This window comes from Vicia villosa, unplaced genomic scaffold (genome assembly GCF_029867415.1).
Source record: "Vicia villosa cultivar HV-30 ecotype Madison, WI unplaced genomic scaffold, Vvil1.0 ctg.001168F_1_1, whole genome shotgun sequence".
In the NCBI taxonomy this organism is placed as follows: Eukaryota; Viridiplantae; Streptophyta; class Magnoliopsida; order Fabales; family Fabaceae; genus Vicia; species Vicia villosa.
Genome location: NW_026705513.1, coordinates 433,575 through 505,663, shown reverse-complemented (window position 1 = coordinate 505,663; position 72,089 = coordinate 433,575). Strand labels below are relative to the sequence as shown.

Sequence of the window (72,089 nt, the reverse complement as noted above, 5' to 3'; positions counted from 1 at the left end):
TGGTTAATGTTATTTACAGTAGATTGATGAATCAATTGACAACATTATTACTGATTAAACCACATTAATAACAAAGTAGGAAAGGGATTAGGTCAAAATAGGTGAAAACCTCATTCTCTTCTTCCTCGAGCAAGGACGGCGCCGGAGAAAGTCTTCCCCTCCGATGAATCGAACACCACGCGGCCACTGTGAACACAAGAATCATCATCTCTCGTCTCCACTCTCTTCTATCTCTGATCTCGCTCTCGGTTGAATTCCGTTAGAGCTTGTCTAATGATTCTTCGAATCCGGCGGAGATGATGAAAGAAAATCCACGAAATAAACGTGGGGGACGACTTCAAGAAATAAGGTATTCTTCTTCCGAACCTTCTTCTTCGATTCTGTTTCGGTGCGGATGCATTGTGATGTCGTCACGAAGATAATGGAGGCGATGATGACTTGTATCTTGTTTTTTGCAGATTGAAAGCTTTCGATTGAAATTTCTTGAAGATTGTTAAAGAACGGATCCGAGAGAAGATTGAAGAGTGCTGTTGGAAATTGTTGCGATGAAGATGATGAAATTGTTGCGTTATGACGATGATGAAGGTTGAGACTCGGTTCCGCAGAAATGAAGAAAAGTATTGAATTTTCAGATTAGAGAGTGAAGATGAATTGATGAAGATCCGCGAAGATTGAAGGTTGTCATGTCCTGGTGATTCGGTGATGATCTGAGATGAAGATGAAGGTTTGAGAATTGATATCGCCAAGAACTCCACAATGTTGAAACTATGGGAATTGAAGGATGATGAATGAATCGTGGAGTGTAGATTTTTCTTTGTTATTTTCTGGACTGAGGTTGTTACGATGGAAAATGGAGAGAGATTGAAGAGGTTCTCTGATGAAGGTTCCATCGAGAGAGAGAGAGAGGAGTCGGAGAGAGTTTGTTACACGGTTTGTTACATTTTTCCTTCTGATTTTTTTCCCTGCGTTTTCTGTTGTGCAGCCTTTTTATTGCTTCGGTTCGGTTTATTTCCTTTTGCTCCAGCATGGTTTTGGTCAAGTTTTGAACTGGTTTTTATCGTTTTAACTTGAGCTTGGTTCGGTTTACAGGTGCAGCCAGTTTTGTTTTGGTTCAATTGCAAGTCGGTTTTCTTTGGATATTTTGGAACTGATGCCGTTTGGGTGGAAGGAGGTGCAGACTTATCTTTTTGGAGCTTAGTATGCCTGAAGGTTGATGAAGACATAAGATAGGACATAATTTTTTTTTAGGTGCAAATTTGTATAGATTTTCGAATGGATGTATGAAATAGATTTGAATGAAGACCTTTGAATTTTTTTGTAATGAATGATAACTGAATATTGTATGGATATTTGAAAATCAAAAGTGAATGTCTCTTTTCCAATTGAATTTCTCTTTTTTAAGCTTCAAACAAGTCCGACCCCTTCACCTTTTCTTTGGATTGTAACTTGGATGACACTCATAGATCTTAGCATGAACTAAAACCTTGATGAACAAATGTCTTGAGCGAACTTTGAATAATAGAATAAAATTCATCCTTAAATCATTGGGATCTAAATTCAATCTCAATTCCTTAACTCAAACCAAACTTGTATGTTAAGCAACCACTAAATTGAAAGTATAATGGCGCTTTGAACATAATGTTCACCTTAAGCTCGTAACTTTGCACCATGACTTATTTCTTTTGTAATTCACCTCACAAACTTCTTGACTTAATGATCTGGAAGCAATAGAAACTCTTTAATTTTTCTTAATTTTTGAACGACGAAATAAACGTTGTTGATAACTTATAGCACGAGAAAGAGGGCAAATTTTGGGGTGCAACAGGTGGACAATATCCGGTAGGGTGGTCTCCACTACAAAGATCACACAAAGCAACTTGTTTATTCTTGTTAGGATCTTGTAGCTCTTTGAGTTGTTGAGGTAACCTTGCCATTTGCTTAGTAAGCTCCTCCACTTGTTGAGAAAGAAGCTTATTTTGAGCAAGAATTGCATCATTAGTCCCTAATTCAATAAGCCCCGATTTCTTTTGAACAACACCTCGATTATGTTGCACCTGATGATCATTTCTGGACATTTTCTCAATTATTTCAATTGCCTCCTCTTCTGTCTTAGCCATCAAGGAACCTCCAGCTGTAGCATCTAAAAAGAGCTTCGGTTGTGGTTGTAAGTCATTCCGAAAAATGTGAATCTGAGTGAGTTCATCAAATCCATGACTAGGACACTTTCTCAACATTGAATTATACCTTTCCCATGCTTCATTGAGAGTTTCTGTCATACCCCAAAATTTGCCCATCCCATTTCTCTTATTCAAATTCTTATCAAAGTGCAATGCTCAAAGACATACCCTCCTAAACAATGACTCAAGGAATTAGGGTTTTGATTTCTGTGAAGAAAACCAATGAATCAAAGGTTCCAATGCATTTCATATGGCTTATGATGTTTCAAAATATCTCCATGACAAAATTCAGGTTTCAATTCCAAGGATTGACCACTCAATTGCTCAGAAAGTCAACAGTCGACTGGTTTGACCTGAAAGTCAACTATGGTCAAAGTACAGTCAAAACTTCTGATTTTTTGTCAACAACTTTATTTTGAAGTATCATTCATCATTTGATCAAGGATTGATCATGATTCATCAAGAAAAGATCAGAAATCAACAAAACAAAAAGTTTCTAAATTAGGGTTTTCATAGGAGAAAGTCAACAGAACTTTGACCAGCCATAACTCTCACATGGAACATCAGAAATTTCCCATCCAAAGCTCATTTTGAAGGAAATTGAATTATCTACAACTTTGTCTATAACATGCCAAGTCTAAAAATGCTTCATTTGAGAGATGTGGATCAAAAGATTATAGGTCCTTTTTGAAAGTCAACCAAAAGCAGTTTTTTTGTCAAAGCCCATATCATCAAGATAAATTCTTCAAATGGAAAAAAGCTTCCAAAGTGGCTTCTAGAGGACATCTTGAGGTTTCCAAAAAGTCCTCAAACTCCTCCATATCTTAAAAATTGAGGGAGATATGCCTTGTCAAAGTGTGACAATTTTAAGGAAAAAATGTGAAAGAAAAGGCCTCAAAATGGATTTTCTTGTGAAAGAGGTGTGGTTGTCGTTTTTTTTACCTCCCCGTTTCACTTGGGAGGACGGCACGCTAGACCCTTCACGCGAAATTTGGAAGGAGAATGCGCCCGTGGCAGGATGAATTTTATTTCAGTTCTTCCTACGATATCACACGAACTTTCTTATTTGTCCTACGAGTAGGAAAGGGGAAAAAAGATCTCAACTAAACCCTAGGAGTTTGCTAAGTGTGGGGATTTCACCTAGACTAGAAATTCTGGAGTCCGGGGGGTCGGTTATACATAGGGAAGTGTTTAAACACCCTACATATCTGTAGTACTCTACAGGAACCTTCTCTGTGGCTAAATGTGTTTGTGCTGCTAATGATTATTGGGAAAGTTTCTCCTTTGTATTAGGAGAAGGAATTGAATTGAATAAAAGAAAGACAGACAGACTGACTGACTATTTTTGGTATTTTATTAGCTCGCTGAGATTCCTTGTGAACCTCATGCCTACATATCCCTAATGGAAGTCAGAGCTTAATGTAGTTCGGGGAACTAATTGATTATTAATTATTTTTTTTGGTGCCTTGCTTGAAGCTCAAGGTTGAAGCTTGAATTAAATCTCTGTTTACGGTAAAGAGACATGAAGTCATCTTTATAGAGAGGTATTTCTACTATTCCACCACAAACATTTTAAAAGAGTGACAGAATGATTGAATTCATTTCATTAAGAGAGTGACCTTACTTGTGTGTTTGCAAGTATGCTAGTATCTCTTAAATGAAAGAAAGATGCTCATCCAAATTAGGGAAAGTTACCACATGTCTGGGTTTTACTGCCAGCTCATGCCTTTCAAAATCCTAAATGGGAGACTTGATTGAAATTGAAATGAAATGTAATGTTTGTTTGTTTGAATGTGGTGAGATAGAAGAAAGATATCTCTATAGAGATAAGCTATGTCTATCTACTGTATAAAAGATTTGATTTTTTAGCTGGCTTGTATGAGGCCCAAGCTTGAGGCTTTTTGATTAATTAATTATTATTATGACTCTGGGAGAAAACTCCACTAGGGATTAATTTACAAGGAATTTTTATGTTCTGTACAAAGCCCAGAATTGAGGCTGACTCTACTTGGGGAGTGTTATTTTCTGCCTTGTATGAAGCCCAAGGTTATGGCGGACTCTTAAATGAACTGAGTATGGATGACTCTATGGGAAAAGATCCTAGATGTTAGGAATCTTTGACACACGACATATGGTTTATCTGCCTTGTACAAAGCCCAAGGTTGTGGCTACTAAACAATGAAGGACTCACTAGGGGAGACTCTATTATCTGCCTTGCACAATGCCCAAGGTTGAGGCTGACTATTAACAGGGGAATTTATTGTTTTGGTGCCTCGTATGAAGCCCAAGGTTGAGGCTAACTGTTTTTGTTGGATTTTGACTCTATTGAAGGATTTATTTATTAAAAGACTGATTTTTGGAAGCTAACCCTTTCCAGGGATTTTGACTCAGCTGGAGAAATTGTCTGTTAAAAGACTGATTTTTGTCATGTTTTTGGAGGCTGACCCTTTCCAGGGGTTTTGACTCTTTTGGGGAAATTATCTCCTAAGAGAAATGAATCTTTGGTTTTTGAAGAAGTGATTTTGGAGGCTAACCCTTTCCAGGGGTTTTTATTAAGATGAAAGAATGAATGGAGGCTAACCCTTTCCAGGGGTTTTTGTTAAAATGAAGGAATGTTTGGAGGCTAACCCTTTCCAGGGGTTTTGACTAAGATGATTGGCAGAAAGATTATCTAGTGGAGACTTCTTGTTTAAAGCCCAAGATGAAGGCTGACACTTGCTGAGGATAAGCAAACATGGATCCTAGACTCTGCTAAGGAAGATTAATGAAGATAAGGGTGACAGAGACTGTCCATGTCTCTCATTCCAAAAGGTGTACTCAATGTAAAATTGAGACAAACTTAGCTTGTTTAAAGTCTGGTTTAAATTGGAAGAAACTCACCAGGGTATGTTAAAAGGTGACTAAAGACCTGTTCCTATGTTTATAAGAAACCTGATGGGTCCTTGTATACAAGCTCAAGAGGAAGCTGGAAATGCTTTTAAGAAGCCTGTGGGTCCTTGTACAAAGCCCAAGAGGAGGCTAATCGAGGGTCATCGAGGGTCCTTGTTATAGCACAAGAGAAAGCTATGTAGTTTTGAACTTATTTTGGCTCTAAGCAAATGGGTAAGGGGTTTCACCGGGAATAATTCCTCTTTGGGTGGATGTGTCCTATTTTTGGATTCTAAGGTTTTTACCAAGATGTTTCACCGAGAATAATTCATCTTGGGGGTTTGAACTACAGATCTCTAATTAGGAAAGAGCCTTCACCGGGAAGACATTCTCAATCCTAGGCCATATTCCTATAATATATATATATATATATATATATATATATATATAGTTTAACTGTCCTAGGGTTTACACTCAAACGTAGTTCTAAACTAATTTATATATATATATATATATATATATATGCACAGTTCTATATTTGACAGTAATTTAAATAAAGACTGTAAATGGAAAGCTGGTAAAGCCTAACCTGGATGGAGTGGAGGCCTTTGAAGAAGTATGTACAAAGCCTTACCAGTAATTGATGGATGACAGTTGAATATATATATGATAAATAGTTAATGGTTTTTGAAAACAGAAGAAGTGAAGATGGACAAAGGTCACATAGGTATCTGAAGAGTTTCACCAGGAATAATGCCCTTCAAATACCAGAAGAATGTTTTGAAAACAGAAAGAAGATTTTGAAAATACAGTTTTTGAAAACAAGCTAAGAAGAGAAGGTGTTGGGACTTACACTCTATTAGAGGCCCACTTGAAAAATGATTTACTGTTTATGAGAAACAGTTGAAAATGATTGAAATGATATAAGGTTTTGTTGTTTGAAAACCTTAATCATCTGTTTGATCGGAGATTGAAAACAGTTTTGCAAATTGACAAAAGCCAACTTAATTAAGGCAAAGATGAAATCTATACCTAATTAAGACCTAAATAATTGGGGTTTTATCATAAAATTATTCACAAAGTAATTAGGTTAAAACAAAATGAAAATATACATTTTAAAGTATTTAAGAAAACATTTAAAACATACTATTTTAAACCTAATTAAAATACATGAAATAAATAATATTTTTATGATTTTTTTGATTATTCATAAAATAGGTATATTAAATAACAAGTGTGTGAAAAATGGAGTGAAAATGATTTAATTTGATAGGTGAATTAATTGTGTGAAGTTGTGAGAAAAGTGAAGGAAATAAGTGATAAAAAAAATGGTTTTGTCTCCTCCAAGGTTTGAACTCACGCCCTCTAGGTCACAAACCCAAAACAACACCACTGAGCCAACGCGCGTGTGGTGATAACAAACTGGTTTCAATGCAATTCATATATTGCTCAAGTGTATAGGAGCAAGAAGAAAATAAAATCAAAAGGTCTGGGGCGAGGGGGATTCGAACCCCAGACCTTGGGCATGAGGAGACTAAGAGCGCATGTGTGGCCACTGGGGCAAGTTATTCAGTCGTTTATGAAACACCTATCATTAAATATAAAATAAACTCTGCCCTGAGGTTTGAAATTTGCGCGCCACCACCATTGTCATCTTCTTCCTCAAGCTCCAACAATTTGAATTTCTGAACTCTCTCAATTCTCAACCATTTGCAACGATATAAAAACCAAACTTGCTCTAAATTCACTCACGATTCTAGATATGTAACTATTATGAATTTATATTAACTATATCTACTGAATTATCTAAAATACGTGAAGAACCCTAAAATTTGGAATTTAAATTAAATGACTATACTGAAGCATAAATGACTGATGATAGAGGGTTTTTAATCCTCTTATGATGCTGAATAGAATGGTGTTGAGTTTTAGCCAGAAAGATACACGAATCAAAGAGGTGGAGTTGAGAAACTTACCTCTGAAAATGAAGGTCGTGAGGATGTTAGAGAGCACCTGGGCTTGTATGAATGATCCCAAAAGCTTCCTTGTGACTCAGTGATGCTAACTGGATGTTTATTGTAACTTCAATTCTCCTGAATTGCTCTATGGACCTCCCTCGATTTGAGCTTCAAGTGGACATGGAGAGTGATGATTCTTGAGTTACAGACGAGCTGCATCCATCTGAACAGCTTCACTATGACCAGAGGAACGTGTCTGGATGCTTGGCTTTGTTGGAAACCTTCTGAATTGCTCTATGGACCTCCAACTGCAACAGCTCCAAAGTGAGAGCAACAATGGCGTTCCTCCACTTACAGAAGTGATCCAGGTGCTTGGATCACCTCAAATGAACCCCTTTGAGATGTTAGAATGCTTACTTTCCAAAGATAAGCTCTGGTGTGAAGAAAACGATTCTTCTTGCCAAAGAACTTTGAAAAACCAATAAGCAAGAGGAGAGAAAGAGAAAGCAAGGAATATGGTTGCTTTGGTGTGTTTTTTGAATGAGAAAGAGTCCTCTATTTATAGGCAATTGATTCAGTACTGATTGAGAGAGTGAGCTTGCTTAATGAGGGAGTTTTGATTTCTTGGCCATGAAGAAATTCAAAGAATCTTCAAAATGCAATGATGGCCAAATCGAGCTAGCTCCCTATCTATTGATCTTATCTGGTCTTGGGGAACATTTCTGATGCAGAGGAGTGTTCCAATTGGTTGGTGAGAAGATTTCTTGGGTGATTCATCAATTTGCCATAAATTCACAAATGTAATCATTACATAATCACATGTTCTTGTTTTTAGAATCTTCTTCAATTCTCATGTCATGGTAAAAATGAATGCATGGCATGTTTGCAGAGGTGTTATGGGTCATGTAGCATCCATAAGAGAGGTCATTTGCACAAAATTACAAAGTTCCAATTTGTACATGACCTATAATTTTACTTCATGAGGCCAACTTTGAACAAGCATAACTCTTAGCTCAAAATGAATTTGGAGAAGGTTGAACACAATTTGGAAAGCCCTAAACATCTACTTCAAATCATTAGTTTGGAGTTTCTTCAGAATCCCTTGGCAAATTTGTGAAAAATGAGGCCAAAGTTGGAAGAAAACTAGGTTAAAACACTTAGAAAAATTTCTAAGTTTTTATAACCTAAAGCTTCAAAATCCCAAAACTCTTAAATGGTTGATCTTTTGAAAAAAGTTCCTATGTAAGATGTTGTTTCATTTTGCAAGATCTACAACTTTCATGTTGGAAGTTTTTTGAGTTGTGTAGGTGAAATTTTGAGTTCCCACAATGCCCTCAAAAACCCTAATTCCCGACTTTTTGCTCCTTGAAGATTCTTCTTGAATTTCTTTGGTCAAATGACTTTAATATCCATATATTGATGATATTGATCCTTGAAAGTCATGGTTTGACCAAAAATCTTAAAAGTCAAAGGTGATCCCATACAGTTGACTTTTTCCAGATAAAGTGAAATTTTGGACTTTTGTGTAGAATCAAGATCTTCTCCTCAAATGAGTGATGTAAATGGGTTATATTGAGGTAGTAGAGGTTCTTGAATCATGTCTTGAGTTTTGGATCCATGCCCTGATTAAAAGTCAACTATCCTGGTGAATTAGGTCAAAAACCCTAATTGTCGACCAGATGAAAATGATGACTGTAGACTTTGAATTGAGGTGTGATGTCCAGTGGATCTTGTTATATGAGCTATTTGAATATGATTGATGTCTTTGAATGATCCCATGGGGCTTTTTAGGGTTTCCCAAAGGTGATCCCTGATTTTAGTCCTTGATAGGCTCAAAAACCCTAGTCTGGTGACCTGAGTAAACCTGTACTCAGAGGACTGGGTGTCTAATCAATCATAGGTGAAAAAAATGAAGCTCTTGAGTCCTATGATTATATTAGAGACTAATCCTTCTACTGATTGATCCTTTGCCTGAGTTTTCTTGTCTTTGAACATCCTTGATTAAATGCCAAATGAAGAAGTGACTGCTCTGGGTACTTGCTTTGACCTGATGAAAATCCTGAGGATATGTCATCTCAGGGGGGTCAAAAATTAGGGTATGACAAGAGGCCCAACCTTTTATGATCCATTCTTGATCCTCAAGTTATCTAAGACTCCAAACCTAATTCCCATGAAATTTTGAATGTTTATTTGATTTTATATAAATTTTTTATTATTTAAAAGTGATAATTATATAAATCATGGAAAATCAAATATTTGGTTAAAGACTCCATTCCAATCAAATCCAATCTACATTTACACCAAATACCAATCAAATTTAGTGCATATTGGATTTGGAACAATTGAGTCAAATATGGGACAAAAATAGAAAGATCATGAACCAAGTTTCAATCAAATTTTTTAAAATTGACAATCAAGGATTCAAGGAGATTTTATCATATTTTGTTAACCTAATGCATTCTATGATAAATAGGGAGCAATTGCAGACCCCTAAGGAGAGTTTTTTGGCAACCTTGAAGACCTTACCCGAGCTCAAAAAGTCAAGGAAAATTTCAAAATTGTTTTAGAGTTTGAGGCAGATTCAAGGTGTTTTAAGCATTCCAATCGATCCCTGGGCCTTTCTTGGAGGTAACTCGATCATCATCGTCAAACAAAACTGCACATAAACGCAGGTATATGCTCACGAATGAGCCATGTTTTATTGAACTCGATTTTATGCATACACGCATTCTACATGTGAATTGATCATATATTTGTGTTTGTGTTGATGTTATGAAGCTTTCTGGATATTTCAATTGAGTTTTAGATGCAGGTCTGAGGATTCACCATTAATAGGGTTTTAAGCTTTGAATTAGGGCTTTATGATTTAGCCAAGATTGGACGAAACTGATACCACCATTGTGTTTAGAAGACTGAAACGAGTCGATCTATGGCTCTGGAATAAATTTATGTTGCTTGCCATGAGTTTTGTAGCTTGCAGGTTTCTAGCTACGATTTCGCCGTTGCTATAGGCTAAGACGACGGATCGGTGAGGAAGACGACTATGTGTCGCTTCGTGATTGGACGAATTCAAATGCCATGCGCGCGTTTCCCCCAGCGATCGGGTGCTCTTCATTCTTGTGTGTATGGTGTGGCCTCATCTTCGTGGCTGTTTGATCATCCTATCCCCAGATCCAACGCCTCAGGAGCCGTAGGTGTATCATATACTCCACCAGTCTACCACACCGGATTATACGCTAAGTCTCCTAATTTTTTTTATTTAATTACATTATTGCTTCTATTTTCTTTTTTTTTCTCTTCTTTATTTTTTTATTTTTATAATTATTATTTATATCTTTTATTTAAATAATAAACTTTGTTATTTTAAAATCACAATTATTTATTTTATCGAAAGTTCAATTTTTTACAATATTATTAATAACTGTTTTTTATTATTTATTTATTTAAAATTCAATTCTTTTTCATAAATACTTTTAATCGATTAAATAATTAGGATTTAACCCAATAATTATTTAATTGGTATATTAAATCGAACTTTCGACTTTTGGGCATTATTTAAATCTTTTAATTATTTAATGGTTTCTAACCCTGATTCGTCCCGATAAATCAGGGTTTAGATCAGTTAATGCACTAACATTTTTCTTCTTCGTGTCTAATTTTCAGGGTTAATCAAAATCCTCCGACCACGCGCCATGCCAGATCGAAACAGCTAAGTTTCTGAATTCTTATTTAATACCATTATTTTTATTTTTATTTTTGCCCAAAATAGGATTTACTTCAAATAGTCAATGAATCTTTCTTACACTCACTCTTTTATTTTTCCTTCATTGATTTTCAGGGTTAACCAACCGATCAAAGCTCAAACCTTCGGTAACCCTAAAACTCGTTCTTATTTAATTTCTCCGATATTATTACTTGTGTTAAACCTATTGCTTTATTGGGTTATATTATTGCTTCTTCCCTTTCCCCATGGCTATATATTTTGTAACTGCTTCTGGTTTGTATTGTGTGGCCTTGAAGGCACTTAAACTGTTATGCGTTATGTTATAATTGCGTGGTTAGTAATTTAGGGCGTGAAAACCTCGAACTGAATTTAGAATAACTAATTTACAAGATAATTATCTGAATTGAATCACGTGATTGTGCACCCACACACCTTTTATGGTAATCCCTTTTGTTGCCTGTTGCCTTGTTGCCTTTTCAGTGCAGAATAGTCAAGTCCCTCAGATACGAGGACGCCTCAGCAAATGTTGCCCTCAGTTCATTCTCATCACAAAAGATCATAAGTCCCTATGATGCTGCCTTCGATTATATGATCTCGTCCCTCGAGGTTGCCTATAATATGATGTGATAGTCCCTTTCGCTTGCTGAGGTTTCCTCTTGGTTGCCTAATAATGACTATTCTCATCCTTCCCTTAGACTACCTGCCCTCTCTATGGCAGGGACAGTCTTATGGCGAACGATAACTACGACAACCCTTCAACCTCCAAATAAAAGGACTTCCTACCCTCTTATGGTATGGATAGCCCTAAAAGGCTAAAAGAAATCTTTTACAATGTTAAGGTAATTACCTCCTAATTACTAGCTCTGGTTTAAATCCTTTTTCTACTCTTTTCTCAAAAAACCTTCAAAAAGCTACGCTTATTTACAAGCTAAAGTCTTATTTCATTTCTAAACTTTTGAAAACTAAAGGAGCTAAGAAATTAATAGCCCATGGAAAACCATGGATGCAAAGGGTGCCTTACACCTTTCCTTTGTATAAATTACCCCCCGAACTCAAAATTTCATTTAAAGGTTTTTTTCGTTCTTTTAGCCTTTCTTTAATTTGGATAAAATAAAAGTCAGTGGCGACTCTTGCTTACCGCGACATTTCTTTAAAGTCAGTTCACCGTATAACAGTTTCATTCACACCTTGAGAGAACACTGAAATTGATGTTTTTGCTTCAAGCAACTGTGACTGAGGGAAGAACCTATCAAGAAACTTTTCTTCTAACTCATTCCAATTTGTCATGGTTTGAGTGGGTTGGTCTAGATACCAATCCTTTGCTTTGCCAATCAATGAATGAGGGAATAATCTCTTAAACACCTGCTCTTCCTCTCTTTCAGGGGCTCTGACTGCTCCGACAATTTCATAGAACTTTGTCAAGTGTGTGTATGGGTCCTCATGATCAAGGCCTGCAAAGGGACTAGCATAAAGTAACTGAAGAATTCCAGTCTTCATTTCAGAATTTCTGGCATTGTTGTTGTTTCTTGCAAACTAGGTTGTTCTTCTTGGACTGTTAGCACATGGTGGTCTCGGATCTGGTAGTGGTGGTGGATCGCCATTACCCTCCATCTCTTCTTCGATAACTTCGGAAGTTGATGAAGCAGTTGCTTCTTGAGCTAGTCTTCGTTCTTTGGCTAATTTCCTTCTTCTCCTTGTTTTGTTGTTCAGTCTCCGTGCAGTTCTTTCAATTTCTGGATCAAAGAGAAGTTGATCTGCCGGTACACTTCCTCACATAAACAAAGCTGAAACACTAACCAAAAAGTGAGCCAAGACTAGGTAATAATAATAATAATTATACTCAAAACACACGAAAACTATTACGATGCTTGTAATATCTTAACGCCAACCCCCGGCAACGGCGCCATTTTGTTAGAAAGCATAGGATAAGTATGTCTTTTATCATCTCCTCAGGGATTGATGCGATATTACCGCCGTTCTACAGCTTAGTGTATTTTGAGTTAGGTTTGGGTGAGAGTTTGGTGACATGAAATGTAAATAGCATGCAAAGTAAGTAAAGACGATAAAATAGGGTTTGAAAACGATTTGAGAAAACTGTGTCAAGATTAGTATTTGTTAGTTTGCTTCATATGTACTCTACTGATCATATATATGAACCTATTAATGATTAATACAACCACGTATCCTCTCGATACCGTTTATCTCTAAAGCAATATCGTGATTATTATCATATTAACCGTCAGATGATCTCTCATGCCGACAATCAACGTGATAATCTTAAAAGCTTGATACAAGTGATTATCAACTCACAAATCTATATCTAGAGTTTGCTTATTGATAGATGAATATCTTTTAGATCTAGCTTTGAAACATATCTCTCAATAGTGATCCAAAACAACAAATGAAACATAAATAACAAGATATTCACCATATATTAATCATCAACCAAGTTCATACATAAAAGATCAAAGAAAATACATATTTACAAACTAACTACCTCTAATCTTGACACAAGATGAAACTTAGCTCTCCATAGCCATGGAAGCTTCAACAACAAGCAACAAACCAAGATTTAGTGACATCAAACTCAAGAAGATTGAATAAAGATGCTTGGAAATCATGATTTTACACTTATGATATGGTTTTTCTCTCTTCTTCTCTTGCCCTAGCTTTTTTTCTAAAGTTGTATTATGATAAAGTTATCTTAACCACACCAAAAAATCAAGCTTAAGTGGCTAAGAACAAAAGTTGAAAAAGTAGGTCCGCTGAGCGGGACAGGTTCGCTAAGCGGACTAGCCAAAATATCTTCTTTGTCTTCAAGGTCCGCTGAGCGGAGGGGGTCCGCTAAGCGGAACCACATTTGCTGCTCGCCTCTGCCCATGTCCGCTTGAACTCCGCTGAGCGAACTTGATGACCAAAACGTTTTGCCCAGGTCCGCTAGAGCTCCACTGAGCGGACCTTCTGGTACAAAACTTCTTCTTTTGGTCCTCCAACCTCCTTGCAAGCTTGTTCTCATCATTTCCCTACATTCCAACTTGCCAAAAAGTGCTAATACCTAAAAATACATTAACAAAAGTCACTAAACTAACTTTTATACAAATTAAACAAAAGTTTATTTATTTACATCCTAATACATCAAAAGGAAATCAAACTTGGCACAAGAGTTTAAGGAATACCACAAAATTCAGATACAAAATATACACAATTGGGATTCTAACAGTCTCCCTGAAGGCACTTTGGGGATGGGATGGCGTAAACATCCTCGTCCCGTGGAGTCCCCGCCCCGTCTAAAATAGCATAATATCCTTAATTTATATATATATATATATATATATATATATATATATATATATATATATATATATATATATATATATATATATATATATATAATTTTAAATTATTATGTAAGTTTATTTGTCATTTCATATAATTAACCTTATACACAAATTTAAAATATATATGTATTGTTAATAAAAGAGTGAGATCTAAATGATTATTTCAATTTTTTCTTAATTTAAAATTTTGTTGGTCATGACACTTAATATTATAGATTAAATATTAAAACAATATATTTATCATAAAGGAATAATTTCTAAATTTCTTGTGGTTAGTTTTTGAAGCTTTTACTATTAATTTGGTTTAACATAATAAATAAAACCGCATGAACCTTGGGGATCTATGGGGACCCGCAGGGATTCGCGGGGACGGGGATGGGGGACAAAATCCCCCGTAACGGAGACCCGAAGCGGGAATGGGGAATAAATTCGATGGCGGGGATTGTGATGGGAATGTATCCCCCCGTCCCCGCCCCGGCCCATTGACATCCCTAGATAAAACATAAAAATTATAAAAAAATTAATGCATTAATAGTTACTACTCAACAAAAACTTTAAACAAAATAATATTAGTAAGAATAAAAACATTTGTTACTTAACATACTTTATGTTTCAAAAAATATGTATTTTTTTATTCAATTACATTTTAATAATATTATTTTCGGATTATTAACTAATCGATTATGACTCGATGATCATTATCATTTTCCTACCTGTGGAAGGTGTTTTCCCCAGTGGAGTTTTCTTCTTACAGCGGAGTCCGTCTTTTCTTTCCCCAGTGATGTCTTGTTTTCTTCTTATGATTATCATACCCATTACACGTATTCATATGCATCACATGGCATCTTAGGGCCAAAAATCGCGTATTTTATATTTAAATTCCTTCAATCAGGTTGAGACGAAGATTTCAATCTTCATATCTTCGGATAGAAGAAATTTAAATATGGGCATCTATCATACCCTAATTTTTTACCCTAAGAATCTTCAATTATTTTTTGAATTTAAACAACACATCAAGATCACAATCTTCAGAGTAACCCTTGGCATTGTGCTCATCTTGCCTTTGAGGGATCACCAAGCATCCAAGTTTGACTATGTTGTGATTATTTAATTTTATACTAAAATCTAACCAAAATACAAAAGATATATTGTTTCTTTCAATACTTTGTACATTATAGGTGTTGAGCCAAGTGCATTCATCTCCTCTCCTAAGATTAGAGTTTTAAGGATCGACTCTCAACTAAACTAGTCATCCATGGAAGATCAATGGTTTGAACTTCAAAGGAGCATTCTCATAATCAAAGTATCATCTCAAGATTACCTGGCTTGATTCATCAAGAAACTCCATAGGTTCATTTATTTATTTCCATGCCTTCTCCAAAAAGTTTCATCAAGTTATGAGCCTCATCATTGATTGTGCTTCAAGATAACATTATTTCAAGGTCTCATGTACCTCCTCATGCCTTATAATGCAAGAAAAATTTAAAAGATTCAAAGTTGATTCAATATGATTGACCTAATTTGACACGTTCTTGATTCTATGATCAAAAGGGCATAACTCTCTTAATTTTTAACATTTTTGTGTGCTTATTTTTGAAAATGATTCTGCTTAACATTATCAACAACTTCTCTTCACAAGTCAAGAGATTATCTTATGAAGAAAGTCATCAAAGATGTGAAGACATTATAGGTCCTCCTTTAAAGTTCAAAGAATTTTATGTCAACTTCAAAGGAACATAACTTGCTCAATTTTTATTATTTTGAGACCACTCTTTTTGTATATTTACCTTAAGTGAGTCTACTTCATTTCATCTTTGAGGTTCAAGAGCTGATTTTGAATATTGCAAAAGACTATAGGTCACCTATGGAGTTTTCAAGATTTTTTCATCAACTTCCCAAGATTATAAATTTCTCATTTATTAACATTTTTGTGGGCCTCTTTTTGATATGAACTCTTCTTGATGTCTACTTCATTTCATCTTCAAGGACCAAGAGCTAAATCATTGAGGAAGGCATTGAAATTATGCAAAACATTATAGGTCATTTTGAAGTTCCATACTTAGAAAATTTTCTAAGTATAAAAATTAGGTTGTTTTTCCAATTTTCAAAGATACACAACTTTGTGCTCAAATGGCCAGATCAATACTTTCTTTGCACGTTGTAAAGCTTGAGGGAAGATCTTTCAATTGCAAAAAGAATCATGCCATAAAGCTTTATACATTATGAGTTATGTATTGATGAAAAAGGGACTTTGAAGTTGAAAAATTCACCATGATCAGTTTGCAATTTCACTTGAAACTTGTTTAAATGGGAGAATTAAGACTCAATGTTAATCTAAACATGTTTAGAAAGCTTCTAGAAGGTGATTAATGCCTTGAAACACATCATTTGGCAGATTTTTGATGGAATTCCAAGTCACACTTTTCATGCTTGCAACTTCACACGAATTCATTCAATTTCTTATCATTTCACACATATGAATATTCCTTGAGCTCAGCTATAAATAGAGGATCATTCTCCTCTCATTTCCCAAGCTTTTGAGAGCCAAAATACCCCTACTAAGATCCCATTCGAACTCTTAAGATTGTAATTCTTTTTTTCATTTCCACACCTCAAACACTCAAATTCTCCATTCAATTAGTTTCCTTGACCTTCATTGAAACTAACCAGACCATTAGCAAGCCAAATCGTGCCTCTATTGAAGCTCCTCAACTCAGTTTTCATAAGGTTTCAAGTGAACTTCGTTTAGGTAGAAATCTTCATCAAATCAACTCAATGGAAGGAAAATATTTTAATAGTAACTTTAGGTTATCATTAATATTCAATATTGTGATCAGCAACTTCATGTTTCCGTTAATATTCAATATTTTAATAAGTAACTCCATGTTCCCATTAATATTCAAGTAACTTAATGTTCCCGTTAATATTCAATATTTTAATCAATAACTTCAGGTTTCTGTTAATATTCAATATTGTGATCTGTAACTTTCTTTTTCTCGTTAATATTCAATTTTGATAAGTAATTTCATATTCTCGTTAATATTCAATATTTTAATCAATAACTTCAAGTTTCCGTTAATTTTAAAATATTTTGATCAGTAACTTCATGTTTCCGTCAATATTCAATATTTTGACCAGTAACTTCAATATTTTGAATAAATATAAAATTTCCATTTAAATTTCAAATATTTACTTTTAAATTTAAAATATTAAGTAACAAAAAATAATTGATTAATTTTCATATTTAAATATCTAATATTTTTAAACCATTTTTCTTTTCTTTTTTCATTTTATAAAATAGGTAGAATCGGTTTTTCACCCTCAAAATTCATTATTATCACAATTATTTTTATTTAGATTTATTTTTTAGAAAAAAGTTGTTAAAGAAAGCATAATATGACTATACAAAAGTGATTTTGTTTACTTATACATGATGTTGTTCTTCTTCTCTATTTATATGTCTAATAAATTTAAATGATAGATATGAATATAAGATGGAAAGAGAAATGATCGAAAAAAATAAGATTGAATTTTAAGATATATAGAGATAAGTTGATTGACATAGTAGTAGAGACAATGATGAAACTATAAAGATGAGTTAATGAGATTGAAATTCAATTTAAATTTGATAGGCTGTGTCTATTTTTTATATGACATAAACAAATTTATATATTCATAATCAAAATAAAATTATTATTAAAACAATAAAATTATGACTAATTAATGACATTTAAGTGTATTTAATTTCAACAAATATTTTTTTTCATTAATATCCTTTATGAATAATTTTCTCCATCAATATTCTTCTAGAGCTTGGTCTGCTGCTCATATTTATTAAATGTAGTTAGTGAACATGATGATATGACTAAAAAAGCAAACAATTAGAAAAAAACATGAATAAACCGTGCAGAAGAAAATAAAAAAAAATGTGAGAAACGTATGAATTTAAGTTGGAAAATAATTAGTGAGAGATGCAAGAGATGAGGATTTGTAAGAAAAATTAATTTAGGTAAGAGATGAAAGAGTGCGAAAGATGTAAGATTAAATTTTCAAAAGTTACACAGAAAAGTAGGACTGAAAATATTAAACAATCAGGGGCGGATCTAGACATTATTTATTGGTGGGGCTAAACAAGAAAGAAACTACAAACTAACTCATATTAAAAATAAAAAAAATAACATTGTTTAATGCAATACATTACAATGAAAATCGTTTACCATCCATTTCTTAAAAATGAGCTAAAATAAACATTGTTAATTGTTCCAAGAACATTTATTTCTATAAAAGTTACAAGACTCATTTAACCCCACACGGGGTCACCCCACACGGGGTCACCCCACACGGGGTCACCCCACACGGGGTCACCCCACACGGGGTCACCCCACACGGGGTCACCCCACACGGGGTCACCCCACACGGGGTCACCCCACACGGGGTCACCCCACACGGGGTCACCCCACACGGGGTCACCCCACACGGGGTCACCCCACACGGGGTCACCCCACACGGGGTCACCCCACACGGGGTCACCCCACACGGGGTCACCCCACACGGGGTCACCCCACACGGGGTCACCCCACACGGGGTCACCCCACACGGGGTCACCCCACACGGGGTCACCCCACACGGGGTCACCCCACACGGGGTCACCCCACACGGGGTCACCCCACACGGGGTCACCCCACACGGGGTCACCCCACACGGGGTCACCCCACACGGGGTCACCCCACACGGGGTCACCCCACACGGGGTCACCCCACACGGGGTCACCCCACACGGGGTCACCCCACACGGGGTCACCCCACACGGGGTCACCCCACACGGGGTCACCCCACACGGGGTCACCCCACACGGGGTCACCCCACACGGGGTCACCCCACACGGGGTCACCCCACACGTTTTGTAAGTTAAAAACTTGATAAATATCACCCCACACGGGGTCACCCCACACGGGGTCACCCCACACGGGGTCACCCCACACGGGGTCACCCCACACGGGGTCACCCCACACGGGGTCACCCCACACGGGGTCACCCCACACGGGGTCACCCCACACGTTTTGTAAGTTAAAAACTTGATAAATATGTTAAATACCGCTGAAATTTCAATAAAAGGTTGATACTCGCTGAAATTTAAATTATGATCCTAAAACAACCTTATTTAGTGTCACGTTTCGAAAGAATTTTAAATTTCTATTATTATTATTAATTTTATAAGAAAAGAAGGTTATATTGTGACCAAAAATTAAAAAAAAAAACAATGTCAAATTACAATTATTTAAATTAGCTCTCCTAGGAAATAAAATTATAATTAAAGAAGAAAGGAAGATACAAATTCATCACAATGCATATATAACAACAAAAAAGCCTCACATACTAAACCAAATTAGAAATGACAAAAGAGAATAGTAACCTAAAAACATAGACAGGGCATTTGGGCATAAGTAAACTTTCTCTGGCAAATCAAAAGTAGTAAAAATTGTTGATATAGCTGTAGTTAGAAATCAAAATAAAAAAATGCTAGATGAGGCACCAAATCCACCTGACGATTCATAAAAAACCCGCAAAACAATCCTTGTACCTAAGCAGTGATGACATCACTTTACCTGAAAAAGAAAAACAGATAACACACAATCTGAAAGTTCAAACTATTTAGGTTTTTTTTTTTGGCCGATAGCTAAACAGAGAACGTGAGTGTAATTTATAGCTATGATGTATTTTTTATCGTAATTTCCAACCGTCCGATTAATCCAACGGTTTAGATTTCTGCTGCCGACATCACACTGCTATTGGTTGGCTTTTAATTTCATCGGTTATTGATTGGCTTTTACTTCATCCGTTTCAAATAATATATTCCTTGTTCTAAATTTAGAAAATAAATCAATTTATATTTAAGGAAATTTAATTGTAGTTTTTTGTTCTTATTTCACATTATTTGATAGAAATAATTAGTTGTTTTAAATTTAAATAGTTTAGATTTTGTCTCATATTTTTACCCTTAAAATCGATGATTTTTTTTTAACTAAAATGGACTTTTAGTGAAAAAATGAGAATGAAATCAAAATTATTTGATTCAAAAATAAATTAAAAAATATAAATAAAAATTATAATTAAATTCAATATTTATTAAGAAAACAAAAACATGATAATTTATAGTTTGATTTTACTTTGGGTTTTTTTTTATTTGAATTGAATGTTAATGAATTAATTAAAAGTAATTTTTTGAAAGGGTATATATTTAAAATAAAATGATAAAAAAATAAAATTTATTTTTATTTATAATTTAAAATAAAAAAATAAAATCTCTTTAATTTATAAATTTGGACGGAGTAAGCACTAGTTAAAGTTTTTCATACATATTCATATTATACAATAAAATTATAAATAAAATAACTTTTTGACCAAACTAGTTTTATTAATTATTGACGAATTTCTCGCTAATATATAATCATAAAAGAGATATATAGTACCTTAAAAACTAGTGCTTGTAATGAAAATTGACATTTTTCATACATGGTTAAAACCTATATTTTTTTATCAAACTAATTTTGTTAATTATTTATGAATTTTCTATGACATAAATGTAAAATAGAATATAATACTTTGAAAGCAGTGTATGTAATAAAAATTTAAAATTATAACTAAAATTTCTTTAAAATAACATTTATTTTGAAGATTTTTTTTAAGTGTCATATTTTTATATAGAGACATAACTTTTTCTTACTTTAATAATATAAAAATTTATTACGGTATCATTCAATCACAACTATCTATTAATTAAAAATATTCAACTTTAAATCAATAACTAATATTATTTCTGAATCGTGTTGGTCTCTGACCCAATACAATGAATACTCAACTTCGTCCGCCATATAAATATCACTACTTTGCACTAAAAAATGTATGATTTCTCTCATTACTCACTAATATAATCATTAATTTTTTAAAAACTGATTTGGTCGTTGGAGTGCTGACTTTGCATGTCTATCGCGCACAACCGCATCGGAGTAACAAGAACCACCACATTGAGGATATGCACCAACAATCCTAGTTTAGGAACATAACAAATGCTCATATATGGAAATCGATTGTTGATTCTTACGAATTTTCATGATCAGATCTCTATTTGATCAGATCTCTCCTGGTTAGTGAGCGACGAACATAGCTAACCTCGAAGTGCGTGAGGAAGAACTCTCGTTCGGAGAAAAATTTCAACTCTTAATTGGGATTAAAGCGAAGATCCTAAGATCGTTTCTAAAAAAAGACTTTGAGACCGTCAAGTTGGACAATAATCCGATGAGGTCAATTAGAATAGGAGTCGGCCTACCGATTGAAGTAAAGTAGGATTAGTAAGATGTTTGAGAGCTAACAATGATCTCTTCGCCATCTCTCCTTAAGAGATTCCGGGAATAAATCCTAGTGTGGCATGTCACCAACTGAATGTCGATCCCGGAGCAGGGTACGTGTTGCAAAGATGAAGGTGGCAATCTCCCGAGAAGGCAATAGAAAAGACGATCCAGAGCTACTAGATGCTAATTTCATCTTTGAAGTGAAGTATTATGAGTGGCTATCCAATATAGTCTTAGTCAAGAAAGCCTTGAGAAAATAGAGAATATGCGTCGATTACACCGATATAAAGAAGGCATGCCCTAATTGTGGAACTATGTGCCTGTAGGATTAATTAGTAAGTGATCAAAGCTTATAGATAAGCAAGATATGTTTGGCCCTGATAACATCATGGTTTTGATGATGACAACATCTAAAGTTGTAACACCTAAGGCTAGTGGTCAAAGATACACAAGATGGTTGATCAAGCTATTCCTTGGAATCAAGCTAAAGAATTAGGGTTTTATGATCGCTAGTGATATCTGTGATATATCATTCTCTTTGTTGTATATTCTTCTCATTGCATTAAGAGCGTAGGCACACAGTTGTGAAACCAAGGCGAGTCCCTTAATTAGAAAACTAAAATCCTTTCACGTATACATGGAACTAGCATAATAAATTCAAGACATTAAAAACTCAATATTTTTTTACAAATAATAGGCTGGGTGGATTTTACATCCACCATATCCTCGAATAATCGATTGATCGACTCAGCGTCTATCGACTGATTATTCAAATTAAAACCTCATTAAATTCTAAACCTAAAGGGGGTCCCCTTGAGTACAAGGGAGATAAAGGGTGCCTAACACCTTCCCTTTATTTTATCCACTCAAGAACTTAGAATCACTAAACGATTAGGGTTATCTGTTATCTTCCCTTCTCTTAATATAAAAAATAATAGTGGCGACTCTCTCAATTTTTAAGCTGGTTGCTACAACTAGTGACTCTGCTGGGGACTTCCTTTCCCCTAAACTAGAGTCAAACCTACCTTTGGGTCTAGGTTTTTTGGGGGTTTTATTTTATTTGGTTATTTTCATATTTGCTTTATTTATGCATTTATTTATTTATTGCTTTAATTATATTTTATTTTGTATTGTTTGGTGCGATTAATTTTGTTGAGAAGAAATGATAAGGAACCTTAGAATAAGTATCAATTGGCCACGAGGGTTTTAAAAATCCCTGTGTGTTGTTGCAACAACTTCACCTAGAGTCTATCGAATTCCGAGAAGTATCTTTAGAAAGGGCTAGACTCTCTCGAAGATAGGACCTTGGATTTGAGCAATGACTCTTTGTATAAACCCAAAACAAAATATCATGGTGAGATCTTGTGTTACCATGAGACGAAAGTCTCGGTCTACAAAAAGGTTCCGCTTAAGGGTTACCTTCTATAAACCCGTATAGGGTATTCTCATTCCCATATTTATCACCAAACTCGCAAGGGTTACCTTCTGTACAACATTATCCCTATTTCCTCTTTTATACCATAATCCCTAGCCTGTAGGGGTTTCCCTTTTTATGTCATAATCCCTAGCCTGTAGGGATTCCCTGTTGTGTGTCATAATCTCTAGCCTGTAGGGATTCCTTTTATCTTTCATCATCCATTAGTCTTTAAGGAGTTTCCATTGTGTCTGTCACAATCCTTAAGTCAGTATAAGGTGTCCTCCTTTCTGTTTAGGTCCTTAGGTTTGTCAATCCATAGTCCATAAGCCTGTAGAACTTCTATTTGTCTATCACAATTCGTAGCCTGTAAGACTCCCATTTGTTTATTACAATTCCTAGCCTATAGGAATTCACGCGTGTTTGTCATAATCTCTAGTCTGTAGGAGTTCCTTCTGAAAGTCATAATCCTTAGCCTGTATGGATTTCATTAGGTCCAGCGCTATTTCTAAAATCATTTAGGTTTCCTTAGGTTTGTCATAATCTCCAAAACTAAGGTTCATCCCTCAACCCGTGTAGGGTATCCTTATGTTTGTCTTTATCCTACGCCCACGTTGTATTGTAGTTACATACATACATACATGCATTTGCACTTCCATCTTCGCCCTTGTCCAACATTTATCCAGCTAGCAAGATTTCCTGATGCTCAAAGAACAAAATCAAAGCATGTTGTGAAGGATTTCAAGAAAGTCCTAAATTGTTGAAGGAGAAATTCAACCATTGAGCTTGGCCCTACAAGTCCTACGAATGAGAGAAGGAAGCCCTTCATTATACAAGTCATAGGCCTACACGACATCTCAAATGCAACTACCATTGGTGATTCCCCATATCAAAAGAAACGGTCTCAACAAGAGCAAGTGCACTCATGTAATAGGTATGCCCAAGAAAATTAAAGGGTCACCCCATGATTTGACAAGTACGAGAACTACGAAGCATCTCCTAAAGTCGAGTGGATCAACAAAGAGGCTCTTCCATGGGATCATTAGACTTTATCAATTTCAATCTGTAATTTCCTATTTTCTAAGTTGTATTTGGTGTAAACTTATATCTTTTGACTAGTGATTCAAATAAAATGAGCGTGCACATTTTCAATATCAAAACATTAGTATCACTGTTTCATCACTTTCCATATTTAATCAATGATTTTTCCGCTTTTCACTTTTCTATCTGTCACCTTTAATAAACTTCGAGGGAGAATGATGTAAACTAAATAATCAAATTTTTCTGAATGTATGCTTTCAATGTAAGACCGAGCTGATGATTTAAGGCATTGTTTCAATTCTTAAACAATGGAGAAATAAGGAGGTTAATTCGTAGTCAACCCCCTCGAGCTGGGAGTTGGAGTTTTGTTCCATCTTCTAAAAAACATTAATTTTAACCAAAGGCATGGTAGATTTCAATTACATCAATAATGTGTTCTAATCTCAAGAGAATCATTCTATATAAGCAAAGGTTCGAGCACATCCTTTTCCTCGCATTCATCAACCAAGATTGAGGAATCAATGAAGATAAAGTACACGGCGTCTTCTTCCTCAATACATTATTCAAGATCGAGGAAGCGATAAAGATGAAGCTCACAAAAATGAACATGGTAGTCACAAATGTTCAAAATCAAAAAGAAAAAATAAATTCAAAAGGAGAAAGCCTGCTAAGTCAAAGAAAATTAAAAAAAATTGACCTAGGCAAAAGTTAGGGTATCCCGATGGACCAAAATTCAAAAGAATTGGTCCATGCAAAAATAAGGGATTAAAAACAAATAAATTGGAGAACAATCTTATGAATGCCACCTCAAAAATCATCAAAGATTCTCATTAATGCTTGGATCTTATCAATTTTTTTTGTTGGCACTTGAATCTTTACTAATGCTTCTGCTCATCATCGCGACTACGAAAATTCTCTTGCGAACTGAACGCATTCTGTTGGATTAATTGAACTTAGGATTGGAGAATATCAAGGAGAGTGGGGTGGGATAAATAAATTTTGAGTTTTATATCCTTTTTTTCTTAAAACCACGAACCATGGCCATGTTGCATACTAAGAAAAATTTGAGTTAAACTGACTTCTAGGCTTGTTAAAATTATTGCTAACCATTTCGCTTCTTTGAATCTTCATCTCTAAATCATCCATTTCTTCTATGTGAAAACTTCGATTTCAAAACTTGCATGTGCATCACTAAGAATTACTTTTCAAAATGTACAATTTTATCTACGAATCGACACTTAGCATCAAGAGGATCTAAAAATTGATTTAATCAAAAGCGATCCATTTTAAGACGCTCCTGACTAAGGGCAAAGCATCTGGGAAGAAACCTATGATCAAAGGCAATACTAATGATCATAAGGGTATATCACATGAAGATCCTATTGACTAGGGGCGATCATTCTAAGATTCAATCAACTTGGGCCACATTTCAAAGTGTCGTTTAATAAGGGGAATAGCTTTCGAAGGGGCATTCCTTAATCAAGTTCATATCACAACATGGTAGGATCCGATTTCCTCTTTCGACAACTTCTGAAGGCCCTAAATAATCATGGAGAAACCTTCGAAACTCAAATGTTGGGGTAGTGCATATCAATTTCATCCTATTGCATGTAGAATCCAAGTTTTCTTTCAAGCAACTTCAAGGAAAAACTTGTCTAGATTCGCAGACTTAGGGAAATATATAATAAGTTCATCATGGTGAGATTTAAGTCTTCTTGAGGGTACTTCCTTTGGATCCTAGAGATTGGGGGCATACATTTAAAAATTCGAATATTGGGGCAAACCACTGCAAGGGTCAATCAAAAGGAGTTGATTCAGAAACGATTCACTAGGGACAAGTCTTTACAAGAGTCAATTAATCAATGGCATAATGTTTTCAAAATGCAAGATAGTGGGGTCATTCATATTGTGATCAAACTACTTCCTAGATCATATCAAGGAGAATATCTACAAATTAACAAATTGGGGCAAGACACTCTACAAAGGGGCCAGCTCTCTGCGTACTTTCACAATCCCTAGTGGATCCTTCTCATACATTAGCAATCTTTAAGTTCAAAATGAGCATCGGGAATTCATGTCAACTTAACACCCTACAGTCGTGTGACAAGCAATCAACCTCTCTGTGTCTTAACCATCCACGGCCTACCACGAGGGAATCAGTCAAAAGCATATCAAATTAATTCACCTTGTCAGTCTCTAAGCAAAGGTATACCAAATTATTTCACCTTGTCAGTCTCCAAGAAAAGGTATATCAATAGTTTCACCTTGTCAGTCTCCAAGCAAATGTATATCAATAGTTACACCTTATCAGTCTCCAAGAAGAGGTATCAAATCATTTCACCTTGTCAGTCTCTAAGCAAAGGTATATCAAATTATTTCACCTTGTCAGTCTCCAAGAAAAGGTATATCAATAGTTTCACCTTGTCAGTTGTAACTCGGTGAACTGACTTTTATTTTTAATATGCAACAATGTTGCGGTGAGCAAGAGTCGCCACCGACTTTTATTTTGTCCAATGTTAGGAAAGGTAAAAAGTACAGAAAAAGACCTTTTGAAAGAAAACGGGCTCGGGGGGTAAGTTATGAAAAGGGAAGGTGTAAGCACCCTTTTCATCCGTAGTTGTCTACGGGCTCTTAATTTGCTTAGCTCATGTTTGCTTATTGTTTGTTTGGAAAAGAGATTTTTGAAGAGAAAAGGACTTTAGCTTAAAAGCGTAGCCTTTGTTTTTGAAAGAGGTGTGAAAAACAAATTCTTTGTTTTGAGCAAGCAAACTAGGAGCACTACCCTATACTTTGTCTTTTCTATGTTTTTTTTAAATTTCCCAGGACTAACCATACCATTTATGGGTAGGTAGTCCTTGTTTATATTGGACGTACGGGTCATCGAAGGGTCATCGAGGTCGTTGAAGGCAATAGGTAGAGGTACCTTTAGCAATATTAGGAGGGACAATCATTGCTTCGTAAGCAACCATTCGAGGGACTAGATCACATCATCGTAGGCAACATCGTGGGTCATCGAGGGACTTATGATCTTTGCGATGATTTTTAATCGAGGGACTTTTGCTAATGGGTACCTCTACATTCGAGGGACACGACCTTATATTCGAAGGCAACCAAGAGGGGCGTACCCTAGAGGTGAGTGTGTGCAATTGATTTAGATTCGAATATTTTATCTGAGATTAGTGAGCTAACGATTGAAATTTGAAATCTTTTCACTCCCTAAATTACTAACACACGCAGATATATATTGCAGAAAAGTAAAGGCAGAAACATAAAATCCTAACTATTACAGGGCTTCGGGGAGGGGGATTACAATTAAAACCTTACATCCCATGAAAAACTACATAACTATAACAAAATGCGAAGTAAAATGGTAAATGTACAAAGCAAGAGAAAATTTGCGAAGACCCACAAGGCTCAAGAAGGTACCTCGCATAAACAAAAAAAAGTTAGCAAAATAACAATGCATGAATAATGGAAGAATATGAATCTAAAATATAAACCACACTAAATTCTAAAAGAGAAATTAAAATAAGCAACATATCTTTAGAGTTTTTTTTTAATAATAATGGAAAATAAAATCTATCTATATAATTTTTTTTTGTATTTTTAATATTGAAAATTAAATTAACAAACAAATATTAAGCAAAAATTATAATGGGTAAAAAAAGAAGGCAAAATACTCTTTTTTGTCCCTTATGTTAACCTCGAGGTTCATTTTGGCCCCTTAACTTCAAAAAGTGTCATATTGATCCCTTAACTCTTCAAAAGGTGTCATTTTAGTCCTTTTTGTCACATTAGCGACGGAAAAACTCAAAAATCCGTCGCTAAATTCGTCGCTAATATGACAAAAAGGACTAAAATGACACCTTTTGAAGAGTTAAGGGACCAATATGACACTTTTTGAAGTTAAGGGACCAAAATGAACCTTGAGGTTAACATAAGGGACCAAAAAGAGTATTTTGCCAAAAAAGAAATAGGTTAGAAAACATTAAAATAAGAAGTGAGAAATTATAAATGTAGAAATTAGGACCCAAAATCCATAAAAATTCTAATTTATCTTTACAAAAAGAACTTGGACAGCATTAGCGTGTGTGGTGGGGCGGACCACTCTGTTATGAATTTATTGGCCAATTCAAATACTTAAGTCACAACCATACATAAGCCAACACATGTCCTAAGATGTGTCATAATACAAAAATAAAAGAAAAAAAAAAAAACAATATTTCTACATAGTTAGCAAAACAAAACAAAAAATAAACAAATTAAAAATGAATCTTCTCTCTCTAGGGAACAACAACCACACAAAATATATCTTCTTCTTCTTCTTCCATGAAGCTCTTTTTCTTTTAACAATAAACAAAATGACAACCACACCTATACACATAACAAAATCAAATCTTTGAATCAAAGAGACATAATGGTTGCTATAGATATTACCGGTGATGGAGACGGTGGAAACGCGTCGACACGAACGGTGTGGGGGCTGTTCGGCAGCAGAATTGGAGGGATCCGCGCAATGTTCGTCGGAACCGGGTTTGTGGCTGCGAGTTCGTCGGAGTTGGTTCGTGGCTGCGTCCGACCGAAGAACACGAACGGAGGGACCTTTGAACCGTGACGGTGTGTAGCGGTGCTAGCGATTTGATGGTGATGACGGCGGTTGTTTTGTGTGGAGGTGATATCTCGCGTCTGGGCTTTCGGATTCTACCTCTTTTTTTCTCTGTAAGCAAAACAACAACAACAGCAACAACAAGAGTGGAACAAAATATGATGATATATGCAACTTAGTTTATTTTTATTTTCATAAAAATGAGTAAAGGACATATAAATGTTACTTGGAATTGTTAATCAAACATGAGATATTAGTTTATGGGAGTGATGGTATATATATGCAGGTTGTGTGGTTTATTGGGATATGTTGGAAGTGTGAGTGTAGTGGTGGTTTTGGTAAGATTAATCTCACTACATGAATAATACATGAATGAAGTAGTGGAGAGTTTATTGGTTATGGTAGTATTGTTAGAGAAGGTTAGAACTTTTTGGGAGACTCATCAGAAATTCCGTGGAAAATCTATACCGTGTAAGTACCTCCCCCTAGTGATGGAAAAATTGGTCCCTTTTATCGTTCCCACCTGAAATCAATTTAAAAACATAGATTAAATATCATTAAGTTTTTTATTCATGTGGTTTCCATTTTGATTTTACTTGTTGGAGTATTGCTTTGGAAAGAAATAAAATGTTATTGATGCTGTCGGGTGTTTGTTTTTGGAAAAATAAAAGATTTTATTGATTTGTGATTTTGTGGTTAAGTGTATTAAAATAAAAATTAACTTCTAAAAAAAATCTAATATTTGAAACATAATTACCTAAAATATATATTTTTTATAGGGTTAATGAACTTTTTAGTCCCTCTAAATATTGCAGATTTCGTTTTTAGTCCCTCCAAAATTTTCCTTTAAGAACTCGTCCCTTCAAAATTTTTCATCTAAACTATTGGTCCCTAACGTCAAATTTGCTAGAGATTAGCTACGACTTTAGCCACCGATTAGCTACGAAATTTGATGTTAGGGACCAATAGTTCGGAAGAAAAATTTTGAAGGGATGATTTCTTGAAGGAAAATTTTGGAGGGACTAAAAATGAAATTTGAAATATTTAAAGGGACGAAAAAGTTCATTAACCCTTTTTTATAATAACTTAATAATAATGCTAGTCCTAATAAAAATAAGAAATCAAAAACCAATATTTACAAAAGAAAAGTAATAATAATTTTTTTGGTTATTTTTTAAATAAAAAGGTGAAGACGAAAATTAAAAATAAATAATAAAAAAAACTTATTTTTTATGATTTTCGAATATAAATGAAAATAAAATTAAAACTAAAGTTAGAAACAAATAAAAAGGAAAAAAAAAGTCAGAAGTGAGATTCGAACCCGGGACCTTGTACTTGCAAACCTTACTTGCTTACCAATTGTACTATATTATTTATTCAAAATAAAAAGCCAATTGAAAGTTTATGAAGCATCGATCAACATTTTGCTATTTATTAAAATATAAATAATTTAAGAGTAAACTATTATTTTATAAAATTTTGGATGTCAATGTAAATGAACCCAATATTTTATAAAAATCCAATTTTAAAAGTAATTTTGACTTTTTGAAAAGTGTGGGCAAATTTTGGGGTATGACATCAGTCTCCAAGCAAAGGTATATCAATAGTTTCACCTTGTCAAACTCCAAGCAGAGGTATCAACTTACTTACCTTATCAATTTCCAACCAGAGGTAGATATATCTACTTACCTTATCAGTCTCCAAGCAGAAGTATATCAATCAAGTCACCTCATCAGTCACCTGGAAAAGATTGACAACATCACTCGCCTTATAAATCTCTTGGTATAGGCAATCTATTCCAAAATCCAATCGTAGGCAGCCTTACAAGCATGAGCAACCTCATGCATCCATTAATCTTTCAACTGTAGGCATCCCTACAACAATTAAATCATCATTTTCACAATTAGGGATGACAACGGGTCGGGTGCGGGTTTCACATTACCCAAACCCGCACCCGAACCCAAACCCAAATGATATTCGGGTGGTAAAATAACACCCACGCCCACACCCGTTGGGTTCGGGTTTTTTCACCCAAACCCGAACCCGCGACAAAATACATAAAATATATTTTTCCAACAACTTTCCACAATATTATATATATATATATATATATATATATATATATACATATATATATATATATATATATACATATATATATATATATATACATATTTATTTTTTTATTTATATTTATATATATATACACACACACACACACACACACACACACACACATATATATATATATATATATATATAAGCGGGTGTGATTTCGGGTTTCTGGTGCGGGTTTCACACTACCCAAACACGCACCCGAAATATCGGATGGCACCCAAACCCAGTCAACTCGGGTTTTAACCCGTTGACTCGGGTTCGGGTGCGGGTGGGCCCCGCAGATGCGGGTCTGCTTGTCATCCCTATTTACAATCAAGGATCAACACTAAATTCATCATGAACAACAACACACAACAATTTCCACATTACTAATTTTATTCAAACAACACATTATCATCAATACTATACTTTTGCAATTTAATCATTATCATCTACAAAGAGCAACAACAACAACAACAACTGAATCATCATCAATTCTTTAACAAAATCGTGACTCAATTTCAAATTTCAACAATTAAAATGCAAGAACAAGGAAATTACTGAATCGAAGAGCAAACGAAATGCGAAGACGGAGATGGATGCACCGCGAGAATCGTGCGAGAGAGGAGAGAAGTTCACTTCGAAGATCACGATCAGAGCACGGTGGCGGTCAAAAGGCTTGCGCGTGGTGGCCGGTCGTGATTGGAGGTGGTGGATCTTGGTAGAAGCTTGATTGAGGGAAGGAGAGGAGAAAGATTGAAGGAAGTTTTGAAAATTGTCTTGAATGTGTTCTTGAAGTTGCTCAAGATGTTGTTGAAGTTCTTAAAGAAAAATAGTTTTTGATTCTAGAGAAAAGGAGGAGAAAATAGTGAGAGGTTTGTGAAGAGAGAGAGAGAGAGAGAGAGAGAGAGAGAGAGAGAGAGAGAGAGAGAGAGAGAGAGAGAGAGAGAGAGAGAGAGAGAGAGAGAGAGAGTGAATGTGAGTGAATGAGAAAAGAGGGGAAAATCTATTTATAGTGAGTTTGAATTTTGAATTTCAAATTTCCCTCCTAAACGCATTTCTGAGCTCCATTTTTTAGGAAACGCGTTTCAGTATGAAAGTAAGAATCGGGACCAACGAAAAAATCGAAGATGACGAAATTTGTCAATTGTTGCCGCCAGAACGGACTCAATCCGATAAACTGTGAAGAAGTTATGCGCGTTTGAACAGCAAGAAATTCATCTGGTCATTTGAGGCAAAAAACATAACTGTGCAGAATTTTTGTGTGTACTGCTCAAAGAATGCGACGAAACTCGATCTTCCGATCAAAATTTGAGCTCGAGGTCTGAAGATAAATCGAAGCCGAAAAAATTTGTGAAAGAATACTAGAGGGGTCAAAAAAGGCCAAAATTGTAAAGCCCTAACAATTAAGCCCCTATATGGCCCCTCTTTTTTAGGCCCTTTACTAAATAAATAATTTTTTGGCCCCATATTTCAAAGCCCCCTTATATTTTTGTTTTTTATGGGGCCTAAGTAAGGGCCCTAAATTATAATTTGTTTAAAACTAAATAGTTTGAATTGCATATTTTTGAAAAAAAAAATAGATTTTTTGTCGAAAATATAAAAATTGACTATTTCGAAAAAAATAACAGTTTTATTTTCAAAAAGAAAAAAGTTGACTTTTCCAAAAAAAGAAAAAAGTTGACTTTTCCAAAAAAAAAATCAATTTTTTTGGAATATGTAAATTTTTATAGTCAACTTGTGATTTATTGGTTGGTCTCACCCTCACATATAAGATCCTGTAAATGGACAGAAGTTAAAACAATTACATAACCGTGCTTAAAATGATAGTGTTACAAACAATGAAAACTCCTAAAAATATTTAAAGAAAAAATTCTTACAAGACTCAGTAGTAAGATTATATATGAAATTCAAAAAGATGAAGATGAACAATCTACATCAATTGATGAGAATATATATATATATATATATATATATATATATATATATATATATATATATATATATATATATATATATATATATATATATTCAAAAATATAAAAAATCGATGTTAAATACTTCATTTCAGAGGAAGTGGTAAGATTATATTTTCTAAAAAAATACTTCATTACACTGACTTTTTATTGATGTTAAATAATTAATTAATTAATTAATTAATTAATTAATAGGTAAGTATTTAATTTTATTAAGATCTATTGTTCATTTCATGATCTAATTTATAATTTAATTTTCTATTTTTTTGTATTTATCCTTATATTATAAATAACTTATTATATAAGTGGTTTGTTATGATTATTTTGTATAGTTATATTTATTATATCATCCTAACATTAAATAGATAGAATATATGAAATTCAAAAAGATGAAGATGAACAATCTGCATCAATTGATGAGAATATATATATATATATATATATATATATATATATATATATATATATATATATATATATATATATATATATATATATATATATATATATATATATATATATATATATATATATATATATATATATATATATATATATATATATATATATATATATATATATATATATATATATATATATATATATATGGTTTTGCTACAATAGACCCACTAGTTTTTATGAAGGTCTATTTTAGCAACATGCACCTTAGGGTGCATTTAAATATTTTTTAGTTAAAACTTACTAAAACACACCTTCATAAAATTAAGTGGGTGTATTATAGCAAACCCCTTTGGGGTTTGCTATAATACACCCACTTATTTTTATGAAGGTCTATTTTAGCAACATGCACCTTAAGGTGCATTTAACCATTTTGTAGTTAAAACTTGCTAAAATAGACCTTCATAAAAACAAGTGGGTCTATTGTAGCAAAATCCATATATATATATATATATATATATATATATATATATATATATATATATATATATATATATATATATATATATATTCAAAAATATAAAAATTTAATTTTTTCGAAAAAACCAATTTTACTGAAAATATAAAAAGTCGACTTTTTTAAAAAAGAAATCGATTTTTCGTCAAAAATATAAAAGTTGATTTTTTTCGGCAAAATCCCGATAAGTGAAATGTTGGGAAGAAGACTTAACATATAAGGAATAGCCAGCTAATGACTGCTTATAGCCCAGAGAAATAAGGAAGGCAGATAATTTTGAATACCACTGTCTACTAGCCTGTTTCAAACCATAAAGAGATTTCTGTAACTTGCATACTTTGGATGGAGAGACACCAGTAAGGCCAGGAGGAAGACTCATGTAAACTTCCTCATGAAGATCACCATGGAGGAATGCATTGTTCACATCTAACTGTTCCAAATGCCATCCCTTAATAGCTGCAAGAGAAAGTAAAAATCTAACAGTGGTAAGTTTAGCAACAGGGGAAAAGGTATCAAAATAATCTATTCCTTCCATTTGAGTGAAGCCATTTGCCACAAGTCTGGCCTTATATCTCTCAACTGAGCCATCAGCTTTGTGTTTTACTTTGTAAACCCATCTACAACCTATAGGAACCTTACCGGGAGGAAGCTCAACCACAGTCCAAGTTTGATTTTATGCAAGAGCTTCTAACTCAACATTCATGTCATTAATCCAACAATCATGTTTAATGGCCTGTTTATATGTTTTAGGTTTAGATATAGCAGATATAGAACAACAAAAATGTTTAAAAGCTGGAGAACACCTGTCATAGGATAAAACAGATGATAGAGGATATAAGGTAGAGTGTTGCTTGGAGGATGTAGAGGACAAAGAGAAAGAATTAGAGTTATTCAAAATATGATAACAATGATAATCTGCCAGGTATCCAGGAGGATGAGTAGATCTGGTGGACTGTCTAATAGAAGGAGGAGGATTGTTTAAGATAGGAGAATGAGCATCAGGGGTATTAGGGGAAGATGTAGGAGTTGGGAAGGAAGAAGATCTATTATTAGACAAAAAAGTATCAATTGGTTGTCCAAGAGATAAAGTAGTAGAGTCAGGTACAGAAGTGAGTAAAGGTGACTCAGAAGTGGATATAGGAGTAGCTTGCAGGATGGGAGAGTTATGATCAGTAGCAGAGTTAGGGCTGCTGACGGAAGGAGGATTGTGGGCACTCGGAAGTTGACTATGACTAGGAGCAGAGATAGGAGCAGAGATAGGACCAAAATATGAGGTAGTATTGTCCAAAGGGTTAGAGACATCAGTGGATATAGGAGACTGATGGATCATAGAAGGATCGTCATAAAGAGGTTGAGGTTGGGATGTGTGTTGGGAAGGAGTTTTGAACTGGTGTGGCTGAAAGGGAAATATCTGCTCATAGAAAATAACATTCCTAGATACAAAGATATTGTGATGAGTTAAATCATAGAGGATGTACCCTTTGGTGCCATCCTTGAATCCTAAGAAAATAGACTTTCTAGCCCTACTAGCAAATTTTGTCCTGTGAGAGTGTAAAGTGGCAGCAAAACTCAAACATCCAAAAACCTTTAAATGAACAATAGAAGGTGTTAGAACAAGAATTGTTCTGATCAATATTCTTAGTTTTGATGATATCAAGGATATGAATTTTGTGTGAGATAATGTGGTACTCTAATACATTGCAATTTCCCTTTCAGGAAATATATAAAGAGTATGCACAAATCAGCACTCAGAAGCTTTGTCTCAGAAGGTTCAGCATGCAACATCAGAACATGGTCTGGCAAGACATCAGAAGATGGTCAAGGCAGAATCAGAACATGGGTCTATGGAAGCATCAGAAGAACTTGAGATCAGAAGCAGAAGCACTGAAGTTCTCATGGTATCACGCTCAGAAGCACTTCAAGGCCAGAAGACAAGAAGATGCTATGCACCAAGCTGTTTGACTCTGATGATATTCAAATGTTGTATACACAAACATCAGATCAGAAGAAAGTACAGGTGGCAGGCTACGCTGACTGACAAAAGGAACGTTGGAAGCTATTAAAGGCAACGTCAGTAGACACAGCGTGAACAAGGCTCGAGGTAGTTGACAAAAGCGTGAAACATTAAATGCAATGTTGTACGGAATACGCAAAGCATTAAATGCTCCCAACGGTCATCTTCTCAAGTGCCTATAAATATGAAGTTCTGATGAGAAGCAAGGTTGACGATTCGCCAACAATTAACTTGCTGAAACGCTGTTCAAATTCAAAGCTCAGAAACTTTATCTTCATCAAAGCTCACTACATTGCTGTTGTAATATATTAGTGAGATTAAGCTTAAACGTTAAGAGAAATATCACTGTTGTGATTATAGCTTTTCAGAAGCATTGTAAAACTCTTATTTGATTACATTAATTTGTAAGTAACTAGAGTGATCAAGTGTTGATCAGGATACTCTAGGAAGTCTTAGCTTGTGTCTAAGCAGTTGTAATTAGAGTAATCACGTGGTGGTCAGGATACTCTAAGAAAGTCTTAGCTTGTGTCTAAGCATTTGTTCCTGGAGTGATCAGGTTGTGATCAGGATACTCTAGAAGACTTAGTCGCGGACTAAGTGGAAAACCATTGTAATCTGTTGCGATTAGTGGATTAAATCCTCAGGTGAGGTAAATCACTCTGTGGGGGTGGACTGGAGTAGTTTAGTTAACAACGAACCAGGATAAAAATAACTGTGCAAATTTTTTTTATCGTTCAAGTTTTTAGACTACACTTATTCAAACCCCCTCTTTCTAAGTGTTTTTCATTCCTTCAATTGGCATCAGAGCGCCGGTTCTAAGGTGCAAGCACTTAACCGTGTTTAGAAAAGATTCAGGAAGAGAAGAACGCTTCAGTAAAAGATGGCTGGTGAAATTTCAACAAATACATCTGCATCTACATCTGGCTCTGCTGAGCAATACAACGGTAACAATGGTTATACTAGACCACCAGTATTTGATGGTGAAAACTTTGAATACTGGAAAGACAAACTGGAAAGTTACTTTCTTGGTCTAGATGCTGATCTATGGGATCTTCTGTTGGATGGTTACAAACATTCTGTTAAATGACTGATGATCAAAAGAAAGAATTCAAAAATCATCACAAATGCAGGACTGTTTTGCTGAACGCTATCTCTCATGCTGAGTATGAGAAGATATCTAACAGGGAAACTACCCATGATATATATGAGTCATTGAAAATGACCCATGAGGGAAATGCTCAAGTCAAGGAGACTAAAGCTCTTGCTCTAATCCAGAAATATGAAGCCTTCAAGGTGGAGGATGATGAAGATATTGAGAAGATGTTCTCAAGATTTCAAACTCTAACTGCTGGATTGAGAGTTCTGGATAAAGGCTACACCAAGGCTGATCATGTAAAGAAGATTATCAGAAGCTTACCCAGAAGATGGGGTCCAATGGTGACTGCATTCAAGATTGCCAAGAATCTGAATGAAGTTTCTTTGGAAGAGCTTATCAGTGCCTTGAGAAGCCATGAAATAGAGCTGGACGCAAACGAGCCTCAGAAGAAAGGTAAGTCTATTGCATTAAAATCTAATGTTAAAAAATGCACTAACGCTTTTCAGGCTAGAGAAGAAGATCCTGAAGAATCAGAATCTGAAGAAGAAGATGAACTGTCCATGATCTCCAGAAGGGTAAACCAACTCTGGAAGAGCAAGCAAAGGAAGTTCAGAGGCTTCAGAAGCTCAAAGAGATTTGAACGAGGAGAATCTTTTGGTGACAGAAGATCTGACAAGAAGAAGGCTGTCTGCTATGAGTGCAATGAGCCTGGACATTATAAGAACGAGTGTCCAAAACTTCAGAAGGAGAATCCCAAGAAGAAGTTTCATAAGAAGAAAGGTCTTATGGCAACATGGGATGATTCTGAATCAGAATCAGAATCAGACTCTGAAGGAGAGCAGGCCAACTTCGCGCTGATGGCTACAGAAGATGATGGATCAGAATCTACATCAGAATCAGATTCTGAAGAGGTATTTTCTGAACTATCTAGAGAAGAGTTAGTTTCCAGTTTAACAGAACTTCTGGAACTCAAGGCTCATCTTAGTATCAAATACAAAAAGCTGAAGAAGCAGTTTGAATTTGAAACTAAGAAGCTGGAAGTGGAAAATTCTGAACTGAAGGAAAAAGTTTTAAATCTATCCAAAGATAGTGGATCTCCTTCTGAAACAGAAAAATCCATTCCTAGCATGAATCATATTCTGAAAGAATATGACTCGAGCTTCAGAAAGTTCTTATCTAGAAGTATTGGCAGAAGTCATCTTGCTTCTATGATATATGGTGTTTCTGGAAACAGAAGGTTTGGTTTTGGCTATGAGGGTGATACCTCACATAAATTTGAACCTATTGATGATCTGAAGATCACATACAAGCCATTGTATGATCAGTTCAAATATGGCCATGCACATGATATTAGGCTCACTTCACATGCACAGAAGTTTAACACTGTTCACACCAAGAAGCTTGTGACACATCCTAAGAAATATCATGCTGGCAAACCTAAAGAATATCATGCTGTTCCTCCTGTTAAATATTTTGCTAAACCCAAGTTCAATCAGAACTTGAGGAGAACTAACAAGAAAGGACCCAAAAAATTGTGGGTACCTAAGGAGAAGATAATTTCAGTTGCAGATATCCTTGGCGGCAAAGAGGACAAAAAAGCAAAATGTCATGGTACCTGGACTCTGGGTGCTCGCGACACATGACGGGAAGAAGGTCTACATTCCAAGACCTGGTGCTTAAACCAGGTGGAGAAGTCAAGTTTGGAGGAGATCAGAAGGGCAAAATCATTGGCTCTGGAACCATAAGTCTTGGTAACTCTCCTTCCATAACTAATGTACTTCTTGTTGAAGGATTAACGCATAACTTATTGTCCATAAGTCAATTAAGTGACAATGGTTATGACATAATCTTTAATCAAAAGTCTTGCAAGGCTGTAAGTCAGAAGGATGGCTCAATCCTATTTACAGGCAAGAGAAAGAACAACATTTATAAGATTGATCTTTCTGATCTTGAGAAGCAGAAGGTAACTTGTCTTATGTCTGTTTCTGAGGAGCAATGGGTCTGGCACAGAAGATTAGGACATTCTAGTTTGAGAAAGATTTCTCAGATTAACAAACTAAATATGGTCAGAGGACTCCCAAATCTGAAATACAAATCAGATGCTCTTTGTGAAGCATGTCAGAAGGGCAATTTCTCCAGACCTGCAGTCAAGTCTAAGAATGTTGTTTCTTCCTCAAGGCCGTTAGAACTCTTGCACATTGATCTGTTTGGCCCAGTCAAAACAGCATCTGTCAGGGGGAAGAAATATGGATTAGTCATCGTTGATGATTATAGCCGCTGGACATGGGTAAAGTTCTTGAAACACAAGGATGAGTCTCATTCAGTGTTCTTTGAATTCTGCACTCAGATCCAATCTGAGAAGGAGTGCAAAATCATAAAGGTCAGAAGTGATCATGGTGGTGAATTTGAGAACAAATTCTTTGAGGAGTTCTTCAAAGAAAATGGTATTGCCCATGATTTCTCTTGCCCTAGAACTCCACAGCAAAATGGAGTTGTAGAGCGAAAGAATAGGACTCTACAAGAAATGGCCAGAACCATGATCAATGAAACCAATATGGCTAAGCATTTATGGGCAGAAGCAATAAACACTGCGTGTTACATTCAGAATAGAATCTCTATAAGACCTATTCTAAATAAGACTCCTTATGAATTGTGGAAGAACAGAAAGCCCAACATTTCATATTTCCATCCTTTTGGATGTGTATGTTTTATTCTGAATACTAAAGATTATCTTGGTAAGTTTGATTCTAAAGCACAAAAGTGTTTCCTTCTTGGATATTCTGAACGCTCTAAAGGCTACAAAGTATACAATATTGAAACATTGATTGTAGAAGAATCAATCAATATCAGGTTTGATGATAAGCTTGGTCTTGAAAAACCAAAGCAGTTTGAGAATTTTGCAGATTTTGATAATGATATATCAGAAGCAGTAGAACCTAGAAGCAAAGCTGCAGAAGCTGACAGTCTCAGAAGCAATGGATCAGAAGATCAAGTTGCTGCATCTTTAGAGAATCTCAGGATTTCTGAAGAACCAACAGTCAGAAGATCACCTAGACTTGCCTCAGCTCATTCAGAAGATGTGATCCTTGGGAAGAAAGATGATCCCATCAGAACAAGGGCATTCCTTAAGAACAATGCAGAATGTCAATTAGGTCTTGTTTCTTTGATCGAGCCAACTTCTGTTGATCAAGCTCTAGAAGATCTAGACTGGATAATTGCCATGCAAGAAGAACTCAATCAGTTTACAAGGAATGATGTATGGGACTTGGTTCCTAGACCAAAAGGATTTAACATCATCGGCACTAAGTGGGTGTTCAGAAACAAGCTAAGCGAGAAGGGAGAAGTGGTAAGAAACAAAGCCAGACTGGTGGCTCAGGGTTATAGTCAGCAAGAAGGGATTGATTATACAGAAACCTTTGCACCAGTGGCCAGGTTAGAATCTATTCGTCTATTAATTTCTTTTGCCACTCAACACAACATCACTCTTTATCAAATGGATGTTAAGAGTGCCTTCTTAAATGGTTACATAGATGAAGAAGTTTATGTCCATCAACCTCCTGGTTTTGAAGACTCCATGTCTCCAAATCATGTTTTTAAATTAAAGAAATCATTATACGGATTGAAACAAGCTCCTAGAGCTTGGTATGAACGTTTGAGTTCTTTCCTTCTGGAAAATGGTTTCACTAGAGGAAAAGTGGACACTACTCTCTTCTGTAAAACATTTAAAAAGGATATTTTAATTTGTCAAATATTTGTTGATGATATTATCTTTGGAACATCTAATGCTACACTTGGAAAGGAGTTTGCTGAGTCTATGTAGGCTGAATTTGAAATGAGCATGATGGGAGAACTCAAGTATTTCCTAGGGATTCAAATCAACCAAACTTCTGATGGAACCTATGTTCATCAAACGAAGTATGTGAAAGAACTTCTGAAAAAGTTTAATCTTTCTGAAAGCAAAGAAGCCAAAACTCCTATGCATCCAACATGTGTCCTAGGTAAGGATGAGGTAAGTAAGAAGGTAGATCAGAAGTTGTACAGAGGTATGATTGGATCTCTTCTATACCTAACTGCTTCTAGACCTGACATTCTCTTCAGTGTTTGTTTGTGTGCTAGATTCCAATCAGATCCGAGAGAATCTCATTTAACTGCGGTTAAGAGAATTCTGAGGTATCTGAAAGGTACTACTAATGTTGGTTTAGTTTACAGAAGATCCAAAGATTACAACTTAGTAGGATTCTGTGATGCTGACTATGCTGGAGATAGAATAGAAAGGAAGAGTACTTCTGGAAGTTGTCAATTTCTTGGAAGTCACCTGATCTCATGGTACAGCAAGAAGCAAGCCACTATTGCCCTCTCAACAACAGAAGCAGAATATGTTGCTGCTGCTGGTTGTAGCACACAAATGCTCTGGATGAAAAGTCAGCTAGAAGATTATCAGATATATGAGAGTAACATTCCTATCTTCTGTGATAGTACTTCTGCTATATGTTTATCTAAGAATCCTATCCTACATTCAAAAGCTAAACATATTGAGATTAAACATCATTTCATAAGGGACTATGTTCAGAAGGGTGTTATATCTTTAAACTTTGTGGATACAGACCATCAATGGGCTGATATCTTTACAAAACCCCTTGCTGAAGATAGGTTTAAGTTCATTCTGAAGAATATCAGTATGGATTTATGCCCAGAATGAGAAGATGAGAAGATCTTATGTATGAGTATCTTCTGAAATGAGATTGGATTAGTCTTTTATAAGAAGTTCTGATTGTAATCAATTAGAAGTAGTGATTCTGTTATTACTAACGTTTCATTGTCTAAGTTGACTCAGAATCTCTTTAAAAGTAAGACAGCTGTAACTGGCTATCCAGATGGTAAACACGTGTTCACTATTTCTGGACAAGCGTGCGTGCAGTTGAGGGGACGCCTACTTAGGTAACTGTGCTAATCACTTCTTTTGTCATTATTATCTCTCCTCACGTCATGTACATTAAATGCCATTCATCATTTCAGTTTCTTTTTTACACTCTTCAAACGTTTCTTTTTCCCTCTATTTATTTCTCTCTCTCTCTCTTTATCTGCTTTATTTTTTGCATAAACCCTAGTTTATTCATCTTCAACCTAGCATTCACCATGAATCCGTCTTCAAGTTCCTCTCAAGAGGTTTCTCCACTGAAAACTCGCTACATTCCTCCATCACAAATGAAGACTCAAGGGTGGTCGATCTATTTGAATAGAACGGTTGGAAGGGTTGTTTGGTTCCAGGTTGAGAAACAAATCTCGGGGATCGCTGAAATTGATTTCAAGACGGATCTCTCAAGACTCCAAGAAGTCTCAAGTCAGATCTCTTATGTGATGTTGTTATCAACATTTATCCAAAGGAAGAAGACTTTCTTGAGATATTGGATGATGTTAAGGATCATGTTCTTGACTTCTATGTTAAGGGAAAGCCTCGTTTGAGACATTAGCTCTCTTCCTGTGAACTGTCTCTCACTTCCTCCTTGAATTCATGCATTCTCTTACAGTGGAGGTTCTAGTCTGGACAGGCATGCAGAGTCTCAAGCTTTCATGGCTAGACAAACTGAGAACATCGCAGGGATTCATGATATGTTAGCTAAGATTTTGTCTAAGCTAGGGTTGTAGTCTTTGGTATTTGTAGTTTTCTTTCCTTGTTGCATCTGTTATTCTGCATACATCTTTTGTAATCCTGCTTGTTTAATCAATGAAAAGTTTAAGTCTGTTTCTTTCCTTTGTCGTTTTCTACATCTGAATCTTTTATATTCTTTTTGATGTTATGACAAAAAGGGGGAGAAAATATATGATAAATGATCTGATTAAATATTATCAGTTACCGGGTACAAAGGCCCCACATTACTAACAAAACTTGCAAAGTTCTATGCTTTAAGTTGTGCTGTTGTAGGAATTGAAGATTCTCTTTAAAGATCAACATAAGAAGCAACAAGATGAATCAAGTTCTTGGATTCTTGAAGCAAGCTGAGTGCTATGAAGCTTCAGAATCAGAATCAGAAGCAAGAAGGAAGAATGTTCAGATATTCTGATGATAGAATATGATCTGAAACATTATGTCTATTTGTTCTGATACATTCTATATGGCTTATATGGCTCTGATACATATTGTGTTCTGAAACATATTTTATGTTCTGATTCATTCATGCTGACTTTTGTCGTTTAGTTTTGTTCTGTAACATTTCAGGATGTAGAGATGCTCTGATGAAGCTCTGGTACATTCAACAATGTTCTGATACATTCTAGCATGAAGTGATGAAAGAAGAAATTCAAGCTCTGAAGCTGTCCCAATGGAAGCAGGAATCAGAAGCTGTGAATGTTCTGAAGATCAAAGAAATTCAAGTTCTCAAGCTGTCCCAATGGAAGCAGGAATCAGAAGCTGTGAATGTTCTGAAGATCAAAGAAATTCAAGTTCTGAAGCTGTCCGATGGAAGCAGAAATCAGATGCTGTGAATGTTCTGAGGATCTAAAGAAATTCAATGTTCTGAAGCTGTCCTATGGAAGTAGAAATCAGAAGTCATGAATGTTCTGAAGATCAAGCACTGTGAACGTCTCTACTGAAATACTCAGGGAAGTCTTTTATTTATAAAATTCTTCTAGTATTAATTTCAGGGGGAGATTATTCATCTCAGGGGGAGATTGTTAATCTCAGGGGGAGACATATTCACATGCTTATGCTATAGCTGTGTAAATTGTCTTTAGCCGTCTGCTCTTTCTGATCGCAAATTCATATCATTTATATATGTTTTTGTCATCATCAAAAAGGGGGAGATTGTTAGAACAAGAATTGTTCTGATCAATATTCTTAGTTTTGATGATAACAAGGATATGAATTTTGTGTGAGATAATGTGGTACTCTAATACATTGCAATTTCCCTTTCAGGAAATATATAAAGAGTATGCACAAATCAGCGCTCAGAAGCTTTGTCTCAGAAGGTTCAGCATGCAACATCAGAACATGGTCTGGCAAGACATCAGAAGATGGTCAAGGCAGAATCAGAACATGGGTCTATGGAAGCATCAGAAGAACTTGAGATCAGAAGCAGAAGCACTGAAGTTCTCATGGTATCACGCTCAGAAGCACTTCAAGGTCAGAAGACAAGAAGATGCTATGCACCAAGCTGTTTGACTCTGATGATATTCAAATGTTGTATACACAAACATCAGATCAGAAGAAAGTACAGGTGGCAGGCTACGCTGACTGACAAAAGGAACGTTGGAAGCTATTAAAGGCAACGTCAGTAGACACAACGTGAACAAGGCTCGAGGTAGTTGACAAAAGCGTGAAACATTAAATGCAATGCTGTACGGAATACGCAAAGCATTAAATGCTCCCAACGGTCATCTTCTCAAGTGCCTATAAATATGAAGTTCTGATGAGAAGCAAGGTTGACGATTCGCCAACAATTAACTTGCTGAAACGCTGTTCAAATTCAAAGCTCAGAAACTTCATCTTCATCAAAGCTCACTACATTGCTGTTGTAATATATTAGTGAGATTAAGCTTAAACATTAAGAGAAATATCACTGTTGTGATTATAGCTTTTCAGAAGCATTGTAAAACTCTTATTTGATTACATTAATTTGTAAGTAACTAGAGTGATCAAGTGTTGATCAGGATACTCTAGGAAGTCTTAGCTTGTGTCTAAGCAGTTGTAACTAGAGTGATCACGTGGTGGTCAGGATACTCTAAGAAAGTCTTAGCTTGTGTCTAAGCATTTGTTCCTAGAGTGATCAGGTTGTGATCAGGATACTCTAGAAGACTTAGTCGCGGACTAAGTGGAAAACCATTGTAATCTGTTGCGATTAGTGGATTAAATCCTCAGGTGAGGTAAATCACTCCGTGGGGGTGGACAGGAGCGGTTTAGTTAACAACGAACCAGGATAAAAATAACTATGCAAATTGTTTTTATCGTTCAAGTTTTTAGACTACACTTATTCAAACCCCCCCTTTCTAAGTGTTTTTCTATCCTTCAGAAGGTGGCTGCTGAAAAAGCAGTTCATAAGGGCATTTTAATTTCAAAATAGGAGTAGGTAATCTATTGATGATATGAATAGCATGCTGTATGCAAAAGTTCCAAAGGTTGAGGGGAATATTGGAATGAAAGAATAAGGTTCTAGCTAAATTCAAAATATGTTGATGTTTTCGTTCAACTACTCCATTTTGTTGGGGTGTTTCTACACATGTTTTCTGATGAATAATGCCCTTAGAAGCAAGAAAATCAGACAATGCTATGAACTCGGTACCATTATCTGACCTTAAACATTTTAGAGAAGAATGAAATTGATTTTCTATGTATGCTATGAACTTGAAAATGTTTTCTTTGGTTTGATCTTTTCTTTTAAGAAAAACAATCCAAGTGTATCTTGTATAATCATCTACAAGTGTCAAAAAATATTTATGTCCTAACACAAATATAGTAGAAAATGGGCCCCAAACATCAGCATGAAGAATTTCAAAAGCAGCATTAGATTTACTATAACTGTGAGGAAAAGGAAGCCTCTTTTGTTTGCCAAAGTGGCAAGAGTCACAAGGTATGTCATTATTACAATGTGAAGGTACAAAAGGGAAAACTTTAGAAATATGTTGTAAACCTATATCAGAAACATGGCCTAATCTTAAGTGCCACAGATTACCAGGATTTTGAGCAAAAGAATTGAAAGCACGATGATGAGTAGAAGATTCAAGAACATAAAGCCCTCTTTGAAGTTTAGCTATACCAATCATTGCCCTCGAATGATTTTGCATGATTTGGTAGGAATTATCAGTAAATTGAACAAAGCAATTATTACTGTTGACAAGCTTAACAATAGAGATCAAGTTAACATGAAAATTTGGTATGAACAAGACATTGTGTAGAATAAGAGCAGGGGAAATAGCAATACTGCCAGAAATAGAAGCAGTAACTTGGGATCCATCTGGCAAACTAACATGAATGGGAATTATGGATTTGTAAGAAGTAAAGGTTGTAATATCAAAATTAATGTGGTCTGTAGCACCAGTGTCAAGAATCCATAGATAGATAGTATTACCTTGTTCATTATGAGAGTGAGAGTTCAGAACAAAAGGTGATGTGGTAATTGAGTTGGCTTGAGAGGTGTGTTTGGATTGTTGAAGTAATGCCAAAATGTTTTGATATTGCTCTTGAGTAAAACCAAATGAAGACTTGCATGAGTTCTGCTGAGAAGATTCCAAGGCTGCATCAGTAGACACATCACTCTGAGTAACTGAGTTGGTGGATTTGCCTTTGCTCTTGAAGCCAGGTGGATATCCATGCTTTTGGAAACAAGTCTCAACTGTGTGATTGGTTCTACCACAGTGTGTACAAACACGACTATGACCCTTAGCTCCACCATAACTCTGTGTTCTACTCTTACCATAGTTGTTACCAGTCTTGCTATTACCATTACCATTGTCATTAGAGGAATTGGTGTGAAAAGCTGCAGACTCTTCAGAACTGTTGGTAGTAGGTGCAGCAATAGAATTAGAGTGATTCAACTCACGTTCTTGTTGAATAACCAGTGAAAAAGCTTTGTCAATATCTGGTAAAGGATTCATCATCATGATTTAGGATTTGGAATGAGCAAACTTCTCATTCAAGCCCTTAAGAAACCTATTCATATAATCCTGTTCACGATATTTACGAATTGATGCAAGAGCACCACATGAACAAGGAATAGCACAGCAACAAGCAGTAATGGGACGATAGGTTTCAAGCTCATCCCAAATAACTTTCATCTGGGTAAAATAATTGGAGACATCAAGAGTACCTTGACGGAATTTGTACAAATCTTCTTGAATGTCAGAAATTCTGAAAATGTCACCATGAGAGAAGCGAATTTGCAGGTTCTTCCACACGCCAGCTACAGTATCAATCCAAAGAACGGATTTAGCAATTGACTCAGAAATTGAACGATGAATCCATGCTAGTACCATCGTATTGCAACGAAACCACAGAGCATAAAGAGGATCAGAAACGGGAGGTTTCGTGATGGTGCCATCGATGAATCGCTCCTTGTTCTTGGAAATCAATGCGATGTGCATTGACCTTGCCCAGGTATGGTAATTCTTGTCATCTAGCAAAGGTGACACAAGAACAAGAGACAGATTCTTATTCGGATGAAGGTAAAAAGGATTCGTGGAATTTGTGGAGAAATCGCTATAGCTCTGGTATGCCATCAGAAGAAAAAGAAGGAGAAAGAAGCAAACGAAGAAGATGATTGTGAATTGAAGAGTGAAGAAAACTCAAGGTGAGCAAAGAAGGAAGAGAGATTCACAATCAAGAATGCGTGTGCAACAATGGCTACCAGAGCTTTTTGAGCTTTGATACCATGATAATGGTGATAACTTCACCTTGGTGACACCATTGAAAGAAGAAGATAGAAACAGAAAGAGCTTGCATTGTAACAGAAAACGGTTAAACCAATAATAGAAAATGTTATTCTTCTTCAATCAATGATATATATATATATATACACACAGAGACATAAATAAATTCATCGAATGCACAATATCAAAAACAAAGCCTCGGAGTGGATTACCAGTATGGACCCATTGTGTATACTCAAAATTACTATGTTACCCTTTTATATATTAATCTTTTTACAAATTTAAACTTATTAAGATAGTAATAAAATTTTGATTATTTGATATTTAAAATTTTGATTTTTAAAGTATAAGTTGTGTGATTAATTTATGTTGAATGCATCTATTTAGTTTCATTATTGGTTTTTGATGATACAAATATATGATATACCAAGATTTGAAAACATATACACACATTTTATTCTAATGAAAAAGTTACAATTTCGATGGTCAAGTCGGATAAACTCTACTTCATTTGAGACGGGTGTTCAATAATCATCCCCGAAAGAATTTGGGGCAATACAGGGATGCGAGAATAACTTATATATGTGACAAATTTGATGCCTACAATCGGTTTGCTATAGATGAAGAGCGTTGAGATATGATACAATTTGTATGTAAATAATATGACTGCTATTATAAAAATTGATTGTGTATTAAGTTACCTCCATTAATTATGGAATTCTCATTATACTATATATTCAATATAAATAATTCAGTATCATTTTCTTATCCTTAAGTATTATCACCTAAAAAGTAAAATACAATAAACATGACTTACAAATGCTACAAATTGAATGTGACAGTTTTCACAGTAGTTTTCCTAGAATTACAATAACTTTGAAGTGAATCAGTGTCTACATTACCAAAACCAGATAGTTGAACACCATAGAAAGCAAGACGTTTAGTATCCCTTGGAATTGGTGACTGCCAAAGACCATCCCACCAAGCTGGTGGAAGAAGTGGAGTGAATGCACATTGGTTGCTTTGGTTTGAACAACTCAATGGTCCAGCATATCTGTTCCAAACATGTCCCCAACCAACTTGATTCTTTAATCCATCTGTTAATAGATTGCTTTGGAAACTGCTGAAAAATGAAAAACTTGTACCAGAAGTGCTGTTGTCGTTGACGTTGTCGTTGTCCCCTGAAGAAATAATTTCCATGAAACTATGATGAATGACGAAAAAAGAAACGACAACGGGGAAACGGGTAGTGCAAGTACCTAGATTGTTAGCTGCGGCCAGTGCGGCAATTAACTGAGCATAGGTAGTTCCTACACGCCGATGAGCTACCGAAACAACGCCGTGCCTGGCGCGAGATGCAAGAAAAAAATCTACAAAAGCAACCCATCTGGGTGCTGGACCCCAGTCCTTCACTCTGAAATCTAACTTGGCCAAACCATCAAACATTTTTCCTTTATACTTTTCATAATCGAAATACAGAACCTGCTCAATGGATACACAAGAATCAAAGCACATCATGATCAAAAGAAATGTAATAGAAAACTCAATGATTAAGAGTAAGGTTAAATATATTTGTAATCCGTATAAGATTTTCAAATTCCATTTCTAGTCCCTACAAATTTTTCATCGACTTAATATTTATCGTCGACACTTTTGATCTCTGCTGTTAAGTCTATACATATGTAGTACTCAAGAAAGATTCATAAACCAACATTTGCATGTGAATCATCAACCAAGATGGATTGAAAAATTACCTCGGCAAATTCACTTATGTTGGGCATAATACTTTTAACGATGGAAGGTGTGTCTGACACCACAACAACCTTTGGTCTTGACATTAGGTGTCGACTCTCTACGGCTTTTCTTAGGCAATGCAATGCAGCCTGCACGGCTCTTACGGGCCTTAAAGAAAGACATATATGGAATCAATGAGTTAAACACATGGTATGAGAAAGTACATATGCAGAAAAAGTTGGGTTGTTGCATGGATATTTTATATCAATGTTTTAAAAATCAAATCGGAGCTCATTGAGTGATAATTTCACCTGTTAACTTGCATCCGCATATGCAACGAGATATCAGGATTCTCGTTGCCACCAACAACCCAATTGACAGCTGCCTCAACATCTGGTGAAGGCGATATAAGAACTTTCATCAACTCCCCAAACACGTTCGGCTGAGAGCTAAGAACATGCGGGTCACCAAATAAATCAAAAGCAGCAATCCTCATTTGAGAGTGTATATTCTTTAAGAAAAATTGAGACGCAACAGCATCATTTGTTCCTTGAAACCTAAAAAAGACAAATAATTTCATCAAAATTAACAAAATTTATTGGCTTTCAAGGTATTTGTAAATAATCTTAAAACAACAACTAAAAAGAAATAGTAGAGTAATCGATGCGTAGAAAAACCATGTCACTTTACCATATGATAGGTTGTTCCCACTCCTTCCAATTGCTACATAGAACATTAGTATGAGATGGCTTTTCGAAGTCGTCGGTCCTCATAACCAGACGCCTCCCATATTTGCTTTCGCATCCATTTTGTCTCCACAGATGCTTTATTTCTTTCATGGTGAAGGTAAAGTTGGGATAAGAAATGTACTCCTCAAAAGGATATTTTCTTCTGAAATGTAGAACCAAGACAATAATGAGATAATGGAAAGATAAATAATTCTACGTCCTAATAGTAACATTTGCAGATAATTCAAAACACACCAAGTTCAAATTAAATTGGTAATCAATCAATGGCATACTACCGTTGGCTTCCACTAACAAGGACACCAGACAGGATACTAACATTGACGCATAGACACCGTAGGAAAATGAGAAATATTGAATGTAATCATATGTGGTAGTGTCATGCCACTATTCAGAGTCCGGACACACCTTTGATCTAAAGTGTCAGTCCGACATAGTTTACTAAACTTTTGATCCGATGAAAATCAATGGTTAATTGAATGTTGCAAAATGTTTTTGAAATAAAATGTCAAGGAATACATAAAAAAAAAAAAAAAGTTCACCCAAATTTATGTGAAAGCCATATAAAAAAGTTAACTAGAACTAGTTCCTAAATTTAGTACTCTCTCCATTTATGAAGGTATACCATTATCCGAGGGCGTAAAAGGCGGACTACCGCACAGGGCCCAATTTTGTCACGGTAAAACTATGGCTATATAGGAATGTTGGTCACAGCTATATCATACTTAAATAGGGCCTCAATTTTTTTATAATGGTTAAACTGTGACTAATCTACAAGGAACCTTCAAAAATTTGAGACGGCTCTGACTATTATGATTATACTAAATCTATAAGGAACTATCAATTAAGATTTCAGGCATCATAAAAAAAGGAGTAAAAGCAAGTTCATAAAAATGAAAAAGAAAGGCTTGGGAAAGAACCAATATGCCTGGTTTGTCCAATGATCAAGGACCGGTTCAACATTATACTCAGCGCCGCAGCCGATAAGATCTTATACATTTCATTCCCGAAACCCGCCTCGGCAGTCTTCCCTAGAACAAATCCATGTCTACAGAACTCATCCGGAGGCAAATCCCTCACTCTTGAAGCACCTGTCATGAAAACAAAACATATCAAAAATCACAACACGACAACAACATTAAAAACATCCTATGTTTTTGTCCAATTAAAACATCAAAAGTCACTCAATCACCGCATTACCGTTTAAAACGAAATGCTGCTGGATAATTCTCCTGACTCGAAGTGTCTTCTTAACATCAAAACCATTTTGGAAATCCTTCCCCATCTCTTCCACCGTCGCGCATGGTCTGACTGTCGGTGGTGGTTTGTCATCGACGGCCCAGCCGACATCCAAATCGGAGCTATTGGAATCTGAAAACTCGAAATCTCTCGCGTATTTGACGCTGATTTGAGGATCTAACGGTCTCAAAGCTAGCATCAATAACCCAACACCTGTTACCGTGGCACAAAGAACAAGAAAGGGTTGCAATAACATTCGCCTCCTTCTACCACCGCCATATCTCATTCTCTCTGGTGAGAAATTTTGGAGCTATGTTATGTTATGTTATGCTGGATCTCAAGTGTTTCTATTTTGTTGTGTCTCTCTAATCTTCTCTGTTTTTTTCTTTTGTTTTATCGTACTTTGTTTATTTACCACACGCGTAAAACTCAGTTTCTCGGGTTCGACCCGATCCGAACTAGAACCCGTTTGTAGTTTTATATGAATGGCGCACTGGCGCGCATTACGCGGCTTCTCCAACAAATAATTCTTTTGTTCTAGAAAGTTCACAATTTAAGCAATACTATTAAATTGTTATAAATAATTATTATAATTTCAAAATTGTTATTTATAATTATTATAATTTAAAGAAACTGAATATATTGTTATAAATGTTTTCAGAATAATTATGTTTTTGAATAGAATATAAAATAATTATTTTAAAATTTATAAATTTTATATAATATTTATCACATTTTTTATTGAAAGGTAGATGAAGTAAAATAGAAGTAAATAAATATAAAATTTATAATAAAAAATAATGTCACACACCTTGTTAGAATTAAATAAATAATTATAATATACTATTAATATTTATTTTTTATTTTGAAATACTTCTTTATAAATGATAAGTTTAAGTGGTGTTTATATCTTAGACATTTATTCTTAGTTATTAATAATTTTAAATTATCTTTTATATAATTTTTAAAATTACAACATATAATTATACACATGAGAAAATAAATTGTGCAAGATAAATAAATTGTGTTAGTTCATTCCACTATTGTAATGACGACCCTTAAAAAATTGGATCAAATGCAAATAAGTCTAAATTATTTGTGCACGTATTCAAAATTATTATGTGTAAGAATGAAAGAATTGGTGTAAATATTTTTAAATTGGTGTAAATATTCTCCAATAAGTAAGTCTAAATAATATTTTTATTACTTAGTGTAAATAAGTTAATTGGTGTAAGAATAAAAGAAAGAATACAAATAAATGGAATCAATTAAAGACAGATAAAAAAGATTAAAATTCCAATGATATGAGGATATCAATTCATTTATGAATAGTATTGATCATGTGGGAAGTGCCACATTTACATGTTCAACATATTTTCAGATAAAGAGCAGTTTGGCACTCATCTTTCAACTTTCAATAGTAATATTAAAACATACACCCTAGATTCATAATATCAATCTCATATTTTCTAATGAATTATTTATATGATTATTGTAAATGAATATAATATAGTATTAATGTTTGTATTTGTAATAATACACATAGTTATTTTTTAAATAAATATAATATTAATGCTTGTATCGATAACAATATTCACCTTTCTCTCTTCTATTTTAGATGATAGACTTATTATATCTAGGTTTTACTTCTTCTATGACACGACAACACAACACACATCTCGTAATGTTACTATGCTTTCTTTTTGCATTAATATATTATATACCAATTTGTTCATATTTACCAATCTTCATGTCATTGTCGCTACTATATTCTCATTTTAAATAAGTATCACTTTTAATATGGAATAAATTATGCCTTAAAAATATATTAATCAAATAAATATCAATTTTAATTTTGTTGTACTTTGCATCGAGAAATTCAATTATACTTTTTGAAAATAACAATTGTATTTTAACAAAATAATAATTATAATTCAAAATATTTTTTGACAAGGAAATTCAATTATATGTATTTCTATTTAGTTTCACTTCCTAATAAAATAAATTTTTTATTTTAATTATTTGATTATATGCTATCAATTTTAAATAGTTTAACTAATTAAAATCAAATTTTTTCATTATTTTTTATTCCACTGTCTGAGTTGATGATCATATTTATTTTAATAGTTAATAATCAGTAATGATCATATTTGTTTTATTCTATTATTAGAAAATATTTTTATATATGAAACCAATAAGTTACTTGATTTTATCTTTTGCATTATTTACAACTTATGGATTATTTTTCTAATTTCCAAATTATTGGAAAAATATTTAAAGATTGTCATCAAGTTGTTGATGTTGCTTCAACGCAGATTTCAAGGAGAGGTTTACAGGTTTTAGATATATTAAGTTTTAAACAGTAACACTTAAAAATATTTAGAGTGAAGATCCATTTTGGTCCCTTATAAATATTACACGAGTCAAATTAGTCATTCATAATAAAATAGACTCAATTTAGTCTCTTATAACATTTAACCGGATCATATTAATCCTTCTGTTAATATTTTTTTGAAATCGGTTTTTTCCTAGTTTTAAACCGTGACTGGACTATCACGTTGGATTTTATTTATTTTTCATCTTTTAAATACTAAGGCTCTGTTGGGTAAGCCATGTTTTCGAACTTATAGCTTATGTCTTATGTCTTATAAGCTCATATGATAATTTAGACTCGTTTGGTGACGGTCTTTTCATCACGAGCTTATAGCTTATTTTACTAGCTTATAGCTTATTTTCCAGACACTATTTCAAATAGCGTTTTAGCTTATTCTTATAGCTTATCATTTTTTCTTCCTTTTTTATCCTTATTATTTTAATTAAAATTCATTTTTAATCCTTTTTTATCCTGATCATGAAGCATTGGAAGGTAGGAATGTTGTGACTTTGTTGCTTACAATTTACATGATTAAACATATGTGAAAATATTTGGTATAATATGAAAATTTCTGGAATTTAAGTCTTTGTGATTTGTTTCCCACTCTCTCCGATTGGCATAACTGTGACTTTGTTGGAAGATACTTTTCTTCAATATTAATCTGTCATAGTACTTTAAAGTTTGATGTCATTCAATGTACCTGTTAGGATTTAGATGATATACTAATTCTCTGCATCTTTTTGTTTAGTTTAGAGTTTTCACTAGAGCTTTGATCATTTAGTTCAATCTTTGTATTCAATTTCTAAAATTGTATTAGATTTATAAAGGAAATTGAACATGGTTCTTTTTCGTTGACTCGTGTCACCCAGATGAGGCACTTGGTTTAATGAGACAATCTACATGACACATGCCTAAATTATCAGTAGTTTTTAGTTAGACTAGATTACTCTGGTTTTGTACTCACCAAAGAATTTGAATGTATCACACACTTAATGATATGATTTGCTAATTCACATGATTTGATTTGTGTGCTTATCTATTAATTCTCATGTTATTATGCCTAGTGGAGTCATTGTCTTGCAGCAAATAGGTTTAGTTTCATTTTCAATTATCAGGTTATTTCTTATACTGAAATTGGTGTTATGCTCACCACTCCTATTTTTTTTTGTTTTAGATATCACCTTAGTATATCATATAATATGTGAACAAGCAACAATAAAACTGTATGTGATCTACAACGTCTTACAGGAAGCTAAATTGGTGTTTCGAATTTTTTCTTATATTTATCTTTGATAAAATAAATTTATCTGACAAAAGTGTGTGTATCACCCCAGTACCCGTGTGAATGCATGAGTAACATACCACTGTTGTATGAACGAACGGGTAACACACTATTACCGTGTGAACGCATGGGTAATCATACCAAAATCTGTGTGAACGTACGGGTAACACACCAGTACCGTGTGAACGCACGGGTAACCAGGCCAAAATTTATGTGAACGCACGGGTAACATAGCAGTATCGTGTAAAATGATGTTTGTACTGATTTTCAACTAATTTTAATTTTGAATATTTATTTGTCTCATTTATTAAACTTTAAAAATCTTTTTATTATTACAACTCTTTCAATCCTAATTTTTTTTCTATTTTTCGCAATTGTTTTTTATAAATTATGTGTTAAATAGTTTTTTTAAAACAATAGAAGTTTTTAAGAACGTATACAATTTTCTTGTCATCTATATTTTTTCTTTTTTTCTAATAACTTTTTTTATTTCTCATGATAAACTGGTGACATATTCGCGGCTCACACCAGCACCTGTGCGGATGCACGGGTTTCTCACTAGTTAGTTTCTAAAATAAAAGTTATTAGTCTAATTATGTGTCAAGTGTTTGTTATGGGTCAAGTCAAATTTTATGTTGATCTAAATACTTTTAAAAACAATCCCTACAAAAAATTAATATTTGTATTCGGGGAAAAATATATTACTAGTCTAATAGATTTTTTTAAACAATGTTATTTTTATATATATGAGAGAAAAATTACTATTGATTCAAATATTTTTGTTAACGATACCTAAACAAAATAAATATTTATATACAGAAAAAATATTATTAATCTAAATATTTTTTATATATGAAAAATGGTATTTATGATCCAAATATTTTTAATTCAAAAATGGTATACGGGAAAAAAAATCTTTTATTGATCTAAATTCACTACTATAATTTTAAACAATAATATATATATATATATATATATATATATATATATATATATATATATATATATATATATATATATATATATATATATATATATATATATATATATATATATATATATATATATATATATATATATATATATATTACTTTTTGAAGACTGTATCGTTTATAATTCAATTCCAACAAAAAAAAATGTTACAAACATCTTTAAATAAAAAACATTTCCGTTAAATCAAAATATTAAATATTGACAGGAACATGAAGTTACTGATCAAAATAATAAATATTAACGAGAACATGAAATTAGTGATCAAAATATTTAATATTAACAGGAACATGAAGTTACTGATTAAAATATTGAATATTAACGGGAACCTGAAGTTACTCATTTAAATATTTAATATTAACGCAAACATGAAGTTACTGATCAAAATATTGAATATTAACGAGAAGATAAAGTTACTGATCAAAATATTGAATATTATCAGGAACTTGAAGTTACTGATCAAAATATTGAATATTAACGAGAACATGGAGTTAATGATTAAAATATTGATTATTAACGAGAACATGAAATTACTGATCAATTTTTTTATTAATTATACATTTGTTTACGGTGATTTCCGGTAAACAACCGCTAGTCTTCCAAACTATAATAAATATGATTTGGTTACTTGCAGGATCGACTAGATTGATCCTAGGACACATAGTCAAGAAGATTGTTATCAATGTTTGTTCGAACCATATTCATTATTTGTCTTCTTCAATAAGCGTTGTTCGATTTACAGGACAAATAGTCTTGACAATCACTTTGTTATATATAAATGTGACCTCAATGAAGTGATATGACATAAAAAATTAAAAGGACAATTGAAACATAAAGAATCTTAAACTGCAGAAATATAAAAGACTTTGAAAGTAAATAGCGTGAAAGTAATTCGAAAGTAAATGACGTTAAAGTAAAGATGCAGGAACGTAAATGGCAAGAAATAAACGAAATGCAGTAATTCTGAAAGATAAAAACAAAAGAGATAATACACATGTATTAAAATGGTGGTGTCATACGTACATTTTCTCAGCGAACTCTTTCTCTTAACGCTTGATACTTGAGTAAATATGTGAGTGATTTGTACAAAATGAACACACAGAATCCTAACACTAAGACTCCTATTTATACTAGTTTCGACCTTAACGGTCCTACACTAATCTGCTGCCACGTTTCTCATCAGAACTTCCAACGAAGCCATCTGTTGTTGAACGGTTACGAAACCGTCTTCGAATTTCAAATCTTCCCGCCTGAGTCCATCTTCGATGCGTGACAGTGTATTAAACAAACACTACTAAAAACACGCTAAGTAGTAATACTTGAATACATATTCTATGAATTTTGTCTAAGTCCCGAAGACATATGCTTTCATTAATCTTTCAGCGTTCACTTATCTTCATCGAACTTAGAAGTCTTTATTCTTCGAAGCATGACCATCAGTAGCCATTCTTTTACTTTTTAAGGGATGGCCATCAGTAACCATCTTTCCTTCGATTCTCAACTCCTTCGAAGGATAAACAACATAAAACGAAATCTTCATCTAACAAATTGCCCCCAATAAATGCCTGTTTCGAGAATCAACAGAAATAGGCGTTTCTTGCCATTATAAGATTTCGTTTTTATGATCCTTGAAAGTTCCAAGACTGCTGACTAGCGTCATAATCACTGATAACACTGTTTCCGAGACGTCTTGTCATTTTCAAAGATGTATTCTCATAACCTACATTCCCACGTTTTAACCATACTTCCTGATCATTACTCCTACATACTAGGAGTGAAGCTAACTCCTTTGAATGCCGTTGGATTAAATCACCAGCCGCCACGTGTCTCTCGGGTTTTACCCAAAAGATTTAAAAAGGTTTCCGTTAAACCTTTAAATACTTGATCTTGAGTCTCTATACCGCCTTTCATTCATCTTCTTCACCAAAAAATTTAAACATCTTCACTCTTTTCAGAATCTTGTTCTTTTAATCAAAAAAAATTTCTTCATGGCTTCATCTTCAAATGTTCTTCAACCCGCTTTGAAGCTCCAATCAACAACACGTTCTGGGGAACGAGAGTTCGTTCCAAACCCTAACACTGAAGAGATACGCGCTATTTACGCTTCCCAGGTAATCATTCCCTTTGAACTCTCTGGAAAAACTCTTGCCTTTATGGGTCCGTTACCGAGTGAAAATATCCAATCTATGAATAAGTTTTTTCCTGCTTACTACAAGACTAGACCATTAGTTAGCAAAGTTAAGATAGATGAAGACGGTCGCTCTCCTTTAGGCAAATCTGCTAATATTGAGGAAACTTCAACCGCAGTTCCTTTAGCTTTAAACAAAATTAGGTTAAACTATATGACCAATTCTGTAAAAGTGTTTAGGTCAATCCCTTTAGCCAAAGATCCTGACTTGTATTATGCCTGGCTAGAAAGGGTAGAGAAACAAAAAGGATCCTTCTGGAAAGCATTAGGAATATATGATTTGATTCAACTGTCAAGAACGGGTTTAGAATACAATCAACCCATGCTAGTAGCAGCGGTTCATTTTTGGGATGCTTCTCACAATACCTTTCATCTCCCATGTGGAATGGTTACCCCCACGCTTTTCGACGTGGCCGCTATTACAGGACTTCGACCAACTGGTGAAACCTTCGACCCCAATGACATGGATAATGACACTATTGGTTTTAACGATTCGCAAGTCACTTATACGGCATTCATCCAGAAGCATCATATTACCCCTGAAGCGACAGTATCTGATGAAGAGCATATTGCTTTTCTAGCATTATGGCTTTCACGATGTGCCTTTTGTTCAAGGTCTATCCAAGTTGCGAAAAGGTACCTTTGCATGGCTAATCAATTGCATGCTGGGAAAAAGCTCAACCTCAGCCAACTACTTCTAGGGTCTCTTTATGAAAACCTTAGTGAAGCTGCGAACCTTACCAAAAATTTCAAATCTGGTAGTTTACTTTACGCTGGTCCTTTCTGGCTATTGCAATTGTGGCTTAATGCTACATTCGAAACTCATCTTCCCTTTCGAGGAGATGTCAATGAGGAGGACAGCATAATCAAAAATCGAACTATAGAGGGGACAAGGTTAGCTTACCTAACTCCAAAAGAAGAAATGGGAAAGCTTCATGAACATTTCCTGGCGTATTCGATGATGTTTGCTCGGCGTGACCAGTTCGATCCTTCTATGGCCCCATTTGTACACAGAACAATAGGTCCTGAATGGTTTACTCGAAAATTTCCACCAACATCTCAGGATCAACAAACTGAATCTATGGAAATTTGGGAAGCCTTTCTGACCCCAAGATTGTTTTCCCACCGTCTTCGACCATCAAAGGGTCAATGTATCCTCATGTGCTATCAACCGAATTTGGTCTCAAGACAATTTGGGTTAACTCAAATAACACCCAAGTGCTTATATGAGAAAAGAAACCATATGTGTTTCCACACTTTGTATTTGACTGAAGAGGAATGTGAACAAAAAATCGACAAATATGTTGACGTCACCAATCTTTCTCCTATTCCTTTTGAACCTTCTTTTTACTCTACACCAGATTTTCATCAATGGTGGACAGAGTATTATAGCTCTCAAATTTTTGATGCTGATAGCCTTGCTCAGGAACTAACTGCAGCTTTCAATGATGTGCAGGAGAACTTCCAAAAAGGTACTTCCACTCATATTAAAGAAATCCAAGCTTTTCAAAAATTCTTTAAAATTATCTATAGGCCTGATGACCTTAGTCGGACTGTTCGTGAGGCTGCAGTTACTTTGCGCGAAAAGTTTTCCGCCAAACTAAATAAGTTGAAATTGCCCTCGTATGTTCGACCAGAACTACGTTATGAAGTGGCTTTCAAACTCAATCCTCCAAAATTCCCCCCACTACCAAGTGCTGATTTTGGTGTGGCTCTAAGTCCTCCTTTCCCAGACTGGTTCGTGTGTGGGAATGCTCTCAAAATTCTTCAAGAGAGTACCAAAAAACGCGCTGAACGAGTGGTTCCGACTAAGCATACCTTGGATACTTTCAAAGGACATCTTCATATAGATCTTAAACATGTTCGTGTCCTGACTCCAATACCTGAAGGTCTGGATTAAGGCAATCTTTTCGACTGACTTATCTTTTCTTTATTGATATACTGATTTCAGTCTCAACTACAGTTGTTGCACGAAGGAGGAAGATTAAGGAAGCTTCTGCCCCAAAAGACTCTGGGACATCTAAAAGCAATAAACCAAGTGGGAGTGACTCCCTCGTCACTGATAAGAAGCCCACGGTATATACTTATCTCATACTCTCAATCTTGTACAATATGTGATTAGTACTCATCTTTCTCATTTTCCACTTGCCAGAGTTCGAAACCCCCAACGGGTTCGAAGCGTAAAGCTTCTTCGACCACTGGCTCGGATGGCGAAGATAAATCCCCTCCTCAAACTAGACAAGGACAGAAGAAAAAATATAAAGCTGTTACCCCTTCGAGAAAAGGGAGAAAGGCAAGTCCTTCCAAAGCTGTTTCTCCTAGTGATAAAGCGTCCTCTGAAGAGTCTCCTTTGAAAGCTGCTAGTAATGCTTTCGTTGTGGAAAGCCATAATTCAAGTCCAGACAATATTCCACCCAAGGTACTTTGGGTTTGTCCCACATATTATCTTGTGATTTTAACTAAATAATTGTACTGACACTTTACCTTGTTATTGCAGGATGATGCTGGCACTGCTACTTCCGGTTTTAAGGATCCTGGCCTCACCATTGATGTTGACAAACTTTATGGTAGTTGTCAAACTTTAACTTTCGTTAACTAAACTCTTCAAAAGTTTATTTATTTTTGAATAACTTTGCTCTGTTTAACATAGGTACCTCTCAAAACCAAACTCGTGTTCTTTCACCAGTCTTCGAAGATGTTAGGCCAATTGCTACCATATTGCCTAATGAACCAGTCGAAGAAAGCCACTTTACTGACGAATCCCCACCTACCCATCAAGGCAAAAATTTGGAAGAGGATCATCCATTCTCAGGCAGCGATAATGTGAATCAGCAATCACATGGCAACGAAGATTCCGCGTCGGAGAAAGATGCTATGGAAGAAATTTCTCAGCCTGAAAAACCAGTTTCTCATGGAACTTCAACTCTTGACGCCAAAACCATTCATGAGACAACTTCGAAGCCTGCCCCTGCAAAGCTTACTCCTTCAGAGCTTGAACAACTTAAGCAAACTGATCCTCTCAGTTTCTTAAAGGCCATTATGAATGTGAATACTCCTTCGCCTCCGGAGCTTAATGTCTCAACAGCTGTTACTGCAGACTCTAGTGACAAGGAAGATATCCCCAGTCTTCTTCGACAAATAAAAGAAAGATTCTTTGGGGTCAATCTTGTAGATGTTCTCAACCGGGACCCTATTAAGAGCCACAACTTAAATCAACTTCTAAAGAAAGTAGATTTGCTCCAAGTTTCCACAGAAGTTTCAGAGGTAATTGTTCTGCTGGGCTCTCTACTCGAGCAACTCCAAGCTAACATCCTTCGAAGGCAAAATGTCGAAAAAGAGTTATCTGAGAAAAAGGCCTCTCATGAATCTTCATAGAATTTTGCTATGGACGCAACGAAACAAGGTGAGGCCCTCAGGCTCAAACATTCAGAAAATCAGAAGGCCATTGATGATTATGAGAAGAAAATCGGCTCTTGGAAACAAGAAATCAAAGTTCTCGAGGGTAAGATAAAGGAGGCTGAAAGTTGTCAAGCAATCCTACAAAAGTCCAATCAACAAGACTTGCTCGAAGTGGTGCAGTCAGGGATGAAACATTTCGAGGCTGCACAAAAGTTAGTGCCAGAAATCGAAAAGCTGAAGAAACACCGGGCACTAATTGAACTTCGCATGTTTTCATGGGAGACTCAATATCTGAAGATCAAAAAGGATCTCCCTGAGGATTTCAACTAAATGTTTTCGATCTTGTTACTTATTGCACCTTTATTTTGTAATCGAGGCCACTGTAGACATATAATATTTGTACGCTTGGCTCCCTTTTATCTCTATCATATTTGCCATTGTTGATCTAGCAAATCTTTCAATTTCTTGTCAAGATATATCTTTAGATTTTCTACAGTGCTTTTATTAAATGCAACATGTAGAACCTGAACATCCTTCGCAGCACTCTTGCCTCTAGACTTGACGTTTCCACTTCTTCTAGCCATAATCATTATTAAAAGTGACGTCACTTTCTCCAAAACGTCGGTTTTCAGACGTGCGTGCATCAGTTTAATGATTACTTCTCAACTTCCAAGGGCGGGAAACGGCGGAAGCCATAACTCCTTTCTTTGGAAAACCAACCGCAGTCCAATCACTCATTGGCAATTAAAACCCACCCGTCAGTATTCCCCTTCTATATAAAGGGTCCAATATCACCTTTATTTCTCATCCATGCGTTTTCTCTCCAAACTAAACACAGAAAAAAGAAAACACACAACTTCTCTTCCAGAACAGCTTTCTTACCTTACAATGGCTGAACCTCTCTTCTTTAACGACATCAAAGCCCTCATTAGAGGCGAGTTCAGACTCTCTGAGGATGAACTTGTTCGCCATTTCATCAACATCGAAACCCTGTTTGTTAACCAGGAACTAGACTTTTACTTTGAGGAAGTCCTGGAGGGTGCCATTTACCCCAACATGGTGGCAGAATTCTGGATGAATGCGTCTTTACGCATAGATCCTGAAGGTAGGACCACCATTGACTCTGAAATTCGACACGCTCGTCTCAGCATTACTCCCACCACTATTGCCAATCTGATAAAATGCAATAACTCTGGTGAAGCTTTTGATGACAACAATTTCAACATGACTACTCATCTCATGCTGAGAGCTCTTGTGGAAAATGACCGCTTTAGTGCCAAAGTCATCAGGATCTGGCACAAGATGCTCGTGGGGAACTTCCAACCTCGGCGGATTAACGATAACGACATCATGGTTGAAGACTTGGAGTTTATCCTCTGTGGTCTTCGAGGGAAGAAAATTAACATCCCTTTGATGATCTTCAAGGGACTTGTTAAAGCTGTCTCTGCCGGCGTTGACCGTCGAGGGGTTGTGACTTGTCTTCCGTACGGGAGACTTCTTAGCTATATTTTTCTTAAGAAAGGCGTAGTGAGAAGGATGCGTACTGCTGGAGCCATGGATATGTTCGAGGCTGAACCTTCTCCCGTGTTGTCTTTGGACAATTTAAACCAAAGGCGTAGTGAGAAGGATGCGTACTGCTGGAGCCATGGATATGTTCGAGGCTGAACCTTCTCCCGTGTTGTCTTTGGACAATTTAAACCAAAGGATTGACTAGCAAGTTTTTACCTTAAGGTTAATCTTTTTATTTATATTTATGCCTTCCTTCTTTTGTAACTTCAGATCCTATTCTTTGGATCTTTTTGTAATGAATGTACTCCCATGCTTGAAATGAAAAGGAATATTTTGGTGTCTTCTTTGATTTTTCTTTCCATAATTCTTCCTGATTGTGAAGCCATTTTGGTGCCTGACCATTTTGGCTTTTCGTAGTACCCTAGGTATCTACGTCATTGCAATCCTTATTTCGTGCATACTTGGTTTATATCTCTTCAAATATTTCCCGTTTACTCTCAAGATCCTATGATCTTCTGCTAATTCTTCAATTTCATAAGCATTGTTTGAGAATACTTTTAGGATTCGAAAGGGTCCTTCCCAATGTGGGGACCACTTACCAAGTGCCTGATTCTTTCGATCTATAGGTAAAATAACTTTCCAGACTAAGTCATTATTAACAAAAGTTTTACCTTTCACCCTTTTATTATAAGCTCTGGACACTCTTTCCTTTTGCCTTTTTATCATTTCCAGCGCTCGAAGTCTGTCTTCGTCCAAATCTACTAACTCATTCATCATTAATTCCCAGTATATGTTGGGAGGAATGTCTGCTTGTCTTTGTATCCTTACTGATTGCAAACATATCTCAATTGGGAGTACTGCGTCATGTCCAAACGTCAACTGGAAAGGAGTTGTATTCGTAGCTTCTTTTGGAGATGTTCGACAAGCCCAAAGTGCTTGATCTAAAGTCTTATGCCAATTCTTGGGTCTCTTTCCTACATGCTTCTTGATAAGGCCAATTATTATTTTGTTTGCTGCTTCAACCTGTCCATTCGCTTGGGCATAATAAGGTGTAGAAGTAAATAACTTGAAACCTATTTCTCTGGCAAAATCTTGCATTTTTCGTCCAGTAAAGACTGATCCCTGATCAGTTGTTATACTTTCTGGGATTCCAAATCTATATATAATGTGTTTCTGAATAAACTCAATCACCGCCTCTTGATCCACATTTGCCAGTGGTATTGCTTCGACCCATTTTGTGAAATAGTCTATTCCTACCAAAATGTATCTTTGCCCTTTGGATGACTTGGGGTGAATCTCTCCAATCAAATCTAGCGCCCATCCCCTGAAAGGCCATGGTTTTACTATTGTACTTAGTTCGTTCGCTGGAGCGTGTTGGATACCTGCATGTTCTTGGCACTCTTGGCATCCTTTCGCGAACTCTATGCAATCCTTTAGCATCGAAGGCCAATACATCCCATAACGAAACAAGAGCCATTTCATTTTGTGCCCTGCTTGATGTGCACCACATGCCCCACTATGTACGTTCGACAGAGCCAAGTATGCTTCTGCTTCTCCCAAGCATTTCAACAATACCCCTTCAGGAGTTTTCTTGAACAATTCATTTCCCATCAGAAAATATGACAGGGCTCTATACTTGATTTTTCTGTCTGTATCCGTCGAAGGATTTTTCAGATAGTTAATAATTGGATTCCTCCAATCTGTGTCAGCCAATGAATCTATATTTAGTACCTTGAATTGTTCTTTATTGGCATAACCCAATTGTGAATCTTCCAGATCACTTGGCGAAAGTTTAGTAAACATTGCTCTTCCTCTTACTTCAATCAACTCTTCCAACTTTTCTTTTGGTACTTTATATCCCGAAGCTAATTGAGCCAAGTCGTTTGCTTCCTGGTTATTCAACCTTGGTACATGTTTTAATTCCACGTATTCGAATTTCTTGAGCAACCTATTTGCGATGATAAAATACATGATCAAATTCTCTTTGATGCACTTGTACTCCTTTGTCAATTGTTTGATGACCAATTCGGAGTCCCCTTTAATTTCGACTCTGGTTGCCCCCAATTCTAACAAAGCCTCAAGTCCAGCAATTAAAGCCTCGTATTCAGCTTCATTATTGGAGCATGATGGACCTTCGATTTTATACTTGAGCTTTGTTGGAATTCCATCAGGAGAAATTATCAACATTCCAATACCAGTTCCCTCTCTATGCGTTGAACCATCGAAATATAACTTCCAAGGTTTCAAATCTACACAATGCTGATGATTCTCAACCACCGCATGGTCGACAATGAAGTCTGACACAATCTGACCTTTCATTGCCTTGAGAGGCTGAAATATTAATGAATATTCAGTAAGGGCTAAAGCCCATTTGCCAATTCGACTATGTAGTATTGGCTTAGATAACATATGTTTAATAACATCATAATGAGATGAAACGTAAACATCAACTGGCTTTATATAATACTTGAGTTTGATACAGGAGAAATACAAACAAAGGCAGAGTTTTTCTATATCAGTATATCTAGTCTCTGCATCATTGAGTACTCTACTTAAATAATAAATGGCTCTTTCAATGCCATTTTCGTCCTCCTGGGCAAGCATGCTGCCTATTGTTTTATCTGATGCTGAAATATATAGGCGCATGTGCTTCTTCCCATTTGGGGGAGATAGAATTGGTGGACAAGTCAAGTATTGCTTTATCTGATCGAAAGCTTCTTGATGTTCAGCACGCCACTCGAACTTCCCTTGCTTAAGCCGAAGTAGAGATGAGAAAGCTTGCGTGCGTCCACTTAAGTTAGAGATAAATCTTCTTAAGAAATTTATCTTACCCAACAATGATTGTAATTCTTTCTTCGTGGAGGGAGACTTGGTCTCCATAATGGCTTTTGTCTTGTTTTGGTTGATTTCTATCCCTTTTTTGTGGACTACGAAACCCAAGAAATCTCCTGCCTGCACAAAGAAAGCACATTTAAGGGGGTTCATCTTCAAGCCATATTTCCTCATTCTTTCGAATGATTGGCTCAGATGATCGAGATGACTCATACCCGAAGTAGATTTTACCACAATGTCATCTATATACAGTTGCATGAATGTTTCTATGAAGTCGTGAAATATAGAATTCATTGCTCTTTGATAAGTTGCCCCTGCGTTTTTTAAACCAAAAGGCATCACAACCCATTCGTAAGTGCCTATTGCTCCTGGGCAACGAAATGCTGTCTTGGATACATCATCTTCTGCTATAAAAATTTGATTGTATCCCGAATATCCATCCAACATGCTCAAATACTCAAAACCTGCGGCCGAGTCTACTAACATTTCTGCTATAGGCATGGGATACTCGTCTTTCGGAGTAGCTGCATTAAGGTCGCGAAAATCTATGCATACTCTTAATGAGCCATTCTTTTTAATTACAGGTACTATATTAGCAATCCACTCAACATACCTTGTAGTTCGGATAAATTTGCCCCGTAAGAGTCTTTCGACCTCTGCTTTAATCTTCGAGTGAATCTCTGGCGCGAATCTTCTGGGAGTTTGTTTTATTGGCTTCTTCCCTTCTTTTATTGGTAATTTCAATTCGACTAAGTCTCTTTCGAGACCAGGCATCTCATCATAATCCCAAGCAAAACAATCTCTATTGTCTTTCAACATTTTGATGACCGTTGCTTTCAATTCTGGTTCTAGTTTCGCGCTGATATATGTTATTCTCTTTTGATCATTGTCTCCAAGATTGACTTCTTCAAGTGGATCTTGGGCCAACATCTTTATGTTCGACGCCATCGGGTCTTTCTCAAATCCCAACGGTTCTTCGTCATATATTGCATCTAACCTTTGACTTGGTTCTTCTCCTATGGTCTCTTCAACTGGACCCGTATCTTCAGAGAGTTCGAAACTCGTACGAATTTCCAATTCTGATATTCCTTCTTTGGTTAGGGCTGTATCTATCTTTGTATTTGATAGTTCGGCTTCGAGAGCCGTTTTCCTTTTGTTCTCGGCCACATAGGCCGAAATCTTTTCGAAGAACGCAGACTCAGACATGATTAATGTCATCGTCCCAGCCCATTGGCCGTACTGCTGGATAATTCTCCGATGGTGCTGGATCTGGTGGACCATCCATGATCTCCCTATCCCATTGGAATCCATTTGGGTGTAAAGTCAAATAGTACATTGCATTTTTGTTTGGGGTATACATCTCTTCAGCAGCATGACAAGGGCCTATGTTTGCCAAGTTCCTGTCGAAGTTGTTTTTGTTCACCTGGTTGACCTCAGCCATGTAATAACTCTGATCACCTTCGATATTCTCCACTATACCATCATCTCTCCAAATTGTCACCCTCTGATGCATGGTTGAGGGTACAGCCGCTACTCCATGAATCCATTCCCTACCAAGCAAAAGGTTGTAGTTTGCTTTTGCTGGTATAACCATGAACATGGTTGGCCTGGTAACTGAGCCTACTGTCAAATTGACTTGAACAACTCCCAGAGTTTGTCCTATTTTGCCTTCGTAGTTAGATAAAACCATGTTATGTGGCCTTATATCCGTATCGAACATACCAACTCTTTTTAGCATGTATTGAGGCATTAGGTTCACTGCTGCTCCCCCATCAACTAGGACTTTATTTATGCCCACGTTCTCAATCTTAGCCCTGATATAGAGTGGCTTCAAATGATTTCGCATACCCTCATCAGGCCTTTCGAAGAAAGCATTCTGTTCTTCTACTGCACTTTATTCAGCACATAGTAACACACGGGTCTGTGTTTTGTCATTTCTTTGATATCAGCCTCTTCACAGTCTTCTACTTCAGTTTCCTGATTAAACTCATGAGGGAGTACCGAGACAACATTGCAATTCAAGTTTATAGATGACACTCCATCAGAGTCAAAATCATTTGTCATTCTATCCTCTTCTTTCCAAGAATTTGAACGCATCTTGTCCTCTTCATCCAAGAGTTTTTCAGCTTCGAATAGTCTGCGTTCCACCGGAGGTTTGTTCGACTTTGCCCCCTGGTATGGGACTTGGTTGCTACTAGAGTCTCCAGCTTCTCTTGGCCTGTATTCCTTCTGAGCCTTTTTTATTCTCTGATGCCTTCTCCACTGGGATCGAGACATAGGATTTTTTCCTTTATAATTCTCCAATCGATATGCCTCTCGATTTGGTCTTTGAAATTGTTTCCTATATGCCATTGCAGTTCTTCCACCTTGGTCCCAACTCCGCCATTTGTTGGTTCTTGCATCCGCTTGTACCCACCTATCCTTGGGTGCATTTGCAGGGACTTTGAACGTCACCCTTCGAGTCCTAGGATGTGGGCTATCAGGCCTCTTTGTTGGAGTCCAAATGTCGAAACCGTACAGGTTGGGACGCAACCCCTGAGTTTCTTGACTCATGTAGCAATACACACGTTCGAATGATCGTGCTAGCATTTCGTCATAGACTGCCCCACATCTTGGGCAGAGAGCAACTTCAGTGTTTTCTTTGTGGCATCTAACCAAAAATCCTACCAAGCTTTCCTCCATCTTTGGGTACAGTTGTAGTAGGGGATTTGGCTCTCTTCCTGAGTGTTCCCACCTTTCGCGTCGAACCCTTTCGAAGTTGGCTTCGACCCTTCGATTCAGCATGATCGAACACCTTGGACACATCCATTGCTTACCACCATTTCTCTCGTGGCAATTCCTGAGATATTCTTTGAGGTTTTCGGTTCTTGGAGGAACTTCGATGCCCCCATTTTTCCTCGTCAGCCATGTCTCTAGTTCGCCAAATTCAGACACTGGTCGTCTGGCGCTAACCATGTTAACCGCTGCTGGAGGGACTTCAGAAATCTGAATTTTCTGGAGTTTCATCCTGAGGTCTTCAGTGGCCTCGCTGTTTTCTTCCTTCGAGGCTTCAGTTATTTCTGCCTTGGAAGATTCTTCAACATCAGTATTGAAGATTATGTCACTATTTAGGCTTTCGGTAGCCTGCTTTCCATTGAACATTACTTTAGTCTCCACAACTTCGACTTCAGAAACCTCCACCATGTTGATATCTTCTACCTCGCAGAGGCTAGCGTCAGCAATGTTTAGGGGATTGGTATCGACCCTCATATGACTCTTGGTCTTGTCAGCAAACTTCAACCTTCCATCATTGAGAGCATTTTGAATTAGATCCCTGAAAAGAAAACATTGAGAAGTTTTATGGCCTAAAAACCCATGATATTTGCAAAAACCTCTTTTCTTCTGTTGTTCCAACGGAGGAATTTTTGAATTTGGAGGTAGTATCATTTGGCCATCTTTTACCAATAAATCAAATATTTCATCACACTTGGTAATGTCGAATGTATAAGTTTTCTTAGGGAACCTATCACTCTTATCGTTTTCTACTGGATTTTTTCCATTGGCAGGATTTAACAGTTTGCAAGCATAAGGTGGCGCTTCTTTCAATTCAGCCAAGTCTATTTCGACTTCTTCAGGGCTATATGAGTCATCGAAAGACTCATTCTCAGCATCCTTGGCTTCGACGTATGCCACTCTTTCTTTCTTATAACTTTTATTTGCCCTAGCTTTTTCTGCCTTCAGACGTTCGACTTGTCGAACCCTATCTGCTAATTGGGCCATGTCCCTAAGATATTGGGTATCTAGTTTCTTTCTTATTGAATAATCTAGACCACCTGCAGCCATTTCAACAAGTTCATGCTCTGGGACTGTTGTAAAACACCTTGATTTCAACAGACAGAACCTATTTAAATAATCATCAATTGTTTCTGCGAATTTTCTTTTAACACTGGTCAATTCTTTCAAGCTTTTCTTAGTTTGGCCCATGTAGAATTGCTCATGGAAGAGTCTTTCCAAGTATGCCCATGCATCTATCGAATTTGGTGGCAAAGTAGTAAACCAAATGAAGGCATTTTTTGTCAGTGAACTAGGGAAATATTTGATCCTTAAATCCTCGTTTCCCGCTAAGTCTCCTGCTTCCGTCAAATATCTAGCAATATGTTCCACCGTTGACTCGTTCGTTTCGCCTGAAAATTTTGTAAATTTGGGTACCTTAGTGCCCCTAGGCAATTCTGTTTGTATGATATAATCTGATATAGGGGATGTATAGTTTGGACGTCTAAGTCCAGTACTAAGGCCATTGTTGGCCATAACCCTTTCTATCATGGCAGTTAAGTTATTTTCTGTAGCCAGATTTTCTCTTCTGACTCTTTGAACAATCTCGTCTGGGTGTTCGTTCCTACCCACAATCCTTAATCTGGGTTGCTCCTCCTCCGTTTCTTGTCGGACGGGGACAGTTCTTTGATTTGGAGCTTCTAAGTTAATTATTGGAGTTCCTTCGAACACCTCTGTTCTCCGTGAGGGGCCTACATCCCTAGTAGCCGTCCTAGATGATGGAACTATGTCTTGTACATGTTCTAAAATGGGCCTCTCTTCTTGATTCGAAGGCTGTTTGTCTTTCCTTTTAGGTGGCATTACTCCCATGAATTCTGCCATTCGATTCATCTGAGATGATATCTTTTGGAAAGTCTCCATGTTTTCTCTATTCGTAGTAGTAACATTTGCCATTAGTGGGCTTAAAAATGAAGTCAATTCCCTGGCCAAAACCCCTACCATATCATGGTTGCTTGCATCCATTTCTTGTCGAAATGCTGCTTGATTATTTGTGGTAAAGTGAGGCATTTGGGTAGAGAAACCAGTGTTATGTGCACTTCGACCCACTGAACTAACATTTGGTGAAAATGTCGCATTGTTAGTTGGGGCATATATATGTCCTGTCCCTCGTACACCTGTTCCATATGGGTATGGCATTCCGTATGGATTATTTGGTCTCCATTCGAAAGCGGAGTTCGTGCCTTGACCAAATAAATTGTTTGCAGCATTTGTCGAGGCAAACAATACGTCCTCTGCGCTTGTGGATGAGGGTGCGGTTGTCGACACTGAAACTGGAACAGTCCCTGAGGGTGCTGTATTATTTTCAGGCATAGTCTGGGAATTATCCGTAGGTCTCGATCCATTTGGACCCGTTGCATCTCGTGGTTCTTGAGTAGAAGTCGAATTTGCCGCTCCTGATCCTGAACCTTGTGGGGGATCTTGATTACCCCCTGCACTGGCCGTAACGACCATTTTCCTGTTGTACCTTCGTTTGGGAATCGGTTGTGCACTGTTCTTTAATTTACCGTTCCTAAGGTTCATACAAGATCTTGATATTGTATAGACAAAAATAAAGCACTTGATTAAAACAATCTGCTTGACACTGTCCCACTGGGCGTGCCAATTTGTTTACGGTGATTTCCGGTAAACAACCGCTAGTCTTCCAAACTATAATAAATATGATTTGGTTACTTGCAGGATCGACTAGATTGATCCTAGGACACATAGTCAAGAAGATTGTTATCAATGTTTGTTCGAACCATATTCATTATTTGTCTTCTTCAATAAGCGTTGTTCGATTTACAGGACAAATAGTCTTGACAATCACTTTGTTATATATAAATGTGACCTCAATGAAGTGATATGACATAAAAAATTAAAAGGACAATTGAAACATAAAGAATCTTAAACTGCAGAAATATAAAAGACTTTGAAAGTAAATAGCGTGAAAGTAATTCGAAAGTAAATGACGTTAAAGTAAAGATGCAGGAACGTAAATGGCAAGAAATAAACGAAATGCAGTAATTCTGAAAGATAAAAACAAAAGAGATAATACACATGTATTAAAATGGTGGTGTCATACGTACATTTTCTCAGCGAACTCTTTCTCTTAACGCTTGATACTTGAGTAAATATGTGAGTGATTTGTACAAAATGAACACACAGAATCCTAACACTAAGACTCCTATTTATACTAGTTTCAACCTTAACGGTCCTACACTAATCTGCTGCCACGTTTCTCATCAGAACTTCCAGCGAAGCCATCTGTTGTTGAACGGTTACGAAACCGTCTTCGAATTTCAAATCTTCCCGCCTGAGTCCATCTTCGACGCGTGACAGTGTATTAAACAAACACTACTAAAAACACGCTAAGTAGTAATACTTGAATACATATTCTATGAATTTTGTCTAAGTCCCGAAGACATATGCTTTCATTAATCTTTCAGCGTTCACTTATCTTCATCGAACTTAGAAGTCTTTATTCTTCGAAGCATGACCATCAGTAGCCATTCTTTTACTTTTTAAGGGATGGCCATCAGTAACCATCTTTCCTTCGATTCTCAACTCCTTCGAAGGATAAACAACATAAAACGAAATCTTCAGCTAACAACATTCAATTATTATTTTTTCACGAGTAACCAGACATTTTTCTATTAAAAAAATATAAATCTGAAACAAATGCGCGTCCCGTACTATATCACGTGTGAATGCATGGGTTTGTTACTAGTTTTTAAAGTAATAATGGTCAAGACATTGCCAACTCATCAATCCACATGAAACATTAGTGATCTGCATGAAACTCTCACTAACCAATTAGAAAGTGAATGCCACAACTATCCATCTTGGATGCAAAGGGCTGAAATGTAAACTTAACATAATGAAAACAATGATAATGAAAGCCATAGCAGGTTTCAAGGTTGATTCTTAATGTAATCTTTTCTCCAGTATTTCCTAGTTAAAAATGTTAAATGTTAGTTAGGAAAGCATGAAAGTAAATTATTATTGTTAGTTGGAGTTGTATCAAGTAAGATATTTTACATTATTGTTGTTATTGTTATTGAAATTTAATATTTA

The 72,089-nt window shown here is 35.7% G+C and overlaps 2 protein-coding genes across 2 annotated transcripts; both read right to left on the bottom strand.

Moving 5' to 3' along the window:
- Nucleotides 1–18,365: 18,365 nt before the first annotated feature.
- Nucleotides 18,366–33,998, bottom strand: LOC131633712 (protein RNA-directed DNA methylation 3-like). The gene is made up of 2 exons (XM_058904401.1): nt 33,773–33,998; nt 18,366–19,138 (listed from the first exon to the last, which is right to left on the bottom strand). Exons 1-2 carry the CDS (start codon nt 33,996–33,998, stop codon nt 18,366–18,368), a joined length of 999 nt encoding a protein of 332 aa, XP_058760384.1.
- A 13,241-nt stretch (nt 33,999–47,239) lies between these two features.
- LOC131633716 (uncharacterized) lies at nt 47,240–51,040 on the bottom strand. Its single transcript, XM_058904405.1, has 7 exons — nt 50,613–51,040; nt 50,341–50,503; nt 49,357–49,557; nt 48,978–49,223; nt 48,687–48,834; nt 48,192–48,414; nt 47,240–48,113 (listed from the first exon to the last, which is right to left on the bottom strand). Exons 1-7 carry the CDS (start codon nt 50,935–50,937, stop codon nt 47,755–47,757), a joined length of 1,665 nt encoding a protein of 554 aa, XP_058760388.1. The 5' UTR covers nt 50,938–51,040; the 3' UTR covers nt 47,240–47,754.
- Nucleotides 51,041–72,089: the final 21,049 nt, after the last annotated feature.

What these genes read in the sequence shown, in the direction of transcription:
- LOC131633712 (XM_058904401.1), bottom strand. Translation starts at nt 33,998, where the DNA reads ATGGAAGGAATAGATTATTTTGATACCTTTTCCCCTGTTGCTAAACTT. An exon ending in GTTACAGAAATCTCTTTATG is followed by an intron (nt 19,139 to 33,772) that starts GTTTGAAACAGG and finishes ATATTTATCAAG; the next exon opens with TTTTTAACTTACAAAACGTG.
- LOC131633716 (XM_058904405.1), bottom strand. Translation starts at nt 50,937, where the DNA reads ATGAGATATGGCGGTGGTAGAAGGAGGCGAATGTTATTGCAACCCTTT. An exon ending in GCAGCATTTCGTTTTAAACG is followed by an intron (nt 50,504 to 50,612) that starts GTAATGCGGTGA and finishes TTTTCATGACAG; the next exon opens with GTGCTTCAAGAGTGAGGGAT. An exon ending in TGGGAACAACCTATCATATG is followed by an intron (nt 49,224 to 49,356) that starts GTAAAGTGACAT and finishes TGTCTTTTTTAG; the next exon opens with GTTTCAAGGAACAAATGATG.